General features: G+C 44.6%; 1 protein-coding gene across 1 annotated transcript; it reads left to right on the top strand.

Moving 5' to 3' along the window:
• Positions 1 to 15,501: 15,501 nt before the first annotated feature.
• On the top strand, positions 15,502 to 55,629 carry LOC141182766 (uncharacterized). Its single transcript, XM_073660869.1, has 10 exons — positions 15,502 to 17,727; positions 17,857 to 17,961; positions 18,045 to 18,168; positions 18,252 to 18,349; positions 27,012 to 27,161; positions 27,291 to 27,470; positions 27,555 to 27,678; positions 30,745 to 30,842; positions 31,036 to 31,126; positions 47,556 to 55,629. The coding sequence occupies exons 1-10, from the start codon at positions 17,659 to 17,661 to the stop codon at positions 49,745 to 49,747; spliced, it is 3,231 nt and encodes a 1,076-aa protein (XP_073516970.1). The 5' UTR covers positions 15,502 to 17,658; the 3' UTR covers positions 49,748 to 55,629.
• Positions 55,630 to 72,089: the final 16,460 nt, after the last annotated feature.

Raw genomic sequence — 72,089 nt, forward strand, 5'->3', positions numbered from 1 at the left:
ACTGTCCCCGTCACTTGCCGTGACCTCCTGCCCTTCTACCCAGAGACTGTCCTCGTCACTTGCCGTGACCTCCTGCCCTTCTACCCAGAGACTGTCCTCGTCACTTGCCGTGACCTCCTGCCCTTCTACCCAGAGACTGTCCCCGTCACTAGCCGTGACTACCTGCCCGTCTTCCCTGGGAGCCATCCGCTTCCTTACAAGGACTGCCCCTTTGTATAGTTGCTCAGAGGTTCCACCTCCCAGACCCGTTACAGTTTGCTCGGGCCATGGAACCCGGTGGCACCCAAGCTCCCTCGCTCTCGGACCTATGTCATGAACTTTCCCATCAGAGGTCCCAACAGGAGTCCATCCTGAGTCACCTGCGTAGTGTTAACTCCCGCCTGGACACATTGACTACCTCATCGGGAGCTGCCTCCACTCGCACACTTACTACTCCGGCACCGTCGCTGCCAATCAATACCATGGCATCTCTTCCCGGTCCCCGCCTCTCCGCCCCGCCTCGTTTTGGCGGAGATCCCAGCCAGGCATGGGGCTTCATTAACCAGTGCACTCTGCACTTCGAACTGTTGGCACACCAGTTTTCCTCCGACCGAGCCAAAGTAGCCTTCATCATGTTCCATCTCACGGGGGAGGCGCTGGCTTGGCTAAATCCTCTATGGGAGAGAGGAGACCCCCTGGTGTCCAACCTGCCAGTCTTTCTCACGGCTTTCCGGAAAGTTTTCGATGAACCAGGACGGAAGACCTCATCCGCCTCATCTCTGCTTCGCCTCCGTCAAGGAAGCCTCACCGTGGGCCAATATGCCATACGGTTCCGTACCCTTGCTTCGGAGCTTGCCTGGGATAACGACGCCCTGGTGTCCGTCTTCTGGGAGGGTCTGTCCGGCCGTATTAAAGATGAACTCGCCGGTCGGGACATTCCTACCACTCTCGACGACTTAATTACCCTTGCCACCCGGATTGACATCCGGTTCCAGGAGCGCATCAAAGAGGCTACCCATGAGAGGAGGTTTCCATGCCTTGCCCCTACCTTCCAGAGACTCACTTCCTCCGTTACTTCCCCGACGCACTCACCCGAGCCTATGCAGGTCGACCAGACCAAGATGGTCAAAACCCGTCAAGAATTACGCCGTGCCGAGGGGAGCTGCTTCTACTGTGGCAGTAAGGAGCACCGGATCCGTTCCTGTCCGGAGAGGTCGGGAAACGCCTTTGTCTAGGATCGCTCAGAGAGGTCGCCCTAGACAGAAATAAACCCTCTCCATCTCTTATGCTGTCGGTCTCTATCATCTGCGGGGAGAACCGTTATTTTGAACTGGCTCAACTTGACTCTGGAGCTGCCGGAAATCTAATTTCTCAGTCCCTGGTAGAGAAATACCGCATTCCCACAAAACCTCTGGCTGTACCCTCATCTGTCGCCGCCGTGGATGGGGGCCTCTTACCTCATCCCATCCAACTCATCACCGAATCCATAACTCTGCAGGTGGGAATGTTGCACTCTGAGAGCATCTACTTCCATGTTCTGCCTGGACTCTCTCACGCCCTCTTGCTAGGCCTACCTTGGCTCCAGAGACACGCACCCGTGCTTGATTGGCAGACCGGAGAAGTTCTTCGCTGGGGACAGGACTGCCATAAGACTTGTTTAGTTCCCGTTCATCCTGCTCGTCCTTCTCCTACCCCAGCCAATCTACCCGGCCTACCGGTTCCCTATTGGTCTTTTGCGGACGTCTTTAATAAAAGAGAAGCGGAGACATTACCCCCTCATAGACCATACGACTGCCCAATTGACCTGATGCCCGGCGCTACTCCTCCCCGTGGGCGTATTTACCCTTTGTCCACTGCTGAGACCCGGTCCATGTCTGAATATATTGAGGAGAATCTGGCCCGGGGATTTATCTGGAAATCTACCTCCCCGGCGGGAGCAGGCTTCTTCTTCGTCAAAAAGAAGGACGGCTCACTCCGTCCCTGTATAGACTATAGAGGCCTTAACCAGATCACAGTGAAGAATAAATACCCCCTTCCGCTCATTCCTGAATTATTTGACCGTTTGAGGGGGGCTAGAATCTTCACCAAGCTGGACCTCCGTGGGGCGTATAATCTGGTCCGTATCCGTCAGGGGGATGAATGGAAGACGGCATTCAACACCCGGGACGGCCACTATGAATACCTTGTAATGCCCTTCGGTCTCTGTAATGCTCCCGCCGTCTTTCAAGAGTTGGTCAATGACATCTTCCGGGACCTTCTCTACTCCTGCGTGGTGGTGTACCTGGACGACATCTTGGTCTTCTCTCCGGATCTTCTCACTCACCGGAGGGACGTTCGTCAGGTCCTGCTCAGGCTCAGGCAGAACCACCTCTACGCTAAATATGAGAAGTGCCTCTTTGAGCAGACCTCGCTTCCATTTCTGGGCTACATAATCTCTCAGACCGGCCTACAAATGGACCCTGAGAAACTGTCTGCCATCCAGAAGTGGCCTCGACCTGAGGGGTTGAAGGCTATTCAGGGGTTCCTGGGCTTCGCCAACTACTACCGCCTCTTCATTCCGCACTTCTCTTCCCGGACTGCCCCTATCTCGGCGCTCACCCGTAAGGGCGCTAATCCCAGAGAATGGTCGCCCGAAGCAGAGGAGGCCTTCCTTTCCTTAAAACAGGCTTTTTCCTCCGCCCCTGTGCTGCATCGTCCGGACGGCAACAAACAATTCTTCCTAGAAGTCGACGCTTCCTCCTCCGGAGCCGGAGCGGTACTTACCCAAAAGTCGTCTTCCGGAAGAATGGTAACCTGCGGCTTCTTCTCCAAACTCTTCTCCTCTTCTGAGCGCAATTATTCTATAGGAGACCGAGAATTGTTGGCCATTAAGCTGGCACTGGAGGAGTGGCGTTACCTGCTCGAAGGGGCTCTTCACCCGGTAATAATTTATACGGACCACAAGAACTTGGCTTACCTCCAGAGTGCCCAGAGACTTAACCCGCGCCAAGCCCGGTAGTCCTTGTTCTTCGCCCGCTTTAATTTCATTCTTCATTTTCGCCCGGCTGACAAAAACATCAAAGCTGATGCCTTATCCCGATCCTTTTTGGTCTCTGATCTTGAGGAGGAGCCTAAACACATCATCGACCCCGCAAAAGTGATGCAGGTGGCCCCCGTGAATCTGGATCGTCTTCCACCCGGTAAGACGTTCGTAACTGTACCTGATCGTGAGAGGGTTTTACACTGGGGACACTCGTCCAAGCTAGCTGGCCACGCTGGTCAGAAAAAGACCCTCCAGCTTATTACCCGGCATTACTGGTGGCCTACCCTGCACAAGGACGTAATAGACTTTGTTTCAGCCTGTGTGTCCTGCGCCCGCAACAAGGTTCCGAGACATCTGCCAGCCGGCCGTCTCCTTCCTCTTCCTGTACCTGCTGCCCCGTGGCAGCATATAGCTATGGACTTTATAACGGACCTCCCTGTCTCTGCCGGTTGTACGGTCATATGGGTGGTCGCTGACCGCTTTTCCAAAATGGCTCACTTTATTCCCCTGCCGGGTCTCCCGTCTGCATCAGAGTTAGCCAAAGACTTTATCCATCATGTCTTCTGTCTTCATGGTCTTCCTCTCCACATCGTATCCGACCGAGGGGTTCAGTTCACCTCTCGTTTTTGGCGAGCTATGTGTAAATTGCTGGGGGTCACCTTGGACTTTTCTTCAGCTTATCACCCACAGACCAATGGCCAAGTAGAACGGATCAACCAAATTTTAACCAGTTACCTCCGGCACTTTGTTAATGCTCACCATTCCGACTGGGTGGATCTTTTACCGTGGGCCGAATTTTCTTACAATAATCACGAGAGCGAATCTTCCTCCAAATCCCCGTTTTTTGTAGTCTTCGGTCAGCATCCTCGGATCCCGTTTCTCGTCTCCACCTCGGTGGACAACCCGGCTGCGGAATCTCTCGTTAACGAATTTTCCTCCATTTGGGAAAGTACCAGATCTGCACTTCTTCAGTCATCCGAGCGGATGAAAAAACAGGCTGACAAAAGACGTCTGGATCCACCACAATTCCGTCCTGAAGATAAGGTCTGGCTCTCGTCCAAATATGTCCGGCTCAAGATTCCTTCCTACAAGTTAGGGCCTCGGTTCATCGGCACACTGGAAGTTATCAAACAAATCAACCCAGTGGCCTATAAATTGAAACTCCCGGCCAATTTGCGGATTCCTAACTCCTTCCATGTATCTCTACTCAAACCCGTGGTACTTAACTCTTTTTCCAAGTCTACAGGTACGCCTTCTGCTCCGGTTTCCGCTGAAAACGAGTTTGAGGTAGAGAATATTCTGGCCACCAAAAGGGTAAGAGGAAAGACCTTTTTTCTAGTGGATTGGAAGGGGTTTGGTCCCGAGGAGAGAACATGGGAGCCCCGGGAGAACATCCATGTCCCTCTCATCCTTGATAAATTTCTCTCTGGCCTAAAAAAGGGGGGGCCTAAAGGGGGGGGGTACTGTAGCGTCGGCGTCCCTGCCTCCTGCTAGGCAGGGACGCCGTTCCCCTCACCTCTCCGTGCCCGGCGGCTTCCTCCCGCTCTGCTGGCAGCGCGCGCTGCTTTCCGGCCTTTGTGCTTAGGGCGCGCGTGCTCCCCCTCTCTTAAAGGGGCCGCGCGCGCCGTCCTAAGGAGTCCCCGGCCAATGGCCCGTGGACTTCACCATATATAAGGCACCTCCTCCAAAATGGAGGTGCCCGAGCAATGTTGTTGCAAAGCCTTTCAACTCTGCTTCAGCCCTCAGGTCCCGTTACCAGTTACCTGCCAGATTCCTGCTTGATACCTGCCTGATACTTGTCTATCTGCTTGCATTCCTGCGGTCCGACAGTCTGCCTACCAGCCCTGCCAGTCTGTCTATGGATCAGTCTGCCCGCTCACCTGGGAGCGCTCACCTGCTACCTGCCTGCTAGCCTACCTGGAGGCTCTGCCGTCACGTGCCGTGACCACCTGCCTCTCCAGAGACTCTTGCCCGCTCACCTGGGAGCGCTCACCTGCTACCTGCCTGTTAGCCTACCTGGAGGCTCTGCCGTCACGTGCCGTGACCACCTGCCTGTCCAGAGACTCTTGCCCGCTCACCTGGGAGCGCTCACCTGCTACCTGCCTGCTAGCCTACCTGGAGGCTCTGCCGTCACGTGCCGTGACCACCTGCCTGTCCAGAGACTCTTGCCCGCTCACCTGGGAGCGCTCATCTGCTACCTGCCTGCTAGCCTACCTGGAGGCTTAGCCGTCACTTGCTGTGACCACCTGCCTGTCCAGAGACTCTTGCCAGCTCACCTGGGAGCGTCCACCTGCTACCTGCCAGCTAGCCTACCTGGAGGCTTAGCCGTCACTTGCTGTGACCACCTGCCTGTCCAGAGACTCTTGCCCGCTCACCTGGGAGCGCCCACCTTCTACCTGCCTGCTAGCCTACCTGGAGGCTCTGCCGTCACTTGCCGTGACCACCCGCCTGTCAAGAGAATGTCCCCGTCACTTGCCGTGACCTCCTGCCCTTCTACCCAGAGACTGTCCCCGTCACTTGCCGTGACCTTCTGCCCTTCTACCCAGAGACTGTCCCCGTCACTTGCCGTGACCTCCTGCCCTTCTACCCAGAGACTGTCCCCGTCACTAGCCGTGACTACCTGCCCGCCTTCCCTGCATGCCACCCGCTTCCTTACAAGGACTGCCCCTTTGTATAGTTGCTCAGAGGTTCCACCTCCCAGACCCGTTACAGTGTGATGGTGTGGGGGTGCTTTGCTGGTGAAACTGTTGGGGATTTATTCAAAATTGAAGGCATACTGAACCTGCATGGCTACCACAGCATCTTGCAGCGGCATGCTATTCCATCCGGTTTGCGTTTAGTTGGACCTTCATTTATTTTTCAACAGAGTGATAGGGTGCTACGCCAGATGACCTGGCCTCCACAGTCACCAGACCTGAACCCAATCGAGATGGTTTGGGGTGAGCTGGACCGCAGACTGAAGGCAAAAGGGCCAACAAGTGCTAAGCATCTCTAGGAACTCCTTCAAGATTGTTGGAAGACCATTTCTGGTGACTACCTCTTGAAGCTCAGCAAGAGAATGCCAAGAGTGTGCAAAGCAGTCATCAGAACAAAAAGTGGCTACTTTGAAGAACCTAAAATATAAGACATATTTTCAGTTGTTTCACACTTTTTTGTTAAGTATATAATTCCACATGTGTTAATTCATAGTTTTGATACCTTCAGTGTGAATGTACAATTTTCATAGTCATGAAAATACAGAAAAATCTTTAAATGAGAAGGTGTGTCCAAACTTTTGGTCTGTACTGTATATATTCTGTACTGTATGTATATAGGGTCAGTATGTATATATTCTGTACTGTACGTGTATAGGGTCAGTATGTATATATTCTGTACTGTATGTATATAGGGTCAGTATGTATATATTCTGTACTGTATGAGTATAGGGTCAGTATGTATATATTCTGTTCTGTATGTGTATAGGGTCAGTATGTATATACTCTGTACTGTATGTGTATAGGGTCAGTATGTATAAATTCTGTACTGTATGTGTATAGGGTCAGTATGTATATATTCTGTTCTGTATGTGTATAGGGTCAGTATGTATATACTCTGTACTGTATGTGTATAGGGTCAGTATGTATATATTCTGTACTGTATGTGTATAGGGTCAGTATGTATATATTCTGTTCTGTATGTGTATAGGGTCAGTATGTATATACTCTGTACTGTATGTGTATAGGGTCAGTATGTATATATTCTGTACTGTATGTATATAGGGTCAGTATGTATATATTCTGTACTGTATGTATATAGGGTCAGTATGTATACACTCTGTACTGTATGTGTATAGGGTCAGTATGTAGATATTCTGTACTGTATCTGTATAGGGTCAGTATGTATATATTCTGTACTGTATGTGCATAGGGTCAGTATGTATATATTCTGTACTGTATGTGTATAGGGTCAGTATGTACAGTATATACTCTGTACTGTATGTGTATAGGGTCAGTATGTATATATTCTGTACTGTATGTGTATAGGGTCAGTATGTAGATATTCTGTACTGTATGTGTATAGGGTCAGTATGTATATATTCTGTACTGTATGTATATAGGGTCAGTATGTATATACTCTGTACTGTATGTGTATAGGGTCAGTATGTAAATTTTCTGTACTGTATGTATATAGGGTCAGTATGTATATACTCTGTACTGTATGTGTATAGGGTCAGTATGTATATATTCTGTACTGTATGTATATAAGGTCAGTATGTATATATTCTGTACTGTATGTGTATAGGGTCAGTATGTATATATTCTGTACTGTATGTGTATAGGGTCAGTATGTATATATTCTGTACTGTATGTGTATAGGGTCAGTATGTATATATTCTGTACTGTATGTATATAGGGTCAGTATGTATATATTCTGTACTGTATGTGTATAGGGTCAGTATGTATATATTCTGTACTGTATGTGTATAGGGTCAGTATGTATATATTCTGTACTGTATGTATATAGGGTCAGTATGTATATACTCTGTACTGTATGTGTATAGGGTCAGTATGTATATATTCTGTACTGTATGTATATAAGGTCAGTATGTATATATTCTGTACTGTATGTATATAGGGTCAGTATGTATATATTCTGTACTGTATGTATATAGGGTCAGTATGTATATATTCTGTACTGTATGTGTATAGGGTCAGTATGTATATATTCTGTACTGTATGTATATAGGGTCAGTATGTATATATTCTGTACTGTATGTATATATGGTCAGTATGTATATATTCTGTACTGTATGTGTATAGGGTCAGTATGTATATATTCTGTACTGTATGTATATAGGGTCAGTATGTATATACTCTGTACTGTATGTGTATAGGGTCAGTATGTATATATTCTGTACTGTATGTATATAGGGTCAGTATGTATATACTCTGTACTGTATGTGTATAGGGTCAGTATGTATATATTCTGTACTGTATGTATATAGGGTCAGTATGTATATATTCTTTACTGTATGTGTATAGGGTCAGTATGTATATATTCTGTACTGTATGTATATAGGGTCAGTATGTATATATTCTGTACTGTATGTGTATAGGGTCAGTATGTATATATTCTGTACTGTATGTATATAGGGTCAGTATGTATATACTCTGTACTGTATGTGTATAGGGTCAGTATGTATATATTCTGTACTGTATGTATATAAGGTCAGTATGTATATATTCTGTACTGTATGTGTATAGGGTCAGTATGTATATACTCTGTACTGTATGTGTATAGGGTCAGTATGTATATATTCTGTACTGTATGTATATAGGGTCAGTATGTATATATTCTGTACTGTATGTATATAGGGTCAGTATGTATATATTCTGTACTGTATGTATATAGGGTCAGTATGTATATATTCTGTACTGTATGTGTATAGGGTCAGTATGTATATATTCTGTACTGTATGTGTACATTTATAAAGATAAGTGATATAGTGATCGTACACACACACGGCTCCGCTCCATACACCTCGTACATGCAAGGTTCCGCTCTGTACACCTCGTACATGTGTGGCTCCGCTCCGTACACCTCGTACACACGCGGCTCCGCTCCGTACACCTCGTACACGTGCACCTCTGTTCCGTACACCTCGTACACACGCGGCTCTGCTCCGTACACCTCGTACACACGCGGCTCTGCTCCGTACACACGCGGCTCTGCTCCGTACACCTCGTACACACGCGGCTCCGCTCCGTACACCTCGTACACACGCGGCTCCGCTTCGTACGCCTCGTACACACACGGCTCTGCTCCGTACACCTCGTACACACACGGCTCTGCTCCGTACACCTCGTACACACGCGGCTCTGCTCCGTACACCTCGTACACACGCGGCTCTGCTCCGTACACCTCATACACACGCGGCTCTGCTCCGTACACCTCGTACACACACGGCTCTGCTACATCCACACTGTAAACCCCTCCTGACCCCACACATAAACTTCAGCTCATCCAGCACCATGACAACCAGCACAGCAGAGTCCTGCATCCACTGAGGCCCCTGATCATGTGACCCCTGACTCCTCCCCTCCTGTGACCTCATCACAGCTCCTGTGCGCACAGAGCAGCCATATATGTGGTGGCGGCTCTGCAGGTGGAGGTATGTGGAGACCCCATTACTGGGCGCAGGGGGCATTAACCCCTTCAGCACCGAGACTCTTTTGCGGTCTTGTGTTGCCCCTTTATAAGAATCATAAGGTTTTTGTTCTGTTTCCTGTAATAGATACATACGACCCAACTATGGAGACAGGAAGGGAGGAAACGTATTGTTCTCATAGTACAGGACCACTTTACTGCCCCCACAGTGTAATGCCCCCATTATGCCCCTATACAGGATGTATGATGCCCCCACACAGTGTAATGCCCCCATTATGCCCCTTATGCAGGATGTATGATGCCCCCACACAGTGTAATGCCCCCATTATGCCCCTTATGCAGGATGTATGATGCCCCCACACAGTGTAATGCCCCCATTATGCCCCTTATACAGTATGTATGATGCCCCCCACAGTGTAATGCCCCATTATGCCCCTTATGCAGGATGTATGATGCCCCCACAGTGTAATGCCCCCATTATGCCCCTTATGCAGGATGTATGATGCCCCCCACACAGTGTAATGCCCCCATTATGCCCCTTATGCAGGATGTATGATGCCCCCACACAGTGTAATGCCCCCATTATGCCCCTTATGCAGGATGTATGATGCCCCCACACAGTGTAATGCCCCCATTATGCCCCTTATGCAGGATGTATGATGCCCCCACACAGTGTAATGCCCCCATTATGCCCCTTATACAGGATGTATGATGCCCCCACACAGTGTAATGCCCCCATTATGCCCCTTATGCAGGATGTATGATGCCCCCACACAGTGTAATGCCCCCATTATGCCCCTTATGCAGGATGTATGATGCCCCCCACAGTGTAATGCCCCCATTATGCCCCTTATGCAGGATGTATGATGCCCCCATTATGCCCCTTATGCAGTATGCATGATGCCCCCACACAGTGTAATGCCCCCATTATGCCCCTTATAAAGTATGTATGATCCCCCCACACAGTGTAATGCCCCCCTTATGCAGTATATATGATGCCCCACACAGTGTAATGCCCCCATTATGCCCCTTATAAAGTATGTATGATCCCCCCACACAGTGTAATGCCCCCCTTATGCAGTATATATGATGCCCCACACAGTGTAATGCCCCCATTATGCCCCTTATGCAGTATGTATGATGCCTCCACACAGTGTAATGCCCCCATTATGCCCCTTATACAGTATGTATAATGCCCCACACAGTGTAGTGCCCCCCTTATGCAGGATGTATGATGGCCCCACACAGTGTAATGCCCCCATTATGCCCCTTATGCAGTATGTATGATGCCCTCCACAGTATAATGTTCCCCCAGTATCGCCTGAGGTCCTGCAGTTGGAATAATCCCTCTGGAAAATGGTTTTCCCTCTGCTTGCTCCCCTCCATGTATACCCTCGAGCATGTATACACTCATGTAGGGGAGCAGGCCTTACTAGATATCGAGGCTTTGTACAGTAATATACCGCATGAGGATGGTATCAGAGGAGAAAGACATTTCTTGAAATCGAGATCAATACAGTGTAGCAGACATAATGACTTCATGGAGGATCTTCTAAAATTCATTCTTACTCATAACTTCTTTCTTTTTGACAGGAAGTACTTCCACCAGCTCAGGGGTACTGCGATGGGGAGCCTCTGTGCCCCCTCATATGCTAACTTATCCCTGGACTGGTGGGAGGAATCCACAATATTCAGGGATGATCATAAGTGATGGCAGCCATATATTGGGGTATGGTACAAATATATTGACTACATTTTTATCACCTGGTCAGGGACGAGTGAACAATCTTTTTAATTTGTCGGGGAACTCAACATCAATAGAGTGGGCCTTAGATTTACATCTGAATTTATTATAATAATAATTTTTATTTTTAAAGCGACAACACATTTCGCAGCACTTTACAATTTAGGGGGGGACTTATACAGACAATACAGACTTTACAGAATAAGCATAACTCAGATATTAGAAGGAGTGAGGGCCCTGCTCGCAATCTTACAGTCTATAAGGAAATAGGGGAGACACAAAAGGTAAAATGTACATATATTGTATAATACTGCCTTAATATACTAAATAGGGTAAGTACATAACACTACATGAACTGGTCCCCAGCCAGTATGTGTACAGTACAGGCAGAGGCTATTCAGTGCATGGATGGTATGAGCATGATTTTGAAGAAAATTTAAATATGGGCCAAACTGGGACAGTTAGATAAGTGTGTTGAGGTGATAGGCCAATCTAAAGAAATGGGTTTTTACGGCACGCTTAAAACTGTGAGTATTGGGAATTAATCAAATTGTCCTGGGTAGTGCATTCCAAAGAATTGGTGCAGCATGCGAGAAATCTTGGAGACGGGAGTGAGAGGTTTGGAGAAGGATTTTAGTTTTAAGTCATTAGCAGAATGGAGTGCACGGGTAGGGTGGTAGACTGAGACGAGGGAGGTGATGTAGGGCGGTGCTGAATCGTCGAGAGCTTTGTGGGTAAGAGCAATAAGTTTATATTGAACTCTGTATTGGATGGGCAATCAGTGCAATGACTGGCACAGGGAAGAGGCATCGGTGTATCGGTTGGTGAGGAATATGATCCTGGCTGCTGCGTTCAGGACGGATTGGAGAGGGGAAAGTTTAGAAAGAGGGAGATCGATAAGTAAAGACTTGCAATAGTCCAGACGAGAATGAGTAAGAGCTACAGTAAGAGTTTTTACAGAATCAAAAGTAAGAAAATTTCTGATTCTAGAGATGTTTTGGAGGTGTAGATGACACGATCGAGCGAGTGATTTGATGTGAGGAGTGAAGGAAAGATCTGAATCAAGTATGACCCCAAGACAGCGGGCATTTTGCTGGGGAGTAATGATGGAGCCACAAACAGAAATGGCAATATCGGGCACAGGTAGGTTAGTGGAGGGAGGAAATATGAGTAGTTCAGTTTTTGACAGATTAAATTTTAGATAGAGGGAGGAAATAGTGTTAGAGACAGCTGAAAGACAATCACTGGTATTTTGTAATAATGCAGGGGTGATGTCCGGAGAAGAGGTGTATAATTGGGTGTCATCAGCATAGAGATGGTACTAAAAACCGAATCTACCGATTGTTTGTCCAATAGGAGCTGTATGTAAGGAGAAAAGAAGGGGGCCTATTACTGATCATTGAGGAACCCCGACAATAAGGGGAAGGGGAGAGGAAGAGGAGCCAGCAAAAGACACAGTGAAGGAGCAGGCAGAGAGGTAGATCCACAGTGTTGAATGCTGCAGAGAGATTCAGGAGAATCACCAGTGACTAGTGACCATTAGATTTGGCTGTTAGATCATTAGACATTTTAGTGAGTGCAGTTTCAGTAGAATGTAACGAGCGGAAACCAGATTGTAAAGGGTCAAGAAGGGAGTTATCTGAGAGATTGTGTATTAGACAGGAGTGGACCAGTCATTCCAGGAGTTTAGAGATAAAGGGAAGATTGGAAACAGGTCTGTAGTTAGCAGCACAGTTCTGGTCGAGGGATGTTTTTTTAAGTCATGGATGTATGCTGGCGTGTGTAACCCCTTTATGACCCAGGGCGTATTAGTACGTATCTGTGCCCTGGGCCTTATGGGCCTGATACGTATTAATACACCCTGGCGATTTCGCCCGCACCGCTTGTGCGCCTCCGAGTGTCAGCTGATTGTTACAGCTGACACCCAGTGCTATGTGCAGGGAGCAGTCCCGCACCGCTCCCGGCACATTAACCCCCGAAATGCGATCAAAATCAATCGCAGCATTCCGGTGGCAAGAGGAGGTAAGCGCGATACTTACCTTCTCTGCCGGCGTCCAGCGGCATCTGAGTCCGGTCCCGGATGTTCCCATGGTGACCCGACGTCATCATGTCAACATCCGGGACACCAGGAGGCATGAAGTTGCTTTGGTCATGCACAGTGCACGACCAAAGTAACTTTTCCCTGTGCAGCGCTGACAGGCTGCATGGCATGGGGAGCTGCTGCTCTCTATGTCATGCAGCCGATCAGGCTGCAAAAAGTGAAAGTCCCATAGTGGGACAATGTGTAAAAGTAATAAAAATGTCAGAAAAAAAAAAAAAATATATATATTGTACCCATAAATAAATAATCTTATGAAAAAAAAAAATAAACCAATAAAAGTACACATATTTGGTATCACCGCGTCCGGAATGACCTGTCCTATAAAACTGTCCTGCTAGTTAACCCCTTTAGTGAACACGATAAAAAAAAACAAAAAAAAACAAAACATAAAACGATGATTTATCATCATACCGCCAAACAAAAAATGGAATAAAACGCGATCAAAAAGATGAATGTAAATAACAATGGTACCGCTGAAAACGTCATCTTATCCCTCAAAAAACAAGCCACCATGCAGCTCCAACGGCCGAAAAATAAAAAAGTTATAGCTCTCAGAATAAAGCGATGCAAAAACAATTCTTTTTTCTATAAAATAGTTTTTCTTGTGTAAAAGCGCCAAAATATAAAAAAATATATAAATGTAGTACTGCTGTAAACGTACTGACCCAAAGAATAAAGCTACCTTATCAATTTTACCACATGCAGAACAGCATTAAAAAAAAACCTCAAAAAAACAATTCCTGAATTGTTGGTTTTTGTTCATTCTGCCTTCTAAAAATCAGAATAGAAAGCGATCAAAAAATGTCACGTGTTCGAAAATGGTACCAATAAAAATGTCAACTTGTCCCGCAAAAAACAAGCCATCACATGACTGTCGGCCAAAATATGGAAAAATTATAGCTCTCAAAATATGGCGATGTAAAAACTAGTCTGCAAAAAAATGTGTCTTTTAGTGTGTGACAGCTGTCAGTCATAAAAACCCGATATGAATCTGGCATCACTGTAATTGCACTGACCTGAAGAATAAAGTCGTCTAATCACTTATACCGCACGAGGAACGGCGTAAAAAATAAACTTTATGGTTAGGGTTGTGCTAGGGCTAGGGTTGGGGTTGGGCTAGGGTTAGGCTAGAGTTAGGGTTGGGCTATGGTTAGGGTTGGGGTTGGGATTTTTTCAGAAGTAGAGAAAAAAAAATGACGATATGGTGACTAATGTTGAACGCAAGTGCTCGCTACTTGAGTTTGCATCGGGTGCTCGGGTATGCACTGAGTATAGCGGGTGCTCGAGTGACATGCTCGAGTCTCCGCCCCAAATGTTTTGCAGCTGTTATACAGCCAAAAAAACCTTGCGGTGATTGCCTGCCATGCACCAGCGATCCCCGCATGTTTTTTTTTGGGTGTCTAATAACCGTGAAGCATGCGGGGCGGGGACACGAGCATGTCACTCGAGCACCCGCGATACATGGTGCATATCTGAGCACGCTATGCAAACTCAAATAGCGAGCACTTGCACTCAAGACTAATGACAACTTATTGAATATGATGACCTAATGTTATCAAATTCTGTGTCGTTCCTCTGGGTTCAAAATGTTCACTATACCCCTTGATAAAATCCTTGAGGTGTGTAGTTTCCAAAATGGGGTCACTTGTGGGGGGTTTCCACTACGTAGGCACATCAGGGGCTCTCCAAACGCGACATGGCATCCGCTCTCGATTCCAGCCAATTTTGCGTTCAAAAAGTCACACAGTGCTCCTTCCCTTCTGAACTCTGCCGTGTGCCCAAACACTGTATTTTCTCCACATATGGGGTATTGGCGTACTCAGGAAAAATTGCACAACAGTTTTTGGGGTCCATTTTCCCCTCTTACCATTGTGAAAATAAAAAATTGGGGCTAAAACATAATTTTTGTGGTAAAAGTTTGATTTTTTTATTTTCACGGCTCCATGTTATAAACTTCTGTAAAACACTTGGGGGTTCAGGGTGCTCACCACACATCTAGATAAGTTCCCTGAGGTGTCTAGTTTCCAAAATGGTGTCACTTGTGGGGGGTTTCCACTGTTTAGGCACATCAGGGGCTCTCCAAACACAACATGGCGTCCGCTAATTATTCAAGCAAATTTTACATTCAAAAAGTCAAATAGCGCTCCTCTCCTTCTGAATCCTGCCGCATGCCCAAACAGTGGTTTTCCCGCACATATGGGGTATCTGCTTACTCAGGAGAAATTGCACAACAAATTGCATAGTGCAATTTCTCCTGTTACCCTTATGAAAATGCAAAATTGGGAGCTGAAAAACATTTTTGCTGAAAAAATGTGAACATTATATTTTTACGGTGCAATGTTATAAACTTCTGTGAAGCACCTGGGTGTTCAAGTTGATCACCATACATCTAGATAGGTTCCCTAAGGGGTCTAGTTTCCAAAATAGGTTCACTTGTGGGGGATTTCCACTGTTTAGGCACATCAGGGGCTCTCCAAACTTCACATGGCGTCCGCTAATTATTCAAGCAAATTTTACAATCAAAAAGTCAAATGGCGCTCCTTCCCTTCCGAGCCCTGCTGTGCGCTCAAACAGTGTTTTTTCCTCACATGGGGTATCTGCGTGCTCAGGGGAAATTGCACAACAAATTTTGGGGTCCATTTTTTCCTGTTACCCCTGCGAAAACAAAAAAAATTGGGTCTAAAGTAACATTTTTGTGAAAAAAGTTAAATGTTAATTTTTTTCTTCCACATTCCAAAAATTCCTGTGAAGAACCTGAAGGGTTAATAAACTTCTTGAATGTGGTTTTGAGCACCTTGAGGGGTGCAGTTTTTAGAATGGTGTCACTCTTGGGTATTTTCTGTCATAAAGGCCCTTCAAAGTCACTTGAAATGTGATGTGGTCCCTAAAAAAAATGGTTTTGTAAATTTTGTTGTAAAAATGAGAAATTGCTGGTCAACTTTTAACCCTTATAGCTGCTTACTAGAAAAAAAATTTGGTTCCAAAATTGCGCTGATGTAAAGTAGACATGTGGGAAATTTTATTTATTAACTATTTTGTGTAACATATATCTCTGATTTAAGGGCATAAAAATTAAAATTTTGAAAATTAGTTAGGTGAGTGGTGGCAGCTGGAGAAAGGGACTGAAGGAGATGTGAAGGAATAGGGTCACTGGTGCAGGTGGTAGAGCGAGAGGAAGCAAGGAGCCTTGTCACTTCTTCTTCCGTGACTGGTTTGAAGTCAGAAAATGAGCAAGATGCAATGTGGGAGGGAGGAGCATGCATAACATTTGGGGATTGAGAAAAAATTTTCCTGTCGGATATGGTCAATTTTTTCTTTGAAATAATTGGCGAGATCTTCAGTGCTGAGGTCGGTGGTTGGGGCCTGTGCGGATTGATTAAGGAGAGAGTGAAAAGTGTCAAACAGGTGTTTAGGATTATTGGACCATGAGATGATGAGGTTGTTAAAGTAGGTTTGTTTGGAGAGGTGAAGGGCGGAGTTATAGGTTTTAAGCATAAATTTATAATGGAGGAAATCTTCGGCCAGACAAGATTTTGTCCACAGCCGTTCGGCACACCTGGAGCACCACTGGAAAAAATGTGTTTGCAGCGTGTTCCAGGGTTGTCGCCGTCTGTGCCGAGTTGTTCTCTGTGTAGGAGGTGCACCTTCATCCAGGGCGCATTGCAATATTTTGTTATAATGCTTCAGTGCAGAGTCAGGGCATGAGAGGGAGGAGATTGGGGCCAATGATCATTGCAACGTTTTCATAAATTTCTGGGTGTTAATGGCATGTATATTTCTATAAGTGTGGAAAGTGGGGGGTCTTGAGCAGGGTGACAGTTCTTGACAGAGAATGAGAGAAGGTTGTGATCAGAGAGCGGAAGAGGAGAGTTAGTAATGTCATGTATTGAACAGAGCTGGGCGAAGATCAGGTCAAAGAGTATTTCCATCTTTTAGTGTAGGAGAATTAGTAAGCTGTGAAAGGCGGAAGGAGGAAGTTAGCGATAAAAGATGAGCGGCAGATAGGTAGAGGGAATCGCCAATTGGGATGTTAAAGTCTCCCATGATGAGGGTGGGGATGTCATAGGATAGAAAGTTTGGAAGCCAAGTGGCAAAGTGATCCACAAACTAACGGGCGGGGCCCGGAGGGCGATACACAACCGCCACTGGCAGGGAGAAGGGCCGGTAGAGTCTGACTGTGTGGGCCTCAAAAGAAGGGAAGAAAAGTGAGGGTACTGAGGATATAACCTGAAAAGTACATTTTGTTTAAAGGAGCAGACCAACACCAATTATTACCAGTTGCCTTTCCTGTATGTACTGATCAAGAATGATTGTAATGGGACCATAGGGACACTCATCTACCATAAACCTTCAAGCACTAATAAACTATTGAAGTGGGATAACCACCACCCCCATCCCCATAAAAAGAGGAAAACTCAAGGGCCAAATATTACGGTTGAGAAGGTACTGCTCGAATGTCACAGATTTTAATATACAGGCAATAGATCTGAACACTAGATTAAGGGATGAAGGGTACTCGTGGTACATTTTGGATTCCGCATCATCGTTTGCAGAAAAATGGTCTTATCCATCAGCTTATCTTTTTCTCATTCAGTTCTCTAAAATACCGGATCCTCTCAGTGAAAGTCGTCTATATAAGAACATTTTCCTGATTTATCCAGGAAAATGATGGACAAGATGGTGGAGAGGATATTACACCTCACCCTAGAGATCCTCTTCCGGCTTACTGGAGAGGTGAGAGATTCTGATGGCGTCACATTACATCATTCTTATCTATGGGAATAACGGATGGACAGAACTGAAGAGGTGAGGACTCTGGAAATGTCTGTAGTGAGATTTATTAATGTGTCTCTCCATAACCAGAGATTAATCACGGGGCCTCCACCTCACCTCCTGATACATGAGGACATCAATGACCAGAAGATCCTAGAACTCGCCTACAAGATGATTGAGCTGCTGACTGGAGAGGTGACACTGCTGGGAATGCTGGGACATTATACAGTAATGCTATGAAGGGATCGGGGAGATGACGGTATCATTGTATGTGTCAGGTTCCTATAAGGTGTCAGGATGTCGCTGTCTATTTCTCCATGGAGGAGTGGGAGTATTTAGAAGGACACAAAGATGTGTACAAGGACGTCATGATGGAGGTTCCCCAGCTCCTCACATCACCAGGTAATAGACAGGACTAAATACACACGGCCTATAATTATCTGTATGTAAAGAATTAATTCAGTCCCTGTATGTGTTTCCTCCAGATCTATCCAGTAAGAGGACAACACCAGAGAGATGTCCCCATCCTCTTCTTCCACAGGACTGTAAAGAAGAAGATCCCAATGTTCCTCAGGATCATCAGGTAGATGGAGAGAAGGTGTCATGAGATCTCCCCTATGATGTGTAGATGGCTGTGAAGGTCTTGTGTTCAGTTTTGTTTTATCCACCAGTATTATATGTTTTATACTTGTGTAATGAGAACGGTGGAGATGGCAGGATTAGAGCTGATCATAGATGTGACTTCTCCATCTGTCTGTGACTTTTACAATATTTGTTTCAGGGTGAAGATCTGACCCATATTAACCCCTTAAGAACCAGAGCATTTTCCGTTTTTGCTTTTTTCGTTTTTTGCTCCCCTTGTTCCCAGAGCCATAGCGTTTTTATTTTTTGGTCAATATGGCCATGTGAGGGCTTATTTTTTGTGGGACGAGTTGTACTTTTCAACGCCATTACTAGTTTTACCATATCGTGTACGGGCAAAGGGGAAAAAAATTCCAAGTGCGGTAAAATTGCAAAAAAAGTGCAATACCACAGTTGTTTTTTATTTATTTTTTTTACCACGTTCACTGAATGCTAAAACTGACCTGCCGTTCTTATTCTCCAGGTCATTACGAGTTCGTAGACACCAAACATGTATAGGTTCTTTTATATTTAAGTGGTGAAAAAAAAATCAAAAATTTGGTAAAAAAAAAAAAAAAATAGCTCCATTTTCTAAGACCTGTAGCGTTTCCATTTTTCGGGATCTGGGGCTGGGTGAGGGCTTATTTTTTGGTCGCCGGGCTGACGTTTTTATTGATAACATTTTGGGGTAGATCCGATGTTTTGATCACCCGTTATTGCATTTTATTGCAATTTTGCGGCGACCAAAAAACGTAATTCTGGCATTTAGAATTTTTTTCTCGTTACGCCGTTTACCGATCTAATTAATTCTTTTTTTAGATTGATAGATCGGGCGATTCTGAACGCGGTGATACCAAACATGTCTATGTAGGGTTTTTTTTTTATATTTTATTTTGAATGGGGCGAAAGGGGGTTGATTTAAACTTTTATATTTTTAAAAACTTTTTTTTTTCACTCTTTGCTTGCTTCAATAGTCTCCATAGGAGACTAGAAGCAGCAACTATCCGATCGCCTCTGCTACATACAGGGATCAGGAGATCCCCTGCATATAGCAGAATTGGTCCTGTGCTATGAGCGCCGGCCACTTGGTGGCGCTCTTAGCGACCAGCTCATGACAACCACAGGCGTCTGCTGCAGACCCTGGGTTGTCATGCGCACCCATCGGTGACCCGCAGTCACGTGACGGGGTCGCCGATGGGCGGGGCTTAGGACACGCTTCCCGGAAGCGCCGCGTTAAATGCCGCTGTCGGAGATTGACAGCGGCATTTAACATGTTAACAGCCGCGGGTGGATCGCGATTCCACCCGCGGCTGTTGCGGGCACATGTCAGCTGTAAGAATCAGCTGACATGTGCTCGGTTCAGTGCGGGCTCAGTGCAGCAGCCCTCACTGAACGGGGGGATGCAATTTGTGCATACTAATACAGCAGGGGTTAATACTACAGAGACATATGTGAGGGGTGATGAGCGGTGTAAAGAGGAGATTCCTACATATGACTAATCCTCTTCACCCTCGTCCACAGTTTATGGACTAGGCCACAGGTCGGGTATGACCTGCCTTTCTTCCCAAAAAATCCCGACTCTAGGCCCACCACCAATGGACTTTTTTTAGGATGAGCTTCCAAAACCGCCTGAATAGTCCCTTTCACCGCCCTCAGCGCCCACCCTCTAATATGTTGGGACTGTGCTGCCAAAAAGTATATCCACGGGGTTGGTAAGGCGAGACCCCCCTCTTCTTTCGGCCTCTGGAGAGTCTCCAGCTTAATCCTGGGTTTTCCTCCACTCCAAAGCAGATCCCTAAATATTGAATTAATACGCTGGAACACCGACCAAGGAATCCACACAGGTGAGTTATGTAAAACATATAGCAATTTTGGCATCATCACCATTTTAAGAATATTGGTGCGTTACACCACAGAGAGGCACATTTTTCTCCACGTAGATGCTTTATCTTTTAATTTCCCAATTATCGGGTATACATTCAACTGAAGGTACTCCTTTACTGGTAGTGTTATTGTAATTCCAAGATATTTAAACTCTCGTACTAATCTAAGTTGTGTACGTTCTACGTGTTCAACATCTAAGCCATCCAAAGTATCTATTTCCATAATATCAGATTTATCCCAATTAATTTGTAACCCAGATAACAGACCAAATCTATTGATGATAGCTATTGCACAATGTAATGATGCCTGAGGGTCCTGTAAGAATAATAAAATATCATCTGCGTACAGCGCTATCTTCTCCTCAACTATTCCATACCGAAATCCCTTTACCACGTCTGACTGTCTTATTACAGAAGCAAGCATGGCTCGGGGGGCTGTTCCTGGAGGCTGGGGTCTCAGTGGGACTCTATGAGCTCGCTCTACAACAAAGACCTTCGACAGTTTATCAGCTCAAAATTTTTCCAACAGCAAATTCTCAAAAAATTCTGTACGGTTTGATCCTTCTGCTTTTTCTGGGACCCCCACTATCCTGACATTATTATGTCTCGACCTGTTTTCCAAGTCGTCATTTTTAGCAATAACATCAGTTAACAGCTTGTCCTGCTTTTTTTGAGCAGCTTGCACAGATATTATAGTGTCTTCAGCCGTGCTCACTCTTTCCTCCACCTCTCCTGTGTGGACATCGGCTTTCTGCATGGCAGCTTTAATTTTAGTAATTTCTGCTTGCACACCAGTAACCTGCTTTGACAGCTTGTGCATGCGTTTTTCCTGCAGAATACATGCGGAATACATGCGGATTCACTTGCGTACCCACATGCGTTAACACATGTGTTTCCGCATGCGGACTGACAAGCACTTTCCAGGCGATAGCATCACTTGGAAAGTGCTTGACAACTAGGTCACACTGTATAAATCCATGCAAAAGGCATGGATTTATACAGTGTGACCGTAAAAATAAAAAAATAAAGCTATACTTACCCCCGATCCCACGCCGCGTGTGCTGTCGCGCTCGTCCTGGCTTCTTCCGGGTTGCCGGCATCTCGCGAGACAGCCTGCGGTCACATGACCGCGACGTCATCTCAGGTCCTGGAAAGTAAGCGCTGCAGGGGCCGCCGGACAGGTGAATATAAACTTTATTTATTATTTTATTCTTTTTTTTACAGGTACAATGGTACCCAGATCTGGATGAGAACCGCATATAATCCGCTTGTACAAATGTACAGACGCGCATTATATGCGTCTCAATGCAAGTAAGTGGCGGCGCTTCCGCTGCACTTCCGCAAAATTAATGAATATGCTGCGGATTTATTTGCGCTGCAGAATCGCTGCGGAAAAATCTGCAGCATGTGCATTGACATTGTGGAATGCCATTGGGGACCATGGGGTGCGGATTACCATGCGTTTTTGATGCGTTTCCGCTGCGGAAATTCCGCAGCAGAAACGCATGAAAAACGCATCGTGGGCACGCAGCCTCAAAGTGGGTTCTCCCACATCAGGATCAACATCAGACTCCACATTTTTGTCCTGCCCATCATCTCCAGAGCCATCAGCCTCACAGTTCACTGTACCTATTGTACTCTGCTGATCCTCCATGTCATTATCTGCCCCAGCCTCCCACTCTGAGAGTCCAGCTTTATTGTCACTTGCTTCCACCCTCGCAAACTTCTCCAGGCGTGCAGCAGCCGACATCCTCCTGGAGCATGCTGTGTTCGCTCTGGCCGCCTCCTCCTGAGCCACGGCACCATCTTGGCCCCTACCTCCTCTTCCAGGGTCGGGATCCCGCTGCCTGGTGCGGGTCATTGCGGCAGTCTTGCTTTCCAGCAACACTCCCCGGGACGTCAGGAGACTTTCCCCCAGGATCCGGCGGTATTTGAAAGGTTTTGCGGTGCCCTGGCTCAGCGCATACAGCTACGGTCGGCGGGAGAGTTCCTGACCTTTAGATGTGGAGAAAGTTGTACATGTAATTGGATGAGACCATGTAAATCTTTCTCGAGTTCCTCTACAGGTAAAATCTTTTTCCAGAGGGATTATTCCAACTGTAAAACCTCAGGACTTTTAGATATGGCCACATGCACCTGTCCCCTAGATTATGTATGCATGACCAAGAGGGAGCATAGGAGGAGGATGGAGGGCATTTGGGCGAAATACTCCATGTTCGGGATACCCCATTAATGAGACACATGAACAGTGTACATTGAGGTGAAACCGGAGACATCTCCTTTTGTATCAATGAGATAGTTAAACCCAATGTGAGAGGAGGTGATCTAATAGATGTATCCTCAAAAAGGAAAGTACCGTATTTTTCGGACTATAAGACGCACCGGACAATAAGAAACACCTAGGTTTTAGAGGAGGAAAATAAAAAAAAAATTAAGCAAAAAATGTGGTCATGATGCACTTTTAAGGGGGAGGGGGTCTTCTGCTGACACTGGTATAGGGGTATTGTCCCCCAATTCTGACAATATCCCCCATCCTGGTATATATGCCCCCCCTTCCTTTTATACGTGGTCCCCATCCTCATCCTGGTATTCCTGGCATCCCTCCATCCTGGTATGCCTGGCATCCCTCCATTCTGGTATGCATGGCACCCCTCATCCCTGTCCTGGTATGCATGGCACCCCTCATCCCTGTCCTGGTATGCATGGCACCCCTCATCCCTATCCTGGTATGCATGGCACCGCTCATCTCTGTCCTGGTATGCATGGCACCCCTCATCCCTATCCTGGTATGCATGGCACCCCTCATCCCTATCCTGGTATGCATGGCACCCCTCATCCCTATCCTGGTATGCATGGCACCCCTCATCCCTATCCTGGTATGCATGGCACCCCTAATCCCTATCCTAGTATGCATGGCACCCTTCATTCTTTATCCTAGCATGCATGGTCCCCCTAATCCCCATCATGCTGCACATAAAAAAAAAAATAAACACTCCTACTCACCTCTCTTCTCTCCTCCAGCGCTGCGTCCTGTCTGCTCACACTGATCTCTACATGTGAGCCGCGCATGACATCACTGTCATGCGTGGCTCACAAGGAGAGATGAGCTGCTGGAAGTCATTGCTCCCCACGCTGGGACTGTGTGCGCGGGGAGCAGTGACTTCATTCTCCTTCATAGCCGGCACACAGCGGAGCCGCCCTACGGCTCCTGCTGCTGCCGGCTATCTCGTGTGCCCGCTCATTAAAGGGCATGAATATTCACCCCTCCCCACACCCATGGGCGTGGAGAGAGGTTGAATATTCATGCCCTTTAACAGCGGCACAGGCGATTCCGGCAGTAGCAGGAGCCGCAGCGCGGCTACACTGTGTGCTGCTATTAAGGAGCATGAATATTCATTGCTCCCCACGCCCCATGGGCGTGGGGAGCAGTGAATATTCATTTTTTTTAGCAGCGGGGACAGTGTAGGCTGCGGCAGGCAGCTGCTGCCTCCTGTGCCCCGCTCCTCCACCGCTACCACTCCCCCCACACCCCGTATATATATATATATATATAATATATATGTATATTACACCCCACCCCCAACATAAGACGCAAAATTTTGGAGGAAAAAAGTGCGTCTTATAGTCCAAAAAATACGGTAAGTGGATTTCCAGACTTGATTCATAAACACCTAAGGGACTCAATGAGCAAATTTCCTATGCCTGTTTTGTGTGAATACAGGTCCATTCTGGATTACATTTTTGGATTTTATACTCTACCCATTGCTACTCAGTTTCCTGTGAATGAGGTTCACATATTGTTTTACTTCATTGAGAGCTCTGAGCTTCTATATCAGAATTATTTCCACTTATACTGTTACGTAACTAACAAGTGTGGTGTTCCTCGTGTATCTCTAATTATGCAATAGGGGTCAAATATGACCATTTAGGAATATACTGTGGGCCACCATTCCATATTTTCTGTAGTGATAAAGTAGATTTACATGCCTATTACATGATGGGAGGATGTGCAATACTTGTTTTTAGTCTCCCATGACGCTGATCTCAGAGATAGGATTTTTCATTTGGTGGAATGCAATCCAATACCATATGCGCTCCGGTGTGGAGCGCAGACATCTGGGCATGCGCAATCGCGGACAATGATCCCTCATGCGCTCCGGTGTGGAATTATAACTACGGGCATGCACAGTCACAGGTACGAGTGGCGCGGCGACAATCAGTTTATCTGGCGTTTCAGTGTAAAGCACGTCACTTCCGGACATGCACATTAGGTGATGGACATTATCGAACCTCTAGCTCATGAGAAGTAGCGTAGGTGCAGTACTTTATTGTAGACAGACTCCATTCTGTATATCCTGTGACAATTCACCTCTAGGAATGGGAATGAGCCTCCTAGTCTGGGAGGGGTTTTGGATGAAGTGGGATATTTAAACATGTACACCTGGCTATTAGGCACACTATACTGAACATCATGAATTATCATCCCTCTATCAAGCCTCCTAATGAACCTGTTGGGGAATTGCGTTGAGGTGGATTATTGAAACATTCTCTGAGTACCATACCCTTTCCTTTATACATATTGTAGGGGTTTTACTCACTTGGATGCGACGGGAGGAAAACAGGAAGCATGTTCCTTTAAAAGTTCATGTGGGTTTATGGCTTCATAAACCCAGAAGCCAAACATAAAAGCAAATAGCCTTTAGATCAGGCAAACAAAGTAAATGTCCTTAGCAGGTCTCTGCTCAGCCAGGCCTGTGTGGCACACAAGCTGGGGTAGCGTCCAGTGTCCTGGCTTGGTCTCAAGACAAACATACACAGTAGGCCTTCTCCCTCCAAACACACAGACCATGTGCCAAACAACACCCTTCATTTTATAGGCTGTTAACCACACAAGAGGTGAGGTATGTGGGTAGCTGGACTCACCCATTCTTTCCTAGTTACCCGTAACCCGGCTCCCAGGTGCACCAAACGATCCTCTTAGTGCTTATGTGCCCTAGAAAAACACTCCGGGTTACATCACAGAGACTAGCCGTCTCTGTGACACATACCTCCCATTGACTACGCAAGCATTAGCCACCTTACAATGCCTTGATACGTATCTGGTTTTATGACTACCCCACGGCTGATTAAAGGGAATCTGTCACCCCCTGGGACTTATCTGACCTCTTCTATGGGCATACAGGTGATAGCTATGTGAATCTATACATCTATGCCTCATATTAGAATTTCTTTTGCTGTGAAATGGCTTTTTATTATTCAGTGAAGATTCCAATGCTTGCTGGCCGAGGGACGGGAAGAAATCCTCGCCTACTGTGTTAATTAAAATATTTCCCACCTTCCCTGCACGTCACAGTGCCCTGTGACGTGCAGTCACCATGTCCAGATCCCGCGACTGAGCGCTTTTTACGGTAGTGACGAACTTGTACTGTGTACTAAGCAGTTATAGTACTGAAGGGATCTTGTGCCCAGGCGCCGGGAAGTCACCATGACTCGCCAGCGCCTGTGCCCAAGATCCCTGCAGCACTATGATTGCCTACTACACAGTACAACTGCGCCTTCCATAAAAAGTGAAGTGCGCGGGACCTGGACATGGTGACTACACGTTACAGGGCATTTCTTCCCATCCACCGGCCCGCAAGCATCGGAATCTTCACTGAATAAAAAGCCTTTTCACAGCAAACAGACCTCTAATATGAGGTATACAGGTAACTATAGATTCACATTTCTATCACCTGTATGCCCATATTAGAGGTCAGATAAGTCCCAGCGAGTGACAGATTCCCTTTAATCAGCCGTGGGGTAGAAGGTGGAGTGAATTCCCTTTAATAAATATCCACTTAGCCCCATTCTTGGTGCAGGTACTAATGAAACCAGGACCTATGAGATTTTTACCAAATGATAGTTGGATAGTTAGGGGTGTATCATCCATAGCATCAGCCCACACGGCCACTATGGTGCCTGTGAAAAAAACACAGATTTTGAGCTTGGTTTAAATTGGTATCCATGCGGCACATAGAAGCATGTTTACTATGGCCATAAATCAGAAAAAAACTATAAAGAAAAATTATCATAAACCCTGCTGTAAATAAATAAATAAAAAGTAAAAGTGCATTTAAATAAAATAGGGTTCTTAGTAACACTGTTTTTGATCAAAAATAGCATGAAAGCTATCCCACCATGGCATGGTGAACCCATTCGAGATAGTCCTACTCTGTATAATATTAAAAACCTTACCATGTGTGAAAGCCTCAAACTTCTGTGTGTTAATCAGACATGAGATCTAACGTGATAGAAGATTACAGTCTGGGGAAGACGGGAAACATTCATATAGACGACCGGTGGAGATGTAGTCAGTGAAGCACTCTAGCCAAATATGTTTGTAGAGCCTTAGTAGAAGATGAAGATGTCGTCCTATTCATGAAGTAGTTATTTCTCATGTCACGTGTAATGAATATCTCCTGCAGTATTGCTAATGCCGACTGCAGTGTCGGTAAATGAGACGAGAATTAGCTTTATGGAAGGTGAGTCTTTGAGAAACGAGTTCAGCTACAGACTCCAAGGAAGAAACTGCTTGTTGTCTGTGGCCTAAAATATATAGGTTTTATTAGTAGATGTAAAGAAGAAAACTAAATACTGTAAAATAATAAATCTCCTCATATGTTTTCCCTTATTATCTCCAGTAATTGTATTATTACACAGGATTTTTATGATGTTACATAGGCTCATCATCTTCTCATTCAGGTCCCTACAATATCGGATCCTCTCAATGAAGATCTTCTATTTAAGAGAATTTTCCTTATGGAACCATCAAAGATGGATATGGACAGAGACAAGATGGCAGAGAGGATATTGCGCCTCACCCTAGAGACCCTCTTCCGACTTACTGGAGAGGTGAGAGATTCTGATGACGTCACATTACATCTTTGTTATCTATGGGAATAACAGTTGGACAGAACTGGAGAGGTGAGGACCCTGGAAATGTCTGTAGTGAGATTTAATAATTTGTCTCTCCATAACCAGGATTACACAGTAGTGAAGAAGACCTCTAGTGAGTGCTGTCAGGCCCCTGTGTCTGAGGGATGGGGAAGACCACAGAGCCCAATCACCGGGGCTCCATCTCACCCCCTGATACATGAGGACATCAATGACCAGAAGATCCTAGAACTCACCTACAAGATGATTGAGCTTATGACTGGAGAGGTGACACTGCTGGGAATGCTAGGACATTTTTTCATTAACGCTATGAAAGGATCGGGGAGATGACTGTATCATTGTATGTGTCAGGTTCCTATAAGATGTCAGGATGTCGCTGTCTATTTCTCCATGGAGGAATGGGAGTATTTAGAAGGACACAAAGATCTGTACAAGGACGTCACGATGGAGGTTCCCCAGCCCCTCACATCTCCAGGTAATAGACAGGGCTAAATACACACGGCCTATAATTATCTGTATGTAAAGAATGAATACAGATATAGCAATAAATGTGGACGCATGCTAGCGAGAGCTCTAAAATCCCAACAAGCCCAAAATCACATCCCAAAAATAAAAGACAACTCTGGTCAAATGCTAAACAAAACGGAAGATATTACAACTGAATTCCATAAATATTATACTCAACTATACAATCTCGATGGTATACCAAACAACACATCCCCTGTTAATACTTCCTTGATTGGGACCGACACGCCTGAAACACAAGCACAGAACCCTTTAAAAATGTCTCCCGCCACATCTCTAGATGAACCCTTAACAGAGTCCGAATTGCAGTTAGCTACCCAGTCGTTAGCGAGTGGAAAAAGTCCAGGCCCAGATGGATATACAGTCAAATTCTATAAAACATTCCTTCCGCTCCTTTCACCTCTCCTGCTGGGAGGATTTAATCACGCATCCTGCACAAACCCCTTCCCTCCCCAAACTACAGAGGCACATATCACTGTTCTCCCAAAAAAGGGTGGGGACCCACACTTATGTTCTAGCTATAGACCAATCTCTCTGCTGAACGTGGATCTGAAGATCTACGCGAAAATATTGGCGAATAGGCTGCAACCTTTCTTAACCGCACACATACACTTGGATCAGGTGGGATTCCTCCCTGGGCGGGAAGCTCGGGACAACACTTTAAAGACAATTGACATTATTCATCATGCCCAATCAAGAGGTATCCCTCTACTGATACTCTCTTTGGATGCTGAGAAAGCATTCGATAGTCTCCTGGCACACCATATATTACTCTCTTAAAAAGCTTGGGGTAGGGGACCCTTTTATAGCCAAAATCATGGCCCTGTATCGCAATCCGTCAGCTAGGCTGAAGATAAATGGAACATTATCATCACCTTTCATAATAACCAATGGGACAAGACAGGGATGTCCTCTGTCCCCTCTGTTATACATCCTAGTGATGGAGCACCTGCTCTCATCAATCCGCGATAATCCCAATATTAGGGGGATTGGGGTGGGAGGCACCGAGTACAAGTGCTCTGCATTTGCTGATGATGTCCTGCTATATATCACTCAACCACATATATCCATCCCTGCTGTTATGGCTGAAATAGATCACTTTGGTACATGGTCAAATTTTAAAATCAATGCAGCGAAGTCTGAGGCCCTCGATGTCTCCCTCCCCAAATCCATATAGGATTCCATCCAGTCCAACTTTCCCTTTGCCTGGCCCTCACAGGGTATCAAATACTTAGGAATTCGTATTCATAGAGACCTCTCCCGTCTATTTTATCTTAATTTTGAGCCCTTTATTGAACAACTCCATAGAGATCTTACTTCTTGGACGGTGAAGGATTTTTCCTGGTTCGGCAGAGTAAATATACTAAAAATGAACGTCCTACCTAAACCCTTATACCTCTTCCAAACCATTCCCCTGGTAATTCCCTCAAATTTTTGGAAAAGACTGCGCAGTACCTTTTGCAGATTTATCTGGGCAAGTGGGCGTCCACGCATTCGGGGAGATGTTCTGATCAGACACAAACAAAAGGGGGGCCTTAGCCTTCCGGATTGTAGAAGGTATTACATGGCAGCAGTACATGCTAGAATCCTGGACTTCTTCCATCATTCGGAGGGGAAGTTATGGGTCAAAATAGCTCAATCCATTTGTCCTAAAGCTCTTACCACTCTCCCATGGTGCGCCCATTTAACTGTCCCCTCTCTTGGCCTTATGTCATATAGTACTTATGCCACTGCTCTGGCTTTGAGATCCCATAAAAAAAGCTTATCCTTAATCGACCCCCAGGGCCCCTTGCTCCCAATTTCAGATAATCCGGATTTCCCACCAGGACTATCTGCAAATAGATTTCTCGGTTCAAACAAATCCCATCCGATATTCTTTTCTCATGTCATCTCCAACACTTCGCTGCTCCCCCTCAATGACTTGTTACAGGGAAGAGACACTTCCCCGAAGGCTAATTTTGAATATAGTCAATTACAACACTTCTATTCAACTGTGAAGAAGCGCACACATCTTCATAGAGATCTCACAAACTTTGAAAAATTGTGCCTATCATTGTCACCCCCTACACACTCCATCTCCCTACTGTATAATCTGCTCATTGCCCAGGTAGCTGACAATAGGCCAGGATTCTGCGTTGCATGGGAAAGGGAACTGGGGAAGTCCTTCTCTGACTCACAATGGGATAAATGTTTCTTCCTAACACATAAAACCTCAATAGGGTCCAAAGCTCAGGAGACCTCCTTCAAAATTATCTCTAGATGGTACCGGGTACCAGCAGTCCTTCATAGATGGTACCCAGTGGTCTCAGACAGATGTTGGAGATGTGGGGAGGGGGAAGGGACAATGTCACACATATGGTGGGGGTGCCCTATAATAAATGCATTTTGGGCAAGGGTGGTTCCCATGATTGAGAAAATAACTGGTTTGACTATCCCTAATACGCCAGAAGCCCTCCTTTTATCAATGTTACCAATAAGTAAATGTAGTTATAAAAGGTCATCAATAGGCTACCTAATACAGGCGGCTAAGAATGTCATTCCACGACACTGGAAAAGCAGAGACCCACCCACTGTGGAGGAATGGTTTGCGGAGATCTCCCTCCTTAATAGGATGGAGCATCTGATTGCCATCTCACCGGCTGATGTTGATAGACACTGTGTGACTTGGAGGGATTGGATGGATTTCCAAAACTCTGACGTCTACCATCTAGCCCCCAACTAAAGTTATCCGGGATGTCGTCACAACAATGATCATAATCGCACTCTATTGATTAGTGGTCTGCCGTGGTCTGCTCCCTCTCTCTCTATCTTTCATATGGAAAAATACATGCTTGATCTGGATATTGATGGAAAACCCTCCCTGTACCCCCCCAATGTACTGTAGTTATGCATAGATTTATAGTTACGTTACCCCTTTTACTATGTGTATTGTATTTTCTTGTACTTTTTCAACACAAAAAATAAAAAAACTTGAATTTGAAAGAATGAATACAGTCCCTGTATATGTTTCCTCCAGATCTATCCAGTAAGAGCACAACACCAGACAGATGTCCCCATCCTCTTCTTCAACATGACTGTAAGCAAGAAGACCCCAATGTTCCTCAGGATCACCAGGTAGATGAAGAGGTGTCATGAGATCTCCCCTATGATGTGTAGACGGCTGTGAAGGTCTTGTGCTCAGTCTTGTTTTATCCACCATTATTATATGTTTTATACTTGTGTAATGAGAACGGTGGAGATGGCAGTATTAGAGCTGATCATAGATGGGACTTCTCCATCTGTCTGTGACTTACAATATTTGTTTCAGGGTGAAGATCTGACTCATATTAATACTACAAAGACATATGTGAGGGGTGATGAGTGGTGTAAAGAGGAGATTCCTACATATGACTACCCAGGTGAGTAGTAACCACTAGTAATGAGCGAGTGTATTTGTTAATATTCGCTTTTCACACGGATAGTACGGTATTCGGGTTACTCGTTATTCTGCGAGTATTTGTGTACTCGCTTCGCTATATTCGGATGTCCCGCCCTGTAGTTTTGGCGCCTTCTTTGCAGCCACTAAACATGCTGGGCTTCTTAACCAATCACAGTAATGCCGCAGACATCTTGGTTGTGGCATTATTGTGATTGGCTGGCTGCCCAGCGTCATTTGGTCTATTTAAGCCCTTTTGCCACCATTTTGTGCACATTGGATCTGGAGCCTGCATTGTAATAGCCTATGGAGAGATCGCTGAGCTGCTAGGGAGAGTGTTTAGGCCTCTTGATAAAACAAAAGCCCTTGTAAAGCCTATCTGCAGTGTATACTAGTTCTGTGTTTAAAGGAGCCGCTCACTAGCTCCATAATACCTCCAAAAAATATCTATTTTCAGAGCTGAAGGCACACAACAAAATCAGAGAACAGGGAGGGAGAGAATGTGTATTAGGTAGGGAGTGTATTAGGTAGTGTTCTTTCAGTGTCCATCTTAAAACAGCTCTTGTCAGAGGCAAAGCAATATTTTTCCAGCACACACAGAACTAGCATTTTGTGCTGCCTTTTTTTTTTAGCACCGGTCTATTTTCCCTGCTGTTTTAGGGGTCAGAGCCTGGCTTCTGCAGTCCACATTAGTCCACTTAAAAAGGTGTTTGGTGCCCTATGCAAATCAGTAGTCCAAACATTTCCTACTGCCTGCTACAAAAGAAGCATGCACCAGCCCATTTTAACCGCTATTTTGGGGTGTCAGCCTGCCTTCTGTCCCTATTAGTCCACTTTCAAAATCATTGAGTGCCCTGCACAAAGCAGTAGTCCATACATTTCCCACCGCTTGCTACAAAGCACGCACCAGGCCATTTTAACCACTATTTTGGAAGTACCATCCCAAGGGCCACCAATCACAAATAGTAGTTAGGCTGGATTAGGAATACTGTCCTGGTTTGTCCACTGCACATTCTGCATAGGGTTTGTAAAATTTAGCCCTATGGGTTGAGTCATGGTTGACGCAGGAAGCCGTCATCCCAAGGGCCTCCAATCACAAATAGTAGTTAGGCTGGAGTAGGAATACTGTCCTGGTTTGTCCACTGCACAATCTGCATAGAGTTTGTAAAAATTAACCATATGGGCTGAGTCATGGTTGATGAAGGAAGGAAACGGGTTCTTATGGGAAGGGGTTGACGTTAACAGCAGTAGCATGAATCTGCATTTTTGGTGAAGTTAGGTTGGCTTGCTCTCATCTGGAGGGATTACAAACTGTGGAGATATCCAGTCCTTGTTGAATTTAATCAGAGTAAGTCTGTCTGCATTTTCCATGGAGAAGCGTGTGCACCTATCAGTGATGATTGCCCCAGCGGAACTGAAAACACACTCAGACACCACACTAGCAGCCGGGCAGGCCAGCACCTCCAAGGCATATAAGGAGAGGTCAGGCCAAGTGTTTAGCTTAGACACCCAATAATTAAAGGGAACTGAAGTGTGAGAAAGGACACACGGATGGTCACTTAAGTAACCCTTGACCATGTTCTGCAACTTATTCCTCCTTGGCATTGTTACAGGCACAGATAGCCTTTACTGTTGTGCTGGTCTATATAGATAAAAATTATTATTATTATTACTGTTGGATAAAATGTGTATCACGCGAGGGTCTTGCCCAACAGTAGAAACAGTACCCACCCTCTTCTCACGCTGACTCGCTTCCTCCTCCTCCACCACCTCCTCCTCTCCAGCCCATCCAGGCTAGGCAGACATGAAGCTTGGGTTGGGTGTCCCCTCTGTAGTATTACCCCTCGGTAGCACAGAAAAACAAGTCCTCTCCCTCCTCATCACTCATTGTTGCCTCAGAATATTGGCTGGGCTGGGTAGTATCACCCATTGGGAAATCTGGCTCCATACCAACATGCTGGGCACTCAAAGATTCTTCTTTGAGATTATGCAGTGATTGTTTCAAGAGACACAGCAGTGGGATGGTTACGCTGATAATAGCCTGATCACCACTCACAAGGCTGGTGCAGTACTCAAAGTTCTCAACAACCTCACAAATGTCAGCGATCCACACCCACTCAACAGATGTTATGTGTCGTGGCTGACTCTCAGTCTGACCTGTATACTGAAGCTGGTATTCAGCTACTGCCCTCTGCCGTTCACTAATCCTCGCAAACGTATGATAGGTGGAGCTCCACCGCGTGGGCAGGTCGCAAATGAGTCGGTGACTTGGCAAATTCAAGCGCTTATGCAGCACTGTAAAAACAGCAAAAGCAGTAGAGGAATGGCGCTAATATGGCTCACCTTCTCAAGTAGGTACAGCAAGTCACGGAAAGTTTTCAGAAATTTCTGAACAACTATGTTCAGCACGTGAGCCATGCATGGCACGTGTACCAGCTTGTCGATCTTTAAAGTCGCCACCAGGTTACGCCCATTATCGCAGACGACCGGAGGCCACTGATTGGTCTGCTGTTTTAAAGCTTACCGCAGCTCTGTTGCAGTGTGTGCTTTCTGACCTAAACAGATCAGCATCAGCAGAGCGTCTTGCCACTTTGCCGATGCGCTACTGCACAGGTCCCAGCTTGGCAGTGATGGGGAGGATAATTCAGCAGAGGATTAGGAGCAGGAGAAGGGGAGAGAGGAAGTGGAATTTGAAGAGGTGGAGACCCTGACAGAAGTTGGACCCGCTATTCTTAGCTTGGGTGGGATGTGTGATGTTCCACTTTGCGCCTTTGTCCCACCCTCCACCAGGTTCCCCCAGTGTGGCATGACAGAAATGTATCATCCCTGTACACAACAATTTGTCCAGGTGTCTGTTATTAGGTGGACCTTCCTGGTTACGGTGTTGGTGAGAGCACGGTTCAGATTGTTTAACACGTGCTTGTGTAATGCAGGGACGGCACATCGGGCAAAATAGTGGCGGCTGGGAACACTGTATCGTGGGGCAGCCACAGCCAAGAGATCACGGAAGACTGTGTTCCCACAAGCCCAACATCTCCATAGCTAGCAATTTGGCAATGTGCGAGTTTAGTATTTGTACCTGTGGGTGCGTGGCTGGGCATTTATGCATTCTTTCCGAGCTCTCAGGCATGGACAATTGGACACTTTGCTGGCACAAGGAAGTGGATGTGGTTGATGTTTGTTGTGTGTGAGCAACCGCAGCTTGTGGGCAGCAAGTATGAGCGCCTGCTTCTTGAACAGCAGATTCTGAAGGACATAACCCAGGCGACATGGCATAAGTTTTCACCGAACCCAAAAGCACTACAGATACTGGCTGGTGATCAGCTTATGCAGCCTATGTCTATCCCTTATCCCCTCAAGATGACTGGACCATCATTGTAAATAAGTCCCTGTCCTTTGTGTCACCCCCACCTCATTGTAGATCGTAAGCTCTTACGAGCAGGGTCGTCATTATTTTTCCTTTAATTATTATATTATCTTTAGCTGTGTTACTTATGACTGTTGAAGATGAACCTCTGAATTGTAAAGCGCTGCGGAATAGGTTGTCACTATATAAATAAAGAGTATTATTATTATTATTATTGGTTTGACCCGCAGATGCAGATTTGGTACCTTGGTGTTCCGCCCACCTACTGGGCTGCTTGGCTGCCATGTGGTTTCTCATACTCGTGGTGCTCAGGTTGCCTTTTCCATGGCCTCTGCTCAACTTGGTATGGCAGATGCTACAGACAACAATATTTTTCTCTGAAGGACTTTCAGAAAAAAAAATTCCACACAGCAGCTGAACGCCCTCTTGCCCTGACTTGGCGCACAGCGGGGGTGCTCTTGGGAACAGTTGACCCAGTTCTCACTCTGGGCAAACCACAACCCCTTGGTGCGTATGTTGGTCCATCTTCCTCTGTGTTGCTGTCATGGCTATGCGTGCCAACGGTCCAGGTCGGATCAGTGGACTCATCATCGACCACCTCGTCTTCTATCTCATCCTCCTTCCCAGTTGATATTGTAGGCTGACCTGATGGCAACTGTGTCTCATCATCATCAGCCTCCACCTCTGGAGACAGTAAATGACGTTCCTCCAAGTGGCTGTCTTCTGGTCGTAGGTCCTAAAATACTTGAGCATCAACGCACGCCACCACCTCTTGTTCCTCTTCAATGCTGCACAGTGATAGTCCAGAGCCAACCAAAGGATACTTACCAAGCAGATCCTCGGAGTGGCCAAGCTTGGGGTCATATGTCTCCTGTGACTGATAATGGTGGGAGGAAGGAGAACCAGCTTCAGGATTGGAAGGGTCAGCCTTCTGTGTATCCACAGTAGACTGTGTGGTCGTGGAAGTTTTGGTGCTGCTTGACAAATGCGTAGAGGCCTTGTCTGCTATCTGTTACAACTCTCCTGTTAGTTTTTTTTTAGTTTGCTGGTCACATGACCAGTTTTGCCTATTTAATCCGTCTCCGCCCTCCTGGCATTGCTGGACTTCATTGTATTTACTACTGTTGAGCTAGCTTGGTGCTCTGTTGCCGTTCTCTGTTAGTTTTGCTAGGTCTTCTGACCTCTATGCTTTTTGTTGTGTGTTTGTTTTTGACTGCTACGATTTCTGCTAGGAGGTGACCAACTTATCCCAGTCCCTAGTTCTTGTAGGGATCCCTCCCTCACATCTATAGGTCTTCGTTCAGACTAGCCGAGGACTTTAGCGGGTCTGATCGCAGGATCAGGTTCCCCGTTACATCGTAGGGATCTAGTTTAGTTCTATTGTAGGGACAGATCTCCTGTCTTTCCTTAGTTTCTGTAGCAGATCATAACAGTAAGTCCAGCCCTATAAAAAAAGAAAAAAAATTTTCTCTAAGGAAAGACCTCCAGTTTTCCATCATGGTCTCGGTGCAAGATTTGGCTCAACGCTTGCAGGGACTCTCTCTGGAGGTGACCAAGCTCCAACAACACGTGAGTAGCTGTTCTGGAGCGCATTTTGTGGAACCGAAGGTACGTCTGCCTGATCTATTTTTTGGCGAACAACAAGATTTTTTTTCTTTTAAAAATGCTTGTCTATTATATTTTCGTTTGAGACCCGGATCCTCTGGTGATGAATCACAGCGCATAGGGTTCATAATGTCACTTTTGCGCAAAGATCCTCAGGGATGGGCCTTCTCTCTCCAACCTAGTGATCCGTGCTTTAGATCAGTGGATAGTTTTTTTTCTGCTTTGGGTTTGTTGTACGATGATCCTGATCGTGTCTCATCTGCTGAGTCTGAATTAAGACGTTTGAGGCAGGGATCAGGTAATGTGGAAAAATATTGTTCTCACTTCCGTCGGTGGTCTGCCCAGGTGGGGTGGAACGATTCAGCTTTGAAAAGCTTGTTTCTTGCAGGGCTAGGTGAAAGGGTTAAGGATTTACTGATTGCTTATCCCACACCTGGAAACTTGCAGGAGGCAATGCAATTAGCTATACGGGTGGACAGGAGACTGCGTGCAAGGGTTAATGAGAGCAAATCCTCTGCTATGTCAGCTTCGAGTCCTGAGAGGTTCAGTGCTGACAATGGTGAGCCCATGGAAATTGGGGCGATGGCACCCCGCTCTCAGGAAAAGGACCGCCGACTTTCTGAAGGCTTGTGTTTCTATTGCGGAAATTCTGGTCATCTTATTAAAAGCTGTGTGCTTCGTATGAAGAAAGAAAAAAAAATGGTCAGTCATGCCCGTATTGCCTGTTTAAATTCTAAGGGAGTATTCCTATCTGCCACTACTGCTGCTCAGGATGAATTAATTGAATTTCGGGTATTTGTAGATTGTGGATCTACTCTGAATGTGATTGATGGGGGATTCTTGGAAAAACTTAGATTAGAACCTAAAACTTTGTCATCCCCTATTGCTGTGGTTTCTGTCGATGGCTTTCCCTTGAAGAGTGTTACTCACAAGGTCTGTGAATTTCCCCTCACTATTAATGGTATTCATCAAGAGAATTTGGATTTGGTGGTATTGGATAATTTGCCTTCTCCAGTAATATTGGGGTTACCCTGGTTAAAATTGCACAATCCTGTACTGGATTGGTCTACCAATGAAATTAAGTCCTGGAGCCCTAAGTGTTATGACAAGTGTTGTAACGGACGTATTGCTGCTGTGGATAGAGGGGAATTGCCTGTACCTATTCAAGATTTTTGGAGAGTTTTTTTCTGAGGAGGAGTCGCAGGTTTTGCCTCCCCATAGAGACTATGATTGTACCATTGAATTTGTCCCTGGAGCGACTCTTCCTAAGAGTCGTTTATTTAATCTTACTATTCCTGAGAGAAAGGCTTTGGAGGAATACATACAGACAAGCTTGGCCGCTGGTCACATTAGGCCTTCCAAGTCTCCTGTGGCTGTTGGATTTTTTTTTGTAAAAAAAAAAGATGGCGGTTTACGTCCTTGTCTAGACTATCGTGAGATTAATAAAATTACTGTACGCAATCCTTACCCACTGTCATTGATTCCTGATTTATTTAACCAGTTAGTGGGGGCCAAGTGGTTCTCTAAAATTGATCTCCGGGGGGCATACAATTTGTTGCGCATGAAGGAAGGTGATGAATGGAAGACTGCTTTTAATACTCCTGTGGGTCATTTTGAGAATCTGGTTATGCCTTTTGGTCTTACCAATGCTCCAGCATTTTTTCAGAATCTGATTAATGACATCCTTAGACCTTTAATCGGCAAAAATGTGGTTGTGTATTTGGATGACATTTTGATTTATTCGCCGGATCTGGAGTCTCATTGGCGGAGCGTACGTGAGGTATTACAGTTATTAATGGACAATTCGCTTTTTGCTAAGCTGGAGAAATGTGAGTTTGCTGTACAGAGAATTAGTTTTTTGGGCTACATTATCTCCAGTGAAGGTTTTGAGATGGACCCGGTTAAAGTTCAAGCTGTGCAGGAATGGCCTAGGCCTATTGGTTTGAAATCGATACAGAGGTTTTTGGGTTTCGCCAATTATTACAGAAAATTCATAAAAAAAATTTCTATTATTGTCAAACCGCTGACCGATCTCACCAGGAAAGGTGCTAATGCGGTTCAGTGGACTTCTGAGGCCATTGAAGCTTTTGTGTTTTTGAAGGAGAGGTTCACCTCTGCTCCCATCCTTATGCAGCCTGATGTGACTAAGCCGTTTTTGGTTGAGGTTGATGCTTCTTCGGTGGGGGTTGGTGCGGTGTTGTCTCAGGAAAACAAGGATGGAGTACATCCCTGTGCCTTTTTTTCAAAAAAATTTTCCGAGACTGAACTTAATTACGATATTGGTAATCGGGAATTGCTGGCGATTAAACTCGCATTTGAACATTGGCGTCATCTCTTGGAAGGTGCTGATTTTCCCATTCAGGTTTTCACTGATCATAAAAATCTGATCTATCTTGATGCTGCCAAGCGCTTGAATGCCCGTCAGGCTAGGTGGGCACTTTTTTTCTCGCGGTTTAATTTTTCCGTTACTTACATCCCGGGTACCAAGAATGTTAAAGCGGATGCTTTGTCTCGCAGCTTTTCTCCCATGGTCGGTGTTGAGGAGGAAGAGGAGACCATTTTACAAGAAGGTGTTGTGATTGCTGCTTTGGACTCCGTTTTGGAGGATGAGATTCTTAAAGCACAGGAGAATGCCCCATCTAACACTCCCCATGGGAGGTTGTTTGTGCCTAGGACCTTTAGGAGAGATTTGTTTGTTGAGTGTCATGAGTCTCGGTTGGCAGGTCATCCAGGAATTTCTGAGACCAAGAGACTTGTGGGTCGCAGTTTTTGGTGGCCTGGATGGCAGAAGGAAGTCATTAAGTGGGTGCGCCAATGTACTGTGTGTGCAAGATCCAAGTCTTCGCATGCTCCTGCTGCGGGGTTGCTTTGCCCTCTGGAGGTTCCTAGTGCACCTTGGACACATCTGGCTATGGACTTTATTACTGACCTTCCTCTCTCTGAAGGTTTCACGGTCATCTGGGTGGTCGTGGACCGTTTTAGCAAGATGTGTCACTTGGTTCCCTTCATCAAACTGCCTTGCGCTAAGACACTCGCTAAGGCCTTTGTCAAGGAAATTGTCAGACTACATGGTGTTCCTACTGACATTGTTTCTGATAGGGGACCTCAGTTCGTGGCTCGTTTTTGACGTGCCTTTTGTGACAGGTTGGGAGTTCATTTGTCGTTTTCATCCGGATATTATCCTGAGTCTAATGGCCAGACAGAAAGGAAGAACCAGGATGTTGAGCAGTTCTTGCGTTGTTTTGTGGCAGACAATCAAGAGGGGTGGTCTGAGTTTCTGCCACTTGCTGAATTTGCTCTTAACAACCATACATCCTCTTCTGCTGGGTGTTCGCCTTTTTTTTTTTTGTTCTGGGAGACATCCGTCTTTTGGGTCATTCTCCAAATTGGTTTCGGCTGTGCCTGAGGAGGAGAGTTTTTCCGGTGATTTGGAGAGAGTTTGGACGGATGTGCGTGGTAATCTTCAGGAGGCTAACAAAAAATCTAAGAGGTACTTTGATAGGAAACGGCAAGAGGTTTTGTTTGCTGTTGGTGACATGGTTTGGTTGTCCTCTAAGAATCTGCGATTGAGGATTCCTTCTAAAAAATTGGGTCCCAAGTTCGTAGGGCCCTTTAAGGTGCTTCAGATAGTTAACCAATCTGCTGTTAGGCTGGAGGTTCCTACGTCCTGGAGGATTAATCCGGTGTTTCATGTTTCTCTGTTGAAAAAAGCTGATGTGTCGGATGGTGACGCCTCTGCCACTGTTCCTCCGGTGGTGGAGGACGGGGAATATGAAATGTCCCGCATCCTAAATTCTAGACGGTATAGGGGGAGTTTGCAGTATCTCGTCGCTTGGAAGGGTTTCGGACCTGAGGATAACTCATGGGTGAGGGCGGATGATGTTTCTGCTTCCAGACTTGTCCGAGCGTTTCACAGGAGGTTTCCTGGTAAGCCTGGGCCTAGGGGATCCGGAGGATCCTCTTAGAAGAGGGGGTACTGTTACAACTCTCCTGTTAGTTTTTTTTTAGTTTGCTGGTCACATGACCAGTTTTACCTATTTAATCCGGCTCCGCCCTCCTGGCATTGCTGGACTTCATTGTATTTACTACTGTTGAGCTAGCTTGGTGCTCTGTTGCCGTTCTCTGTTAGTTTTGCTAGGTCTTCTGACCTCTATGCTTTTTGTTGAGTGTTTGTCTTTGACTGCTACGATTTCTGCTAGGAGGTGACCAACTTATCCCAGTCCCTAGTTCTTGTAGGGATCCCTCCCTCACATCTATAGGTCTTCGTTCAGACTAGCCGAGGACTTTAGCGGGTCTGATCGCAGGATCAGGTTCCCCGTTACATCGTAGGGATCTAGTTTAGTTCTATTGTAGGGACAGATCTCCTGTCTTTCCTTAGTTTCTGTAGCAGATCATAACACTATCCAAGACAAAATCTGCTCTCGCTCTTGTGGCTTCCACACACGTTTACGTTCCAGACTGGGAACTTTTTCCAGGAACATTGTGGATGCATCAAGCTTCTTCTGACCTGACACAGACTGAGTGCCTTCTCACGCACCACTGACAACACCACGTCCACATCCCTTAACAACAGGCTTTTTTGGCATTTTGGGTTTTGTTGATAGATTTTCAGATGTTGATGGCACAAGCCAAGCTAGCTGTCAAAGGCACAGCCAAAATAATGAGTCAACCATGACACAGCCAATAGGACTAATTTTTACAAATCCTATGTACATTGTGCAGTGGACAAACCAGGACAGCATTCCTACTCCAGCCTAACTACTATTTGTGATTGGAGGCCCTTGGGATGGTGGCTTCCTGCGTCAACCATGACTTAGCCAATAGGCCTAATTTTCACAAACACTATGCACATTGTGCAGTGGACAAATCTGGAATGTACAGTAGTCCTACCAAACTAATATTTGTCATTGGAGGCCCTTGTCACAGGTTGTGCCACATTGTGAGATAGGGAATACATATTCAATAGAAATTTACACTGACTGTTGATGACCCACTGATGGCCCTCTGAAAACTTAAACTGAGGATCACAACTACTACAATACTCCATCGTAGATAATGTTTGTCAAGGGAGGCCCTTGTCATGGAATCTTCCTGCACCTATGACACAGCCCCCAGCCCCAGAAGTAATTTTTGGAAATACGATGCACATTCTACTGGACCATGTAGTACAGTATCAAGAAGTCTTCTCCTGCTATATAAGCTGGGGAATATTGACAATGAAAATCTCTAAGCCAATCTCTAAGAAGCTTCACCAACCCATCCTGGAGGGGGGGCACCATAAATACTTTGTCCAGTGACTTGCACAAGTGATATATTTGAGCTCGTCATCGAGTTGACTAGTGCAGTTTCATTTTTCCGGTTCACTGAGTTCAGCCATACCTGAGGATCGCAGGCCGCACTCACTGCTACTTTCTAGTACTCCATGTATCTTGCCCATTTTCTCTATAGTCTCTGCCCTTAAATTAGTTAAATAATAGTGAGGGCCCTACAGTATGAATAAGTGAGGGCACTCTCAAGTGTACACAAGAGGCACCTCCAAAATTTCTAGAGGAGGGCACTTCAAAATGTTTGTTACTGGGCCACACAAGGGCTCTCACAAAACTCAGCTTTCCTGCTTACTGCAGGCAATCTGAACATTTGAATTTAGGGCTCGAGTCTCACATGGTGGTGGAGGAGGAGGGTCAAGCCCAATGCTACAATGAGCATATTGTAAACTGCTATGGAATATGTATTCCACTATCTGAGTGTAAGTGATGAAGGGACCGCCCAAATGTCTAAGTAATAGCTGTCCATCCAAAACGCATGTTACAGAGCCACCTGAGGCCTCTCAGGTCAAAGATCTACATACATACCAGTACTTTCTAACTGTGCTTGTAAAGTGCTGGGGAACTAAAAATGATGTATGACAGACGGACCTACAAAATGTATAAGTCAGGGCCCTCCCAATTGTAAAAGGCGAAAAAAAGCCACAACAGTATGTGTGAACAAACGCTAAGGCTGTGTGCCCATGATGCATTTTTCAAGCGTTTACGCTGCGGAATTTCCGCAGCGTAAATGCTTGGGAAATGCTTGGTAAACCTTCCCCCATGGTCTCCAATGCAATTCCGCACTTTCAATACCCATGCTGTGGATTTTTCCGCAGCGTTTATGCTGCGCTCAAAAATCCGCAGCATGGCCATTAATTTTGCAGAAGCGCTGCGTTTTCGCCACCATTTACTTGCATTAGAACGCGCCAATTCCGCAAGACTGCATCTGTACTTGCGTAATTGGCGCGTTCTAATGTGCGGATGGTACCCGGGTGTGGAGGAGAGGATAGTCTCCTCCACACCCAGGTACCATAAAAAAAAAGAATAAAATAAAGATTATATTCACCTTCCGACGGCCCCCAGACTCCTTCTCTTCGCTTGCCGACAGATCGCGCAGGACTGAAGGACCTGCGCTGACGTCATAGTCATGTGACGGCAGGTCTTTCAGTACAGTGTACCTGCGATCTGCCGGCACTCAGCACAGGAGCGCAACAAGTCTCGGGGGCCATCGGAAGGTAAGTATAGGTTTATTTTTTTATTTTTAACCATTCTCTCGGGTCACAATATATAAATCCATACCGTTTGCATGGATTTATATAGTGTGACCTAGTTGTCACAAGCACTTTCCAAGTGATGCTAATCGCTTGGAAAGCGCTTGTCAACCCGCATGCGGAAATGCCAGTGAAGAACGCTTCATTTCCGCATGTCCCTGGCAGGAAAACGCATGTACAATGCGCATGCGTTTTTTTCTGCCAGGGAGATGCAGAAATGCTCATGAAAAAATCCTGAGCATTTCTGCATCCTGGGCACATAGCCTAAAAGGGGTATTTTTTGGTTTTTCTGATTTATTTAGCCTTATATACAAGTGATTGTGCAGGAAAAACTGTTTCTTAACCTTTTTTGGCCTGTTATATGCAATTTAGGTTAGGTTTGGTAGTTGTTCTTGTGTGTCTGTAAAAGTGGCGTAACACCGCGACAAACTTATTCCCTGAAACCATTTGTGAGTCTGAAATGCATGCAGGCACATTCTCCAGGCTCTTCCCATTCTGTTTCATCACTTCCCCATCCATTTCAGCCTTTTCCTTAGGCCCCCAGACCTCTTTGTAGGGTCCAGCAGAAAATTACTCGCATTTCCTATTGACTTACATTGTACTCGCTATTCGGAACGAATACGCGATTATTACAAAGTACTATATATATAGCAAGTATAGCGATTACGAATATTACGGTACTCGCTCATCACTAGTAAACACTAAATGCAGAGAAGTCACAGATTCTTCTCGGTCACCGGCTGTGGCTGCTTTATCGGTGGTGTAGTCCAGCCATATCACAATCGTGTGATCACCATTTTACCTCTAGACCACAACATTCTCCTTCACCCAAAACTGTTCCAATGATTTTGGGCATTGCAACCCTTTTCTATAGAACTTACAATCTGGAGGATCCACCTACCCCCTGGGATTAGGAGACGCTGTCCATTACCTGCCCAGATCTGTAAACTAAAAAGCCAAATGACAGCGTATGAAGAATGTGCTGACAAGTGAGAAAATCAGTTGAAGAAAAATATTATGATGGGCCTCTAAGAGAAAGCGGAGGGTAATGATGGTGTTGGCTTCCTAGAATCCTGATATCTTATTGGATGAATCTACCTTCTCTCCCCTCTGCGTTGCTGAATGTGCTCATATGGTCCCTACAAGACCAGGTCCAGTCTTTCTGGCCAAACTTCACTTTTATGATCGACAACATTAAATGTGCAGTGAGGCCAAGTGTGAATTTCTGTACAATAACAGCAAAGTTTCCCTTTATCCTGACTTTTCAATTTCTTTTAAAACCAACTAACTTCAAACAGGATTGCGATAAACTAAACAGAAAACATTACACCTGCGCCATGATATATCTCTAAGCTAAACTTAAGACTCCTCAGCTCTGCACTATTATAAAAAGTTCTCTTTAAATGTGTAATATTTCTTCTTGAAACTCATCTGACAGAAAATATTGTCCCTTACGATAGTTTAGATTGCCAAGAGCCACCGAGCCCCATACTCCAATTACCCCAGAGAGGTTTCACCACTAGTTACTCACTACTTACTGATGGAGACTGTTGAGTTTGATCATTTCAGTAGATGTGTTATTGTCTATACTCACAGTTTTGACTATAGTAGTTAGTGCCCAAAATACTCTGATTTAACCCCTTCCTGCTGCCAGTTTTGTGTTCCTATCTGGACCCATTTTTCAAATCTGACGTGTGTCACTTTATATGATGATAACTTTGGAATTCTTCACAAAGGATAATGGGAAACAAATGGATCTTACAAACTATTTACCAACTTCTCTTGAATCCGACAATCCCCTATATACGGTTGTACACTACTGTCTGGGCACATGGCAGGTTAAGAAGGGAAGGAGCGACATTTAGCTATTTGAATGCAGATCTTGCTGGGATAGTGTGCAGACACAATGTATTGGGGACACTGTTCATGGTCACCTGGCAGCTCAAAAGATGGCCACCACAAACAGGCTTGGCACTATCTACTCCATTTTCCAGATCCCAGGGTTTGCCTTGCTCATCACCATTTAACCCCTCTACATGGATTTGGACTTAGACAGAGACCCCTAGGCTTGAGCCACGGTGTTACCTGGTGTACTATTAAGTGAGATGGGAAGAAGAATAGTCAGATAGCCGGGTCACAACATGGAGGTCAATGAAAATAGAAAATCACACGAGTAGTCAGTAAACGGGCCGAGGTCACAACAGAAACAAATACACAAGCCGGGAGCTGAGCACAGAGGACTGAACCAGAGGAGAACAAGGCTGTATCTGGCAGCTCTCGGCAATATGCACAAAAAGCAAAGCCACACTAAGAAGAATTAAAATTCCCCCAATATTCAAGAAAAAATAGAGCAAAAAAGGGCAGCAGTGTTTACCTGCCCAGATGTTCAGAACTAAATGCACTACCAGGGTGCAGTATACCCACATAAAGATGGCGGCTACACAGGTGCAAAATACTGATGAGACAATCACTCACAACCAACCTACAATCACTCACAACCAACCTACAATCACTCACAACCTACCATTTCATGAAGGAGTGACTGCTTAGTATTTGAATTACTCACAAAAAGGTTTGTATAGGGCGGTGTTCACACTTGGGTAGTGCACAGTATCGGCTTACAGCCTATTAGTTACGCCCATACTATTAGATTAGGCGGGCTGCCTGGTACTATCCATATATTATATATATATGTATTTTTGCACTTTTTTATTCCAGGGTGCAGCCAGGCCCATCAGTGCGGGCATTGTAAACTGGGGTGTCTGTTCTCATGGGGTGCACTTGGATAGTACCGGGCAGGCCGCCTAATCTAATAGTATGGCCGTAACTAATAGGCTGTAAGTCGGATACTGTGCACTATCCAAGTGTGAACAGCTCCATATACAAGCCTTTTTGTGTGCAATTCAAATACTACGCAGTCACCCCCTCCATGAAATGGTAGGTTGTAAGTGATTGTCTCATCAGTATTTTGCACCTGTGTAGCCGCCATCTTTATGTGGGTTTGCTGCATCCTGGTAGTGCATTTAGTTCTGAAGATCTGGGCAGGTAAACACTGCTGCCCCATTTAGCTGTGTTTTAGCTTTTGGCAATATGCTTTGAGCTTTAGTAGGGTGCGGTGCTTTCCAATTGGCTGAAGCAGGGAGCAGATTACTCCAGCTGGACTGCACACACATCCATACTGCCAGACTGGATAATACTACTGGTCCCAGGCACCCTAATCTTACTGGCTGCGCAGAGCCTGCGCTGCCCAGAGCTTCTGGTTCTGACGTCTCCTCCATCACCAGCGCCGCCTGCAGGATGAATAAGGTGGCTCCTGGTGAGAGAAGCAGACGTCGCAGGAGCAGATCCCAGAGGAGATGGGACACACCATTTATAGAAGCCCTAATGTGACCAAAATGCAGAAAACCAGAACAGAAATCCCCATAAAGTGACTCCATTTTGGAAATTATAACCCTCAGTGAAATAATCTATAGGAGTAGTGACTATTTTGATTCCACAGGCACTTTCTGGAAATTAGCATGCAGTGGATGATGGAGAGTGAAAATTAGGGTGAGATTTGACTTTGGGAGAGTGGATATTGCTGGATTGGTTTATGGAAGCCATGTTGCTTTTCAAAAGCCTTTGAGCCACTATAAATGTGGAAACCTCTGGTTTTCCACTGACAGATGATGGACCTGAGTGGGGACTTGTTTTTTGTGAGATTAGTAGAAGTTTTTATTGGTATTATTTTCGCCTACATAACATTGTTTGGTGGCTTTTTATTCCATATTAGGGAGGCAGAATTAACAAACAGTTGGACACCACGCTCTACTGGTTCATCCTATGAGGTTTTCTGTTAGATTGTGAACTGTTATTGTCTTGGTGAATAATGACGGCTAACATAGGGCAAAATAAAAAAAAAATCACAGAAAAAGATACAGCCTTACCAACACCAAATCATATAACAAATGCACTAGCAGGATGCCGCAGACCCCCATGATAAAGGTGGGGGCAGCGCAGGTGCAAAATACTGATGGAGCAACCACTCACAAACCTACCAATTCATGGAGGGGGTGGTTGCCTAGTATTAAAGATGCACACAGATGAAGCTTGCATAGGACACCAGTCACACAGGTAGGTGTGATGCACAGTGTCTGGCTTAGCCTAATGATGCCCATACTATTAGATCAGGAAGGCTGCCCAGCACTATATAAGTGCACCCCACATAGACAGACACCCCAGTACACCCAACCAACACTAAAATGCTAATGCATTTGTTATCTGATTTGGTGTTGGTAAGGCTGATTTTTTTCTGTGATGTTTTCTTTTATTAAATAATGATACTTTTACATAAAGTGCATTTTTACGGATAGTTTAAGTAGAAATATTCAACAATATAAATTTTAAGCATATGTTATTCATAAATAATAATTGGTTTTATTCTTGGCAGATGTAAATTGCCTCTACAGAGAAAAAGAGGACTTGAACTCTATAGCGCCACCTATTGGAAGCAGAAATCTTCTAGTCACAATCAACCCTTTAACGAGTCGTGCAATATGACTTAGGATAAAAGCCAAATCAGAATCTCAATTTGCAGACGCGGAGTTTCGGGCTGTTGGCCCTCGTCAGTGCAAAGTATGAGAACTGATTTGGCTAGGTGAGAGGCTCTGGACTGAGGTCTAAGGGGTAACCTTTCTCCTTGTAGAGAGTAACTAGTGATGTTGCCCATACTATTAGATCAGGAGGGCTGCCTAGCACTATATAAGTGCACCCCACATAGACAGACACTCCAGTACACCCAAGAAACACAAAAATGCTAATGCATTTGTTATCTGATTTGTTGTTAGTAAGGCTGATTTTTTTTCTTGGTTTTATTCTTGGCAGATGACTGTACCAGGAGATCAGAGGAACAGCTGACATCTTCAATTTTTAAATCAGATGACCTTGAGATCACACAGGATACAATTGAAGTGAATGCCATTACTCCAGATTTACCATCATCCCTTCACAGCAAAGATCAATCATCTGATACTTTGAAACAGGTCCTGTCTTCTGATTCATTACCAAACACTAAGGAAAATCAAAGTCACAAAATAAGCATTAAAAAACAAACTGCTCCTAAAGCAAAGAAGCCATTTTTCTGTTCAGAATATGGAAATAGTTTTTTCCTTGAAAAGTCTTTTTTTAAACATCAAAACATTCACACAGCAGAGAATAGATTTTTTTGTTTCAAGTGTGGGAAATGTTTTAACCAGAAATCAAATCTTGTTAATCATCAGAGAAGTCACAAGCAGAAGAAGCCATTTTCTTGTTCAGAATGTGGAAAATATTTTACAGATAATTCAAGTTTAGTTAGACATCAGAGAACTCACACAGGGGAGAAGCCTTTTTCATGCTCAGAATGTGGGAAATGTTTTAAACAGAAAGTGCATCTTGATAACCATCAGACAACTCACAGAGGAGAGAAGTCTTTTTCCTGTTCAAAATGTGGAAAATGTTTTAGCCAGAAATCAGATTTGGTTAAGCACAAGAGAACTCACACAGAGGAGAAGTTTTTTTCCTGTTCAGAATGTGGGAAATGTTTTAGCCGGAAAACAGATTTGGTTATACACCAGAGAATTCACACAGGGGAGAAGCCTTTTTCCTGTTCAGAATGTGGGAAATGTTTTGGCCAGAAATCAGATTTGGTTAATCACCGGAGAACTCACACAGGGGAGAAGCCTTTTTTCTGTTCAGAATGTGGAAAATGTTTTGGCCAAAAATCTGATTTGGTTAGGCACCAGAGAAATCACACAGGGGAGAAGCCTTTTTCCTGTTCAGAATGTGGGAAATGTTTTGGCCAGAAATCAGATTTGGTTAATCACTGGAGAACTCACACAGGGGAGAAGCCTTTTTTCTGTTCAGAATGTGGAAAATGTTTTGGCCAGAAATCAGATTTGGTTAGGCACCAGAGAAATCACACAGGGGAGAAGCCTTTTTCCTGTTCAGAATGTGGGAAATGTTTTAAACAGAAAGTGCATCTTGATAACCATCAGACAATTCACACAGGAGAGAAGCTATTTTCTTGTTCAGATTGTGGAAAATATTTCACACTGAAGTCAAGTTTTATCAGACATTATATAACTCACACAGGGCAGAAGCCTTTTTCCTGTTCAGAATGTGGGAAATGTTTTGGCCAGAAATCAGATTTGGTTAATCACTGGAGAACTCACACAGGGGAGAAGCCTTTTTTCTGTTCAGAATGTGGAAAATGTTTTGGCCAGAAATCAGATTTGGTTAGGCACCAGAGAACTCACACAGGTGAGAACCCTTTTTCCTGTTCAGAATGTGGGAAATGTTTTAAACAGAAAGTGCATCTTGATAACCATCAGACAATTCACACAGGAGAGAAGCCATTTTCTTGTTCAGATTGTGGAAAATATTTCACATTGAAGTCAAGTTTTATCAGACATTATATAACTCACACAGGGGAGAAGCCTTTTTCCTGTTCAGAATGTGGGAAATGTTTTTTCCAGAAAGCGCATCTTGATAGACATCAGAGAACTCATACAGGGGAGAAGCCTTTTTCCTGTTCAGAATGTGAGAAATGTTTTAACCAGAAATCAGATTTGGTTGATCACCAGAGAACTCATACAGGGGAGAAGCCTTTTTTCTGTTCAGAATGTGGAAAATGTTTTAGCCGGAAATCAGATTTGGTTAATCACCAGAGAACTCACACGGGGGAGAAACCTTTTTCCTGTTCAGAATGTGGAAAATGTTTTAGCCGGAAATCAGTTTTGGTTGAGCACAAGAGAACTCACACAGGGGAGAAGCCTTTTTCCTGTTCAGAATGTGAGAAATGTTTTAACCAGAAATCAGATTTGGTTGAGCACCAGAGAACTCACACAGGGGAGAAGCCTTTTTGCTGTTCAGAATGTGGAAAATGTTTTAGCTGGAAATCAGATTTGGTTATACACCAGAGAACTCATACAGGGGAGAAGCCTTTTTCCTGTTCAGAATGGGGAAAATGTTTTAGCCAGAAATCAGGTTTTGTTACGCACAACAGAACTCACACAGGGGAAAAGCCTTTTTGCTGATCAGAATGTGGGAAATGTTTTAGCCGGAAATCAGATTTGGTTAAGCACCAGAGAACTCATACAGGGAAGAAACCTTTTTCCTCTTCTGAATGTGAGAAATGTTTTACACGGAAATCAAGTCTTAACAAACTTCAGAGAAGTCACACAGGGGAGAAGCCTTTTTCATTTTTAACTGAAAATTGTATCTTCTTATAGGGGTTGTCCACTATTAGGACAACTATTTCTCATTCCTCATGTTTGGCCTTGATAAAATAAAAACACTCATACACAGCTCCCGTTCTGGCGCTGTTCCATTGGTGTCACAACACGCGTTCCCGGGGCTCACATAAGGTTGTTACATCACACAATCCTGCTCCCAATCAATGCCGCCTTTGGACGTATTGAACATCAACAGGAGGGACATGGCATGGACATAGCACTGAGAGAACGCACACACTGAGAGCACTCTCTTCAGACCGTGTTCCTGGGGGAATTATAAACAGCCTCAAACATGACTTCCGATATGGGAAAGAAAGAAGAGATCCGAGGTTAGTCTGAGGTTCTCCACCTCCGTCAGCATGTCTGACATGCAGTGTTTCTTATTGAAAGTCTTATCTTCCTGCTCCGGAGCCATTACTGCCTCATCTCAGCTTGGAAAAGGAAGCAGTCTTAACCCTCATGATGCTAGACAGCTCAGGTCTGTAAGTCCTGCACCAGTTTCTCTCAATATGTAGGCCTCACAAGAAAACAGCTCCACAAATCTCCCTCTACTCTCACCGAAGCCCCCATGCTGAGCAGTGCTTGCTTCACAGGGAAATTTACTCCCCACCCTGAGCCAAAGGGGATTCTGATATGGGGAACGCTATAATTGATTTTTTATTTCATATTTTGCGTCTATCCCTACTAAACAATAGATGGAGCAATATATACAAACGCTGGAGACCACATAAAAAACTGAAATACATTCCCTCACTTCTAGCCTATCACAGCTTACTGACAAGGTACAGAGATTAGAGGCTGATGTCGTACAAGTTAGAGGCCATCATAATGCTCAGAAACTAACACTGGATCTTCACAGCCAGTAAATAAACCATCTGTTTAATATGGTTGATGATCAAGAAAATCACAATAATATCTGGATAAGGTGTATATCTGAAAGCATCAATACACAAGAGATCATGACAACACTATAGACATTATTTAATAATATCCTTGGTGACCCTATTGATAAGGCTGAAGACTGACAGGGCGCACCGTACATTAGACAATCATGGCCCAGATCCTGAGCGTCCAAGGGACATTATCTGTCACATACATTTTTGTCCTGGTGATTTCAATGAACAAAGCATACAATTGCTCACAGATCTATCCTGAATGACACTTGCTAAAAGAAGGGTATTGAAACCACTACTTGATGCTGTATGGGAAAATGGCCTGATGTACTCCTGTGGTACCTTTCCAGCTGCAAGTCCGAAAAAATTGAGCATTGTATACTTTTAAAGATCCAAGCGACATGAGACCATTCTGTGATGTCCTGGATATTACCAGAAGTATTATTATTATTTATTATTATTGCGCCATGGCGCTTTACATGTGAAAAAGGGGTACACATACAAGAACAATTACAATAATCTTGAACAAAACGTGACGGAATCCATATATCTGACAGGCCCCCTGCTCCACCATTGTCACAGAGCGTTCCAGCACATCTTAGAAGGCGTTCAGTTGATAAGGATTCCCCAGACGGGAATGGAACCTGCCAGTCAAAAGAGCTCCTGAAATGAATCTTGTCTTCCCTGATGAGAGACAGTTTGCAGATGCTTACTTATTTCTTTAAGCATATAATTAGATATATCTAAATAGAGTTTTAGGTGCCACTCTTCCACTATACAGAATGTTTCAGTTCATATATTAGACCGGCATATAAGTTGATGTCACATTATTTTACTGTAATATCAGGCTGTATTACTTTGCTTGCTATATATTCCATGGTTCCCCCTAATAGGAACCCTAGGACTGAAGGTTTGACTTGCGCTTCTAACGACAACCCCCAGTTTGGGACTTGCATTGGGATCTGCTTGTTTCGCAATTTCCTACTTTTTTTGATTTATTCATAATCTATACTTCTTAGACACTGAGAGGTAGACGTTACTATCTACCGTCTATACTTCCTCTTTGCTCTTAAATCTTTCTCTCCTTCCCTCCTCCTTTTTTCATATAATAAGGCACAACTCAAAACTTGTTCATTGAATGTCAGGGGACTTAATGGGGTTGTCCACTACTTTGACATTGAAGTCTTATCCATAGGATAGGGCATCAATGTACTGTATGATTGGCCGGGGTCCCGAACCCCCGCGGACCAGCTGTTATCGGTGCCGGCGGCAGCAGCTGCCGGCGGGAAGTCCTTACCTGCGGTGCTTGGCCGTCAAGTTGTAGTGGCCGCCACTTGTAACTGCACATCCGCCTCCCATTCAATTGAATGGAAGGCGAATGTGCAGTACCCTGCGGCGGCCACTACAGATCTACTACTTTCTATTCCAGACATAGATCGAGATCTTAACAAACACATACCTCCCCTCCATGTCAGACCGTGTTTCTACAATAGTATGCGGCAGTGATCACTGTCAGTTGACTTTGGCAAACTTCTATCTCCGTAATTGTGACCTAATTAAGACATGCCGTCAATTCTTAAACAAACTAAAACATTTTGTGGAGGACCTTACCATCATTGGAGGTGACTTTAATATTTTCTTGGATCCTTCTTTAGATGCATCCCTGGGCCAGAGTCAGGAATCTAAATCACTCAAAAGCTTTGCTAAACATGCTCTGGTCTTTCCAACTGGTCGATGTATGGAGGATACTACATCCAGAAGTAAAGGATTATTCGTATTATTCTCCTTTACATAATACATATAGCCGTAGAGACTTTTCATTAATTAGCCATCACTTGCTTACATGGCAACCTACATCTCAGATAGGAACTGCTGTATGGTCAGATCATGCTCCTGTATATTGTAATCTGACTATACCTGACTCCACCAAGGCTTCAGCTGTCGGAACTCAAATGCTAATCTGCTGAAAGACTCACTCTGTGTCTCAGACCTTCTTGAGACTATAGAGTCCTTCAAATATATGAGCATGATGAAACTGCCTTACCATTTCAATTGGAAGCACTCACATGCGTCCTCAGAGGGATACTAATAAACATGGATCCAGGTTAAAAAGAGAGAGCAACTAAAGTCTCCCATTTGCTTGAGCGGATTGATCGCCTTAACAAACAACATAAACGATCTGCTTCCCTCCAGGTATATGCAGACCTGCTTAACTCTAGAAAGGAGTTAAGATGGTTTCATGGATGGGGTACTTGCAAATATTATGTAATTTCAGGGCACCTACTTATGGAAGGAACCAAGTGGAAGCTTCCATTCTCGGTACTAGATTTAGGGCCTCCTCAAGAAAATCACTTAAAATGTCCTACACTAAAGTTAATATTAAAGGTGTGGGATAGGGGTAAAAATATTCTGGGAATTGGAAAATACACAAACTGTTCTACTTTATGGCCCAACTATAACTTACCAGAGCTACAGAAACTAAAAGATGTTAGTGAGTGGGAGGATAGGGGTATATGCATCATGGGTATGTCAGAAGTGACAGACAGTCGCCCTGTAGTTGGTTGCAGAAGATCTCTTCATTTGGCATTACAGACACCTTCTTAGATGTCTCACTCTAGGACCCAGTGGCTACCTCCCTCTAGCTAATTGACACCCAGGCTGGGTGTTTAAATACTGACTATTGCTAGAGGGAGGGGCCACTGATATTCACATGACCCCTTGTGAAGGCTTGGAGCTGGTGCAGTCTGCTTGCTTCCTCCTGGAGCTGAGAGGACGTGTTGCAATCTCTCTGAAGTCGACTCAAACTAAGCTAATTCCCCCGTGTCTGTCTCTCCTTGCTGTCTTTAGTGTTTAGTGGGAACTGACTAGCGCTCATTCCCCCCTTCCCTATACAGGGCCAAGAGCTAGGGAAATACAGATTTTAGGCTCGCGATTGGTGAAAAACCAATATAGGGATGTCAGTGGAGACAGGGTGATATCAGATCAGCCTAGGAGGTCTCCACTCCCCCCTTTCCCTAGAGTCTGGGCTCCCTTTGCCCCTTCCCTTTGTGTTGCACTAAGTCTTTCCCACACCTTGCGTGACAATATGTTTGGTATCACAACTCTTGAGGGATGGATTTTTCAAGAGTTTTGAACAAATAAAGGCAGATTTTAACCTTCCACATAGGAAGTTTTATCAATATCTGCAAACATGTCATGCATATAGCACACAACTTAGGATAAACGTCATACTGATTTATAGATATCACCCAATAGATACCATTTCTACAGCAGTAGATACAAAATGTCTAATATCCCTTATTTATAGGCAGTTACTGGCCCTACGTTTGGATAAATATCCTTTGAAAACTAAGACAAAAACGGAGCAGGATGTAGGTCCCATATCTGAGGAGCAATGGAGGGAAACTTTGATTTGACACTGAAACTTTCATTGTCAGAGTAACAAAGATTGTCCCAAATTCTTCTCATTCATAGGGTATATAGATCCCCAAGTATTTTTTTTTAAATTTGAATACAAACGGATGACACATGCCCTAGATGTGGTCAAAATGACGCCCACCTGATGCATATGATGTGGGAATATTGGTGACTACTGGAAGGGGGTGATCGCTCTTGTACTATCTGTATCTGGGATACAACTTCAGTTTGAACCTAAAATCTGTATCCTAGGACTCCTGGGAGAGGACGTAGACCGAGACTCCTATATGGAAATAGGTGGCTCAAGAATATTATTCCAAGCCAGAAAGTTGTTGGCACTACATTGGATAGACAATTCTCCCCCAACGATATCAGAACTAAAATCCAGGATAAATAACACTCTATGCTTGGAAAGTGGAGCTTATATAAAAAGGAACGCTCTCAAGAAATTCATACACAAATGGGAGCAATGGTTAATTACCCCAGGTATTGCTTCAGAAAACCTCAGAAATACTATAGTCCATTTCCTTACAGTAAGAGTTTTTATCCTTATATCCAAAGTGTCAGCAAATAATCATAGTCTCAGTCCACACAATTGTCCCTTCTTAGATACAGTGCCTACAAGTAGTATTCAACCCCCTGCAGATTTAGCTGGTTTGATAAGATGCAAATAAGTTAGAGCCTTCAAACTGCAAATGAGAGTAGGTTTTATGAACAGAAGCATAAATCTTACAAACCAAAAAGTTATGTTGCTCAGTTGAATTTTATTAAATTTTAAACATAAAAGTGTGGGTCAATTATTATTCAACCCCTATGTTTAATATTTTGTGGAATAACCCTTGTTTGCAATTACAGCTAATAATCGTCTTTTATAAGACCTGATCAGGCCGGCACAGGTCTGTGGAGTTATCTTGGCCCACTCCTCCATGCAGATCTCCAAGTTATCTAGGTTCTTTGGGTGTCTCATGTGGACTTTATTCTTGAGCTCCTTCCACAAGTTTTCAATTGGGTTAAGGTCAGGAGACTGACTAGGCCACTCCAACACCTTGACTTTTTCCCTATTGAACCAGGCCTTGGTTTTCTTGGCTGAGTGCTTTGAGTCGTTGTCTTGTTGGAAGATGAAATTACGACCCATCTTAAGATCCTTGATGGAGGAGCGGAGGTTCTTGGCCAAAATCTCCAGGTAGGCCGTGCTATCCATCTTCCCATGGATGCGGACCAGATGGCCAGGCCCCTTGGCAGAGAAACAGCCCCACAGCATGATGCTGCCACCACCATGCTTGACTGTAGGGATGGTATTCTTGGGGTCGTATGCAGTGCCATCCAGTCTCCAAACGTCACGTGTGTGGTTGGCACCAAAGATCTCGATCTTGGTCTCATCAGACCATAGAACCTTGAACCAGTCTGTCTCAGAGTCTTCCAAGTGATCATGAGCAAACTGTAGACGAGCCTTGACATGACGCTTTGAAAGTAAAGGTACCTTACGGGCTCGTCTGGAACGGAGACCATTGCGGTGGAGTACGTTACTTATGGTATTGACTGAAACCAATGTCCCCACTGCCATGAGATCTTCCCGGAGCTCCTTCCTTGTTGTCCTTGGGTTAGCCTTCACTCTTCGGACAAGCCTGGCCTCGGCACGGTAGGACACTTTCAAAGGCTGTCCTGGCCGTGGAAGGCTAACAGTAGTTCCATAAGCCTTCCACTTACGGATGATGCTCCCAACAGTGGAGACAGGTAGGCCCAACTCCTTGGAAAGGGTTTTGTACCCCTTGCCAGCCTTGTGACCCTCCACGATCTTGTCTCTGATGGCCTTGGAATGCTCCTTTGTCTTTCCCATGTTGACCATGTCTGAGTGCTGTTCACAAGTTTGGGGAGGGTCTTAAATAGTCAGAAAAGGCTGGCAAAAGAGATCTTTAATCCACACATGTGAAGCTCATTATTCTTGGTGCCTGAACTACTTCTTAATACTTTAGGGGGACCAAACAGAATTCTTGTGGTTCGAGGGGTTGAATAATAAATGACACTCTGAATTAACTTGTTACGTTTTAAAAAAACAAACAAAAAAAAAACAAAAACAAAATTTGCTGCAGTGCATTTCCCACTTCCAGGCTGATCTACAGTACAAATGTCACAATGCCAAGTTAATTCCGCATGTGTCAACCAGCTAAATCTGCAGGGGGTTGAATACTACTTGTAGGCACTGTATATTCTTTTTCTTTTGATGTCTCAATAGGGAAAAAAATAAGCCGTCAGGAAGTATTCAGATATTTATGTACAAATGTAAAATTACTATTCCAAAACATTGTACTATAGAGCGATATTGGGATTTATATCATTGTAAACCGGTTCTTGTATTGTTTAATTGGTTTTTCTTTCTTTTTATTGTTTTTCTCACAAAGTTTGTATGACAAAAACAAAATGTTGGTAATTCTTTGTTTTGCTCAATAAACACGATCTGGTTGGAAAAAGAAAGGAGCGAAGGTCTTTAATAGATCAAACGTATACAAAATATCAAGATCACATGTGAAGATACTCGTAGGAATTCGCAGGTAAATGTGGTTGCTCATTGACAAGGAGGTTACATCCACACGTGTAAAGGACATGCGTATCCAACATAAAACAAGCACCCGGGCAAGAAACTCATAACCCCACTGACATAGCGGAAGCATTTCATTGCTGTTATAGCTCACTATATAATATTCATGGAAAATACCACGACATGCCACCTAATATTCTTGAAACAAAAATTGACAAATATATTATGGACACTGCCGTTCCTTCCTTACAGACCCCTGAGCAGGAGATACTAGACAAAGCTTTCACTTAACAAGAGATAGGAGAGGCCAATAAATCATTCCCTATCGGGAAGAGCCCTGGGCCAGATGGATTCAATAATAGATTTTATGAGATATTTGCACCTCAGTTATTACCATTTTTAGCCAAAGTGCTCAATAATATTTCAGAAGACTCCCCTTTACCCCCCAATCACTTGAGGCTCATATAATGGTTTTATCAAAGTCTGGAAAAGGCACATGATTAAACCCTCCCTTCCCCTTCCCTCTCCTCCTCCCCCCCTGTTCCCCTCCCTTATCCATTCCTCCCACTTTCTGGTGGTGGAAGATATAAAGTTGGATAAGTATATTTTTATTATGCACCTGATGAAGGCTGTAAGCAGCCGAAACGCGTTGTGTAAACCAGTGTTTTAATAATATTTTATTTTTAAATTAATGCTCATTGAGGAAATCAAAAGAGACACCGTCCTTGATTCAGTCGTGACAACAGAAGACTGTGCTGATCCTGGTCTCCATTTCTGATTCTTCCACTGTGGGAAACTCCTAATCAGGCCAATTTTTACAATTCTGACCAGTGTCACTTTATGAGGTAATAACTCTGGAACGCTTCAATAGTTTTTTCATGACATTTTGTACTTCATGATAGATAAAAAATTTATTCGATATGACTTTCGTTTCTTTGTGAAAAAATCGTAAATTTGTCAAAAATTTGGCAAATTTAGCAAATTTCAAAATTTGAATTTTCATGCCCTTAAATCAGAGAGAGATGTCACTCAAAATAGTTAATAAATAACATTTCCCACATGTCTACTTTACATCAGCACAATTTTGGAACCAATATATTTTTTTTTATTAGGGAGCTATAAGGGTTAAAAGTTCACCAGCGATTTCACATTTTACAACAAAATTTACAAACCATTTTTTTTAGGGACCACATCAAAATGAAGTGACTTTGGGGGGCCTTTATGACAGAAAATACCCAAAAGTGACACCATTCTAAAAATTGCACCTTTCAAGGTGCTCAAAACCATATTCAAGATGTTTATTAACCCTTCAGGTGCTTCACAGGAATTTTTGGAATGTGGAAGAAAACAATGAACATTTAACTTTTTTTCACAAAAATGTTACTTTAGACCCATTTTTTTTATTTTTGCAAGGATAACAGGAAAAAATGGACCCCAAAATTTGTTGTGCAATTTCTCCTGAGTAAGTCGATACCCCATACGTGGGAGAAAACCACTGTTAGGGTATGTGCCCACGTTGCGGATTACAAGCGTTTAGCCTGCGGAATTTCGGCAGCGTAAACGCTTGTGAAACGCTTGGTAACCCGCACCCCATGGTCCCCAATGAGAAGCCGTAATTTCAATGCCCATGCTGCGGATTTTTCCGCAGCGCTTTTGATGCGCTCAAAAATCCGCGGTATGTCCATTAATTTTGCGTTTACGCATGCGGAATTGCCTTGTCAATGCAATAAAAAACGCAAGGCAATTCCGCATGTCCCAAACGCATCATAAACGTGTGTAAAACGCTTGTCAAATTACGCAAGCGTTTTTCTGGGGAAAGACATGCAGAAATGAAGCAGAAATTTTCTGCTTCATTTCTGCAACGTGGGCACATAGCCTTAGGGCGCACGGCAGGGAAGGAGCACCATTTGACTTTTTGAATGTAAAATTTGCTTGAATAATTAGTGGACACCATGTCTTGTTTGAAGAGCCCCTGATGTGCCTAAACAGTGGAAATCCCCCACAAGTGACCCCAGTTTGGAAACTAGACCCCTTAAGGATTTTATCAAGGGGTATAGTGAACATTTTGAATCCAGAGGTACAACACAGAATTTGATAACATTAGGTCATCATATTGAATAAGTTGTCATTAGTCTTGAGCGCAAGTGCTCGCTACTTGAGAGAGAGAATTGCAGTGTTCATATGTCCACCATATTAAATCAACTCCTATAAATATGACATAAGAACTATGGTATGATAAAATATAACATTTATTATCAAAATCAGATAAAATCACATAAAATGTCTTTAGAAGGAAGAGAACCACAAGAGAAGAAAGGTCAAGCTAGGGAGTATATGTAGATGAGCGTAGTTATTATTTACAGGAATGCCACACAAATGCGGTCACTTAATGAGTACTCTGCATTAAGATTTTGCAGTACAGAATAAATAAATAATTTCATAAATAAATAAATAATGATGTATGTAGAGAGAGAATGTAAAGTGCTTAGTGCATGATACCCTGCTCCACGCTACCCTGGATGTGACCAATGATATGAAATGTAATATTGTGGACATCAACAGTGATGTCACTGACAATCACACAGAATTATATGCCAGAAGTCATCAGAGCAGGTGACATACATGATTAATACTGTTTGGCATGCATGACAACAGATGAAAAGGATATCCTCGTCAAAGCCAGTGGCGAAACGCACGTTGGATCCGGTCAGCACTCAGGAGGTTAGTAATACCTATCATTATTTTACATTATTTGCCACCTTTTCATCTGTTATCATGCACTAGGCACTTTACATTCTCTCTCTACATACCTCATTATCTATTTATTTATGAAATTATTTATTTATTCTGTACTGCAAAATCTTAATGCAGAGTACTCATTAAGTGACAGCATTTGTGTGGCATTCCTGTAAATAATAACTACGCTCATCTACATATACTCCCTAGCCTGACCTTTCTTCTCTTGTGGTTCTCTTCCTTCTAAAGACATTTTATGTGATTTTATCTGATTCTGATAATAAATGTTATATTTTATGACACCATAGTTCTTATGTCGTATTTATAGAAGTTGATTGCTCGCTACTTGAGTTTGCATCGGGTACTCAGGTATGCACCAAGTATCGCGGGTGCTCGACTGACATGCTCGAGTCCCCAACCCCACGTTTCATGGTTGTTAGACACCCAAATAAAACATGCGGGGATTTTTGGGTGTCTAACAACCGTGAAGCATGCGGGGCAGAGACTCAAGCATGTCACTCAACCACCCGCTATACTCGGTGCATACCCGAGCACCCGATGCAATCTCAAGTGGCGAGCACTTGCGCTCAACACTAGTCGCCATATCGTCATTTTTTTTTTTATTTATGTTTGAAAAAATCCTAACCCCAACCCTAATACAACCCTAACCGTAACATTAACTCTAACCATATCCCTAACCCTAGCACAATCCTAACCCTAGCACAATCCTAACCCTAGCGTTTATTTTTACACCGTTCCTCGTGCAGTATAAGTGAGTAGACGACTTTATTCTTAGTGTCGGTGCGATTATAACGATACCAGATTCGGGTTTTTTATGTTTGGCAGCAGTCAAACACTAAAAGACGCTTTTTTTTGCAAAGACTTTTTATTGGTACCATTTTCGGGCAAATTACATTTTTTGATCGCTTTCTATTCCGATTTTTGGGAGGCAGAAAAAACAAAAACCAACAATTCAGGAATTGTTTTTTTTTTTTTCTTTATGCTGTTCCACGTGTGGTAAAATTAATAAGGCAGCGTTATTCTTTGGGTCAGTACGTTTACAGCGATACTACATTTACATTTTTTTTTTTATGTTTTGGCACTCAAAGGCTATATGCATACGAAGCGTTTTTACTGCGTTTCCGCTGATTTTTTTCCGCCGCAGAAACGCTATGAAAAAGCTTGTTAATAGGTCTGCCAGGTATAGCAATGGTAATCCGGACGTGCTGTGCACATGATGCGGAAATGTCCGCTCCATTACCATTACCATTGTAGTAAAAACCGCAGCATGACCATTGTTCGGGCATTTCCACCATAAATTCGCGCCCATTGACTTGCATTTAACCGCAGTAAACCCACAGGTATAATATCTACACTTGCGAATTTGCTGTGCTTCAATTAAAGCCAATGGGCGCAAATTTGCGCTGTAAACACGATGCGGGTGGTACCCGGGTCGGGAGAGGAGGACTACAACTCCTCTCATCCGACCGTCGCTCCCGCTGATAACAGCGAGAGCAGCGTGGCTGGGAGGAGAAGTAGTCTGCTCTGCCCATCCCGCATGCCCACGGTAAAAAAAAAAGTAACAATTAAAAAAAAAACCTTATACTCACCTGTCCAGCGGTCCCCGGCAGCGATCCGATGCTCCTGGCGGCCAGCGTTACACTGCGGGAACGCGCTCGCTCCCAGCAGTGTACTGAGCTGCCAGAACCTGCGGTGATGTTAGCGATCAGCTGATGCTCACGTGACCTCCCCGTGGGAACATTCTCAAGAATGCTCCCACGGTGGTAAGTTCACCGGGGCTGATCAGCTGATCTTCAGCTGATCAACCCCAGTGACCTCCTGCAGCTACATGTATACTGCCAAGAGTGATTTTACACTCCTGTCAGTATACACTTATGTCTTCCAAAGCAGTGACATCAGTGATTGCTGATGTCACTGCTGTAGAAGTGACCCGGATCGCCATGGGACAATCGTTGGCGGTACGTGGACTGCGTCGTTGACGATGGAAAGGTGAGGGATATGGTTGTTTGTTTTGGCTTTTTTTTAAGAAGAGCGATGGCTTCGCGGACAGAGGGTAATAAAAAAAATTGTAGAACCGTGTGTTTTTTATTTCATTAAAATACTTTATTCTGGTTATGTCTTTTATTGAAAAAGCTGCAACCATTTTATTATGTAGTTAGTAATGGGGGCGTCTTATAGATGCCCTCCATTACTAACCTGGGCTTCCCGTCAGCCATCAATACAAGGCTGACGTGTACCCCAACCCCATTACCCCACTCGCCACCGCTACAGGGCAGTGGGAAGAGTGGAGGCTAAGCTCCAGATTTGGCGCATCTTATGGATGCGCCATTTCTGGGACTGCAGACGGGTGATATTAATAACCGCGGAGGGGGCTAGTATTCATGGCCCCTTCCCTGGCTATTAATATCAGCCCACAGCTGTCTGTTTAGCGTTCGCTGGTTAGATTTTATAGGGGGACCCCACGTCAATTTTTTTTCTGGAGTCCCCCTGTAATCTAGCCAGTAAAGGCTAAACAAACAGTTGTGGGCTGATATTAATAGCAAGGGAACATTGTTGGCTAATGGCCCCTTCCCCGGCTACTAATATCAGCCTCCAGCAGTCGGCTTTCCCTCTGCTGGTAATAAAAATTACGCCGGAGCCCACGCCATTTTTTTTAAATTTTAGGCTCTGTGCACACGATCCAGATATAGCAGCGCTTTGGACGCATGCTTTTGCTGCGTCCAAAGAGTTACATGTTGCATTCTATTGAACGCAGGTAGATCCGCATGTGTTCACTGAACCATGCAGATTTACCGCATTCTATACATTCTAGTGGTCAAATTTCTGTTGCGGAGACTAGCGACTCAGCAAGAGAATTTGACATGCTGCGGTCCTGAAAAAACGTGCCGCATGTCAGTGTCCACGGATGATCAGCAGCCTCTGATGCACGCATAATGGACATGGGATTTCTAGAGATCCCATCCACTATGCTGTAACATCTGGACGCTGTGGGTTTCGCGCTGTATAAAGACACAGCTTCTCCTAATCGTGGCCACATACCCAAAATCACCCGCAACCTGTCAGTTTCTGTAGCAGAAAGGCTAGTCTCCACTGCAGATTTTGACTGAAGTGTCATTATATGCGGTGGATTCACATGTACCGACATCAAAAGTGCGGCATTAGAACACCGTGTTTTGGGCGCAACGAAAATGTGCTCCGTCCAAAGCTCTGCTGAGTGCTCTGATCGAGGGATGTAGCTGCTAAGGAACCAGCTGTGAGCAGCCGCATAAATTATATGAATAGAAATGCTAATGAAGATTGGGTGAATAGGATTAGCTGACACCTAGCTCTTTTCATGACCAAACCTAATTAAAGTAAAGGAAAGAGTTAAATAAACACACAGACACAGAGTAAACACTTTATTTGCAATACAACTGACACATTCTTTAATCATTAAATTAACCAATATACTCACCCCAGTTCTGAAGGTAATCCAAGGGTTTAAGCAAATAACTTTATTTAGCTCCATAAAGCATTCACTGATGTACAAAAACGCTTAAAAAAATACGTCAAAAACACACAGAAATTCCGCATGCATTTTTGCTGCCAAGGAGATGCGGAAACGCACCGGAAATTTCTGCTTCAAATCCTGATCGTGCGCACATAGCCTTACACAATAAAAACTATTTTATATAAAAAATATTTTTTTTTGCACAGCTTTATTCTGAGAGCTATAACTTTTTTATTTTTCGGCTGATGGAGCTGTAGGTCAGCTTGTTTTTTGCAGGACAAGATGACTTTTTCAGTGGTAGCATTTTTATTTACATTCGTCTTTCTGATTGCGTTTTATTCCATTTTTCGTTTGGCGGTATGATGATAAAGCATAGTTTTTTGCTTCTTTTTTTGTTTACAATGTTCACTAAGGGGGTTAACTAGTGGGAAAGTTTTATAGGTCAGGTCGTTCTGGACGTGGCGATACCAAATATGTGTACTTTTTCTTTTTCATAATAATATTAATTTATGAGTACAGTATATTTTTATTTTTTTTTTATTATTTTTTTATCATTTTTTATATATATTTTTACAATTTTTTTTTTCACTTTGACACTTTTTTGCACTTTTACACTTTGTCCCACTATGGGACTTTCATTTTTTGCAGGCTGATCGCTTGCATAGCATAGGGATGCAGCTGCATCCCCTATGCTATGCAGGCTGTCAGCGCTGCTGACACAAGTTAGATAGATTTTGCACTGTGCACAATCTATCAAACTTTCTAGTGCCTGGTTAACGGATGTCGTCATGACAACATTGGGTCACCATGGCAACGATTGGACCCCGTGCTCAAAGCACAGGGTCTGAGATCCAAGGTAAGAGGGGCGCTATTATCTCTGTGTTATGCACACGCCCGGGCTAAGCGGCGTGTGCGTGTGATTGGTAGTGATTCCACTGGACCGTGCCGGAGAGTGAATGCCTGGAGGGGCGTGACTAGGTATTCACCCGATCCGACCAGGGTCGCACGACGGCATACGACGCCAGTGCACCAAGGAGGAACCGAGCAGAGGGACCAGGTGCTACTCCAGGACAGACCCCGGACACAGCTGTTGACCCACACAGGGGAATACAGGAACAGGCTGGTAGGCTGGCACACAGACTGGTGGGTATAGGCAGGCACGACTGGTATGCAGGCAGGCGGGTATGCAGGCAGGGGGGTAAAGGCAAGCACAGCTAGAGTGCAGACAGGGAGGCACTAGCAGGTAGGAACACAGGCGGGATAGGACCCAGTACACACCAGGACTAAGGAACAATACAGGCAGAGGGTTACAGGCAAGCACAGCTAGAGTGCAGACAAGGCTGAGCAGGGAGGACAGGGCTCTGTTCACACGGAACAGACAGGAAGGGAAAGACAGAGCCAGATACTCACACAGTACTTGCAGAGACAACAAGCAGGAGTTAGGTACGAGTTCAGACTCTGCAGAAAAAGGAAGGGAACGGACATAGAGGCAAAACAGGTAAAGGACAGGAGAGAGTTCAGACTGGAACTGAGTGTACGGAGGAGACCGACACTGCAGAGGGATACAGGAGCGGGTCTGGGAATACGGCCCCCAGAGAGGCGGAACGAACAGGCAAGGAGCGTGTTCAGACAGGACAGACAAGATACAGGAGCGGGTCTAGGTAATCGGCCCCTAGAAGGCAGGAGGAACAGGCTAGGAGCGTGTTCAGACAGGACAGACAAGAGAGCACAGAAAGGACTCAGTTCAGACACGGGAACTAATACCGAAAAGCAGGAGACATACAGGACTCAGTTCAGACACGGGAGCTGAAACCGCAAAGCAGGAGAAATACAGGACTCAGTTCAGACACAGGAGCTGATACCGCAAAGCAGAAGACATACAGGACACAGTTCAGACACGGGAGCTGATACCGCAAAGCAGGAGACATACAGGACTCAGTTCAGACACGGGAACTGATACAAAAAGCAGGAGACAAGAGACGGGACCTGGCACCTTCAGAGTGCAAGCACACACTGAAGGAAACACTATGCTCAGGCAGGGATAGAAGGGAGCTGCTGAGCTATATACCAAGTGACAGACAGCAATAGGCTGAGGACGCACAAGGGGTGTGACCCACAGCAGGTACAAAAGGCAGGAAGTGATCGGGCGCCGCCCTTAAGCAGCAGAAATAGACACAAACAGACAGCATGGAGGGAAGCCAGAGAGACATTCTGGACAGGAGATCAAGTGCGCCCTCTTGCACAGTGGGAGATGGACCACCATGCAAGGACGCCGCCAGGTATGTTACACTCTGCCTGTCCCAGAAATGCTGCGATGGACTTTTATCACAGCATTTCGGGGATTAATGTGCTGGGAGCGGTGCAGGACTGAGTGTCAGCTATCAAAATCAGCTGACACCTGGCGGCAATCTCGCTCGCACAGCCTTTATGAGGGTGCGATAGCCAAGGCGTAATAATATGTACCTGGTTGTTAAGTCCCAAAGTGCAGGTACGTATTATTACGCCCTACGTCAGAAAGGGGTTAGTCACTCAGGTAGGTCCTTGTACTAAACTTCTATCTTGCATACACAAAGCAACACAAAGGGACTCCAGCAATGACCCTCTACCCTTTACTGGGGTTGGGAGAAGGAATTGGGTAGTCAAATTTCATAGGCGGATTGGCAAAAACATTCATACTCTGACACAAATTATAGTTTTTCTTCTGAGCATGGCAATACATAAGATTCTATCTACATGGTACCGTTGTCCCACTATGCTACATAGGATGTTCCTCTCTGTGTCAGACTTTGCAGGCGGTGTGGTGGCGCAGCTGGGTCTATGTTACATATATGGTGGGAATGACCATTATCGTCGGATTCTGTGGACTACGTCGGACCTGAATGCGTTTTTCTCGGTTTTAATAAATTAGTGAACCAGGAACAGTGTTGGGGAGTGTTTATTCAAATTAAATATTGTTTAGTCTGTTTTTTATTTTTGATTACTGAGTCAGTAATGGGGTTGCCCGATAGACACCTCTCCATTACTATCACCAGGGTTTGATGCCAGCTGTGATTTTTGACAAATCACAGCTGACATCAACCCCAAGATACTTTATACTGATTGTCAACGCATCAGTGCAACTTATGTGATGCTCCACTTCTGGGGCGGCTGTGGACTGGTATTTTTAGGCTGGGGAGGGTCCAATAACCAGGGTCCTTTCCAACCAGATATCAGCTCTCAGCTGTCTGCTTCACCTTTGCGGGTTACAAAAAATAGTGGGACCCCATGTTGTTTGCTTTAATTATTTATTAGGTTAAACAAGGCTAAACTCCCTTTAGTTTCACATAAAGGCTCTAAAGCAGAGGTCTCAAACACGCGGCCCCACAAGTCTCACCCTAGCAGAGAGGAGGAGTGCGCTGCTCCATAGTGGCTGTGGCCCTGCGTGATGACCTCACACCAGCGCACAGAGAGCGGAGGCGTGACTTTCCCCCCCATTGCTGGATTTTGCAGGTGACATACGCTGTGGCTGTGCGTGTACAGCAAGATGATAGCGCCGGCTCACATGCAGAGCGGACACCATCATCCGCTGAGGTAAGCTGTACATCACAGCTGACAACCTACTTTAATGGCCACGATTGGTATTAACACCGATCGCGGCCATTTAACCCCTTAGATACCGCTATTAATTGTGACAGCGGCATCTAGATGGCTATTTCAGGGGAGGGGCTTACTCTTAAGCCTATGGTAACCTGAGGCCAAGTAATGGCTTTGGGTTAGCCATCTTTGGGGCCTGGAATATGCAGGGTCCTACATGTGAACCGTCAATATAAGACAGACAGACCTAATATTCTGCAGTACAGAAGTATTGCAGGATATTACATCAGTGACTGTAAATTAAAAGTTAAAGCTACGTAAAAAAAAAATCTAAATAAAGTATGAAATAAAAGTATTCTGCTACTAAACTTGAAAGTGAAAAAAAAGTACACATGTGTGGTATCTCCCCATATGAAATGATCCAAACTATAAATCTGTACCATATCCCTGGGTTACTGTGCTTTCACATTACGCTCAATGTCCAAGTCGGGGCATACGTCCGGACCCCCCCACAAAACGGGATTCAGACATATGTGCCTATGGGACCATATACTGTAATGGTGCCGACAGAGCGAACGTGCGTTCTGCCGGCTTCATTTTCGGAAGTGTACACATACTGGAAGCAGACATTCAGATGCAGTCTATTATGTCTGAGTGTCCGCCTCCTGTAGGCGTGCACTCCCGAAAATTATGCAGAGCACACGTTTGCTCTGCCAGCATCCTTACAGTCTATGGCCCTGTAGGCACATATATCCGTATCCCGTTTTCTTGTAGGGTTCGAACGTATGCCCCAACGGGGACATTGAACAAAAGCGTTTTTTGCCCATAGCAATAAGAAAGTGGGAAAACACTGATTTTGCAGCTTTTTTGGTGAATAAAACTGACTTTATTAAACGTACTGTAGATTCCTATAATCTCCACCAAAAAAAGCCACAAAACCTGTTTTTTAGGCCGGTTTCGCATATATTTCCGTTACCGGAGATATCCGTGTCCGTGAGCGTTTTACATGTTGCATCCGTGTGCGACCCATGTGCTGCATCAGGATCACACATACCGGCACCAGGGAATCAGCGTACAGTTAGCGCTGTTCCCAAGCGCCGGATGCTGAACGCGGCCCTCATCATGATTCCTTGCCTGCGCTGCAATCAGCACCAGCAGGGACAAGGATGAGGGTAGTGGTAGTGTCTGCTCCCGCTGTGTCCCTGTGTAAAACTAAGCATAAAATAATAAAATCCATATACTCATCTCTCCTAGGTGTCCCCCGCAGTAATCCTCTGACGCCGAGGAGAATGAGTGGCTCCGGAGCTGAGCTCAGGAAACGTGTCCTGTCACTCACTGAGCGCAGCTCCGAAGCCGCTCATTCTCCCCGTGGAGCGCACTGACACATGGTCTGTGGAAACACATTGAGATGTGCACAGACCAATTCATTCATCGTGCATCGATGTCTCCAGCACATGTGGAAACTGTCACCACTCGTACTGGAGATACTGACATGTGAAAGCACCCTTATAAGCAAGAGCAAATTTTGGTTGCAGAGAAAACACTGCAAAAACGTAATGTGTGATCATAGCCTCATGATGAATAAAAAATAATAAACGCACCAAAAATGTAGCTTTTCCATCATACTGTCAGAAAATAGAATAAAAAATGATCAAAAAGCCATATACCAAAAATGGTATAGCTGAAAACGTCAGATAAAGGAATAATCTGCAGGTAAATAGTGTTACAACGTTTCCTGGCAGCTTTACTAAAAGTTCAGCTACTGGGAAACTGAACTATATTTCTTTCAAGAGCCATCGGCTTTCAGTCATGCAAGGAGTTCCTTAAGCCTGTTTACTACACTATGAGTAGTTGCTGTAAACACGCTCCAGCACTTGGGTTGCCAGCTCAGTGAGCAGCACATCTGTGCGGAGAAAATCAAAAGTTCTGGGGCGTGCTTACAGTATAGTGCGCAGTGCTGTGAGCGATGAATGTAACTTCTATGACTGAAAGCCCATAGCTCCCGGGAGGAAATAAGTTAATTCTATCCTGGTAGCTGCACTTACAGTAAGACGGCCATGTAGCATTGTAAAGATATTTACCTGCAGATTGACTCTATATCTCCAGGTAAATAGCGTTTTCTGACATTACAGGTTCTCTTTAATATTGACATGTATGGCATTGCTATGGTGAGAAACTACATAAAGAGATTCTGCAGGACTTAAAGGGATTGTCCATTGCTTTTATATTGATGGGCTATCCTTTATAATGGCTGCAAATGGGTAATACAAATCTACGCCTATTCAATAAGAGTGGATATGAAGGGCCCAGCCGTGCCCACTATGCAGTTGATGGAGCTGTGTAGTTCCCTCCGCAAGTGAGCACATACCACGGGCACCGGGAACTGCTGATCAGTGGGGGGAGCTGGATGTTGCATCCCACCGATCAGATATCCATCACCTGTCCTAATGATAGGCCATCAAAATAAAATTGTCTGACAACCCCTTTAATGATTAAATGGCCACTTCGTTGAATAAACCGGTGATCTGAGATCAGTGGGGTGCGGGCACCCGGCCCATCCCTTTATCAGCTGAAAACTGCTCTGGCAGTGAACTAAGCAATGTATGGGAAGAACACAGCAGCCTCATATATCGCTGAGGCCCCTTTCACAGTGTGTTCTTCCCCATGTTCATCGGTCCCGTCGGGGCTTATGTCCGAACCAATGTAAAATGGGATTTGGACGTATGTGCCGACGAGGCCATAGAATATATAATGGTGCTGACAGAGTCAATGTGTGCTCTGTCGTGCATCATTTTCGGGTGTATACACCTACTGGACGCAGTCTACAATGTCCAAGTGTCTGCCTCAAGTAGACGACGCACGACAGAGCACATGTTCGCTCTGCCAGCACCATTATAGTCCATACTCTGCATACACCCGCAGACTATGATGCATTTCTATGGGAGCAGGACGGAGTTGCTAACAGACATATTTTTCAATACACAGAGCACCAGTTTAACATCATAAATGGCATCGTCATCAAAAAAGCACAAGATTGCTGATGAAAAACGAATATTTCAGGAAAAGTGGGAAAACTTATATTTTGTCACAGAGGTCGGAGAGAGAGCCCGGAGTCTGATTTGTCTTCATTTGTCGCAGCTTAAGGACTACAATGTGCGTGGACATTACATGACGTAGCATGGAGGACAGCATGGAGCAATGTCTGGCAAACAGAGAGGAAAAGCTTCAGCAGCTGAAAGCGTCTCTTCAAAAACAGCCAAACTTCTTCCCAAGTATTAACGGGTCAAGTGAAGCTTCTGGAAAAGCGAGTTACTCAGTAACATGAGAGCAAAACATTCACGACCATTTACTGAGGGTAACAGATACTCCATACTGTGCCGTGTTCATTCGTGGGGTTGATGAAAACCTAAACATAACCGAGGAATTATTGGATTTATTACCAATGAAAGGCACAACGACCGGTCGGGACATTTTTAAAGAGCTTGAAGGTTGTATTAACCCAGCAGGACCGCCATGGGATAAACTGGTGTCTGTGGTAGCGGATGGGGCACCAGCAATGTGTCCTGAAAACATTGGTGTTGTGGGATTATTGAAAGCAAAACGAAGCCAGCGTTCATTGTCAGGTCCTTTCAGTGCTATACACTGCATTCTGCATCAGGGGGCGCTGTGCGGAAAAAGTGTACAAATGAAAGAAGTTATGGACTTTGTGCTTAAGACTGGTAACTTTATACGGGCAAGAGGTCTTAACCATAGGCCGTTCACTTCATTCCTGTCTGATATGGACAGTGAATATGGAGACTTGCTGTAGCATACCGAGGTCAAATGGTTGAGTCGGGGAAGAGGGTTGAAAAGATGTTTAGCTTTGAGACAGGAGGTAGATTTTTATGGCGCTGAAAGATAAAGACGCTTTCCAACTTTCCTTCCCAGCTTTTCTATCTGACTTCGCATTTCTAACAGATGTCACAGAACACCTCAACGCACTCAACTTGAAGCTCCGGGGCCCAAACCAGATGATTACAATGATGTTTGCTGGTATAAAAGCAATCAGATGTAGCTGTCCTTGTGGCCCAGCAGCTACAGTCCGGCAATTTGGCTCATTTCTCAGCTATGCAGTCGCTGGTACGAGCTGAACCCGAACGCTTGAACTACTCTTCCAATATAATTTCTCAGTTACTACAAGAGTTTGATAGACGTTTTCATGAGTTTCAGGATCTTGAAGCTGAATTTACACTCTTCGCCACTCCGTTTGCGGTAGACATTGCTTGTGTTTCAGAAGATCTGCAGATGGAGATTGTGGACTTGCAATGCGACGCTGTTCTTAAACAGAAGTATATGGACATTGCTGTTCCAGATCTCTATAGGTTTGTCGCACGAGAAAAATTTCCAAATCTTCTTAAAGCCGCTGCCAGGATCATGGCCATGTTCGGAAGTACATATGTATGCGAACTGTTTTTCTCTTCAATGAAGCTGAACAAATCAGCATTACGGTCAAGACTTACAGATGAACATTTTCATGCAACATTGCGATTGGCCGACGCTCATGATTTCAAGCCCAATCTTGACATTCTCGTATCTGGCAAACGCTGACAACTGAGCAGCCAGACTGAATTCTGCGACACTGGAAGTGGAAAACTGGATTGTTAAAATAAGCATGTGGAGTAAGCCGGCAAATTTCCATTAAGCTTAAACCTAGCAGTATTATAGTACAGTAATGTAGAATTGTTATAGTAGTTCAAATAAATAATTGTTTAACTATAATTTTGTACTGTATTAAATTTGAAAGGAATGCGGCCCGCCAGCTTACATTTTTTTTTAAGTGCGGCCCATTTACTCTATCGAGTTTGAGACCCCTGTACTAGTGGGAGTCACGAGTGCAAGGGTTCAAGGGCGCCAGTAGTGGAAGACATAGTGCGCGAAACCGAAGAACAAGTAAGCAGACCTGCTGATCAGCACTGCAGTGCTGAGGCCGAGTTATGGCGAAATAGGGAGCGACAGTGCGCCTCACCAGTTCTGGAGTATATTACACAGGAAGGATACTGTGTGGAAAATGCTTCATACTGTAAAGGAAACCTCCAGAACACTTTGTGCCCCATACCTTTGCTGAGGTCCTAAAAGATCAGGGGCCAAAGCCCCAAAGCAGGTGTTTCCCCATACAACCTCCCCGCCACTTAAAAGAGGACCTATACATATATAATTACAGACCAATATTCCCAAAATGACTTCTATACAAGGCAATAATAATCCCGCTACACAATGCCCTCTACTATCAACACTACACAGTGAGTACATAGTATTATGATATGACCATTGCCTCTACATAAAAAAACACCCTGTACAAAGACCATCTGACTTCTCACATTTTCAGCAGAGTCCCCATCTATTCCCCCCCTGCACAACCTCCCCATGCTGCCTGCTCTTCCGATGTGGAATAGGAACCTCAATACTTCAAAAATTATGTCATTACTATGATTACCCTCC

The sequence above is a fragment of the Phyllobates terribilis genome, unplaced genomic scaffold (assembly GCF_046119375.1).
Source record: "Phyllobates terribilis strain yellow unplaced genomic scaffold, ASM4611937v1 Scaffold_36__1_contigs__length_13169755, whole genome shotgun sequence".
Lineage (NCBI taxonomy): Eukaryota > Metazoa > Chordata > Amphibia > Anura > Dendrobatidae > Phyllobates > Phyllobates terribilis.

Bases quoted from the DNA above. Each gene is read 5' to 3' on its own strand.
- LOC141182766 (XM_073660869.1), top strand. From the start codon at position 17,659: ATGATGGACAAGATGGTGGAGAGGATATTACACCTCACCCTAGAGATC. The intron at 17,728-17,856 runs GTGAGAGATTCT...CTCCATAACCAG, and splicing joins TCTTCCGGCTTACTGGAGAG to AGATTAATCACGGGGCCTCC. The intron at 18,169-18,251 runs GTAATAGACAGG...TGTTTCCTCCAG, and splicing joins CCAGCTCCTCACATCACCAG to ATCTATCCAGTAAGAGGACA.